Source organism: Pongo abelii, chromosome 3 (assembly GCF_028885655.2).
Source record: "Pongo abelii isolate AG06213 chromosome 3, NHGRI_mPonAbe1-v2.0_pri, whole genome shotgun sequence".
Classification (NCBI taxonomy): domain Eukaryota; kingdom Metazoa; phylum Chordata; class Mammalia; order Primates; family Hominidae; genus Pongo; species Pongo abelii.
The window spans coordinates 157718256-157790344 of NC_071988.2; the positions used below are offsets into that span (position 1 = coordinate 157718256).

The 72089-nt window shown below is 33.7% G+C and overlaps 1 long non-coding RNA gene and 1 other non-coding gene across 2 annotated transcripts; one reads left to right on the forward strand and one right to left on the reverse strand.

Moving 5' to 3' along the window:
• The first annotated feature begins 14606 nt into the window (after positions 1 to 14606).
• On the forward strand, positions 14607 to 21739 carry LOC129058867 (uncharacterized). The gene is made up of 3 exons (XR_008524280.1): positions 14607 to 14683; positions 18809 to 18897; positions 21413 to 21739. It is a non-coding gene; the product is annotated as an uncharacterized LOC129058867 (long non-coding RNA).
• Positions 21740 to 66795: 45056 nt separating this feature from the next.
• Positions 66796 to 66959, reverse strand: LOC112133268 (U1 spliceosomal RNA). The gene has a single exon (XR_002914938.2). It is a non-coding gene; the product is annotated as a U1 spliceosomal RNA (small nuclear RNA).
• Between the last annotated feature and the right edge of the window lie 5130 nt (positions 66960 to 72089).

Genomic DNA, 72089 nt, shown 5'->3' on the forward strand with positions numbered 1-72089 from the left:
GATCATGGTGGATAAGCTTTTGATGTGCTGCTGGATTTGGTTTGCCAGTATTTTATTGAGGATTTTTGCATCAGTGTTCATCAAGGATATTGATCTAAAATTCTCTTTTTTGGTTTTGTCTCTGCCAGGCTTTGGTATCAGGATGATGCTGGCCTCATAAAATGAGTTAGGGAGGATTCCCTCTTTTTCTATTGATTGGAATAGTTTCAGAAGGAATGGTACCAGTTCCTCCTTGTACCTCTGGTAGAATTCGGCTGTGAATCCATCTGGTCCTGGACTCTTTTTGGTTGGTAAGCTATTGATTATTGCCACAATTTCAGAGCCTGTTATTGGTCTATTCAGAGATTCAACTTCTTCCTGGTTTAGTCTTGGGAGGGTGTATGTGTTGAGGATTTTATCCATTTCTTCTAGATTTTCTAGCTTATTTGCATAGAGGTTTTTATAGTATTCTCTGATGGTAGTTTGTATTTCTATGGGATCAGTGGTGATATCCCCTTTATCATTTTTTATTGCATCTATTTGATTCTTCTCTCTTTTCTTCTTTATTAGTCTTGCTAGCAGTATATCAATTTTGTTGATCCTTTCAAAAAACCAGCTCCTGGATTCATTAATTTTTTGAAGGGTTTTTGTGTCTCTATTTCCTTCATTTCTGCTCTGATTTTAGTTATTTCTTGCCTTCTGCTAGCTTTTGAATGTGTTTGCTCTTGTACTTTTCTTGAGAAAACTATTCCACCTTTTAAAGACAGAAACATCTTATGACTGGGTCCTTATGGAGACAGAATACTTTATTGTGGGATACAAAACTTATGAACCTGAGCTACTTAACCGCTATGTATATAATCCCTAGATTACACCAAGTATATGGCATGTAGCAGAATCCTGTCTTTAGAAGACAATTGGATTCCTAACGATCCTGAAGGAACCAGTATTTGCTTAAGTAAGTGGTTATCGTTCCTATAAACCTACTGCTTCTTTTCTTTTTCTTTTTAGCTGTCTCTTATGATATCATAGAGTTCCCCCTCAGCAGCTTAATAAAGAAACAAAAACAAAACAAATATATGTTTGTATATGTTAAGCGATTCCTCTCCTTTCTTTATGCTATCATTTTACATGATTTTATCTGGGATAGTTAACTTTGCATTTGAGTCTTTATACAAGTTATCAAAGGACATTGTTACTAAGTTTAGTAAGTTTAAATGACATCTAGATAAGCATAAGGAGACTAATGGGACTACTTGCCTATAATATGATAGAGATGATAAGCAAGTTTTAATTTGTACTATAGTGGTTGATAGTATTAAGTAGAAGACTGATAGAGTAGTTGATGTTTAACAGCTCTAATATAGATAGAAGTTTGTATAGGTTAAAAATGGAACAAACATAAAACATTGGAGACTCAGTATCATTTCTATAACCTTTTTCCTTCTCTCCTATGTCATATGGAAAGAAGTTTGAAAATGAATTTCCCTAAATCTCTTCACAATATGTTTATAGAATAGAAGGTGACACTTAAAAATCTAAAAGATGAGAGAGAAAGAAATCTCATTTTCTGGCAATAGCTGCATATAGGTAGTTGAATTTCTAAGCTGTGGCTTCCAGATGTTGTGGGATTAATCCATTTTGGTGCTTTAGGTATATGGGATTATTTGTAGCAGTTCCCTTGCAATTATTATGGAATATCTTTTGCCAAAGAAGAATTAAGATGAGTGCTAGTTTATACAGGATATGTTAAATAGTTACTATGTAAAAAATAATAAATGAAGATACATGTTTAGTTAAATGAGTAGAAAAAACAATTTGCACCCTAGTATTAAAACTAAGAGAAAACAATAATGTTTTACTCATTTAAACATACCTTTGCAATAGGTTAAAACTAGCGTTTATTCTAATGTTTGTAAACATAAAAATACAATTGACAAATCTGTTAATTAGGCTAAAGACCATAGTACTATTATTCAAGATAATTGTAAGGTAACTAAAATCCCATAGATTCAACAAAACTGACAAAGTAAAATAAAATGAAAGAGTGGTTTGACTCTTGAACACAGCTAAGGTAGGGAACTTATGAAGTGTGTAGTTCAAACATTTTAGTTAATTTCATGAACATTCTTTGTTTCGAAAAAAATTATAAAATTATAAAGAAATGGCTTATAGTAAAAAATATCACATAAACTTATGCAATTGAAGAGCTTCTCCTTACTTGTTCACTCTATATATTAACTGGAATATATTTAAGTATAAATTTATACATCAATACATATGCATGTATATGTCTGTGTCTTTATATATCTTCACTGTGTACTCATTAAAAAATTAAATCTCAATTTATTAGTAATTTAGGATCTTTCATTGTTTTTGTCTTATTTAAAAAAAGATATTTTAATTTTATTTTTCTTTTTAAATATATCTGTATAAAACAAGTAAATGCATAGCATGCTGTATTAACAACATATTTACTTGAAAAAATAACTTTGAAATTGTAAAAACTATATAAAAATAATGCTGTGCAATCTTTAAGTATGCCTTTTTAAAAAGCACTTAGTAAAATGATAATAATTGACTATGTAATTTAAAGATGAGACGTTATAAACATCATTTGAATATATAATTAAGAATATAAAAAAGGTAATAAAAATAGCACAAAAATAGATTCCACTATGCCTAAGCCTCATCCTCCTTTCTGCAGATGGTCTGTTGAGGAAAACATCTCTGGGAAACTAGCCATTAATGGAATCAGTGGAAGTGGACAGTTAAACATTAGCTGGAGGATTTAAAAATTACTTGTGTCTGCTTGGCAAGTACACTATAACTGATGTTATAAACCCAATGATATAAAAAGTCTTGCTTGAGTGGAAGGGAGGCATTCAAGGACAAATGGGATTCTCAACTTATTTAGGTGGTATCACTGGTGATGATTATCTTCATAAGAATTGAACAGAAAAAGATGCTCTTTTAACCAACAAGATAAATGTATTTGTTTGTTAAGCTTTTTTTCGCAACCATTTTTATGCAATTAAGTTATTTATACTTTAAAATTGTAAATTATTTAATCTCTCCATGCATTAGTTCCATCTTCTGTGAAATAGGGCAATAATTTTGTCAAACTCATAGAGTGCTTTTTGGATTAAATGATATAATACAGGTGGAGCATTTAGAAAACGTACCTAGAAAATCAGCATTAGTAAATACTACTGTAATCAATATTTTATATATATTTATGTAATATATTGTATAATATGTAATTATTTTATAAATAATAAAATTAAATTATATTGGGAACTTGTGTCTCATAAGACTGTCTATTGTTAATCTTCCACCTTCTACAATCTCCCAAATGAGAATAATCAAATAAAACTCAAATAAATCAATAAAACCATAAATAAACTTTAAAAAAAATGCAACTGATTTTTAACAAAGGTGCATAGTCATTTCAGTAGACAAAGGAAAGTCTTTAACAAACAGTGCTACAATATTTAGTTACACATATGCAAATAGTTAAGCTTCAATCTATAACTTTTAAAATGTACAAAAATCAGAGCAAGTTGTTCATAAATCTAAATGTAAAATCTAACTCTATGAAACTTTTAGAAGAAAGTATAATGAGAAAATCTCCATGAATTTAACATAGACAAAATCTCAAGATACAACACCAAAGCATGATTTATCAGAAAAATATGATAAATGTCACTTCATCAAAAGTAGGCAAATTTGCTCTTTGTAAGAAACTCTGAAAGAATGAAAAGGCAAGTCATAGAGTGGGAAAAAAAATGCAGTACAAATATGTGATTTAAAAAACCACAAAACCAAAAGCCTGGTATCTAGCACATATAGAGAACTCGATAACAGTGATACCACAACCCAGTTTTTCAAAGTTTACAAAACATGTGAGCATACAATTCACAAAAGAAGATAATGCATTTAGTAAATAAGCACATCTATAGATATTCAACATTAGTAATCATTATGGAAATGCAAATTGAATTCACACTAAAAAGCATTAGAACTCTATTAAAATATCCAAATTTAAAAGATTCATAATAGAAAGTGCTGCTGCTGATGAAGTACAACTGAAACTGTTATTACTTGTAGGTTGAACCTGAAAGGGAACTACCACTTTAAAAAATAATTTAGCAGATCCTTAAATAGATAAATATCTCCCTACCACATAACCCAGCCATTCCTCTATTCGTTTGTCAATTCTAGAGAAATAAAAGCATATGTCTATACTAAGATTTTTACACAAATGTTTATAACAGCTTCATCTATAAGAGCTTCAAACTGGAAATAACCCAATTGTTGAGCAATATACACTGCAATATTAAAATGAATGATGCTTGGCAACAGTGGAAAAAATATTAACAGTTGATACATGGACAATCATGGATGGATATTAAAATAATTATGCTGAATAAAATAAACAAGAAAAAAGGGTACAGGTCCGATGGTGGAATCCTCACCAGAAACCCCGCCCTTCTCCTCCTTGCACTTCCGTGCCCCACTCCTGCATCAATGGCATGAGTTTACCTATATAACAAATTTGTACATGTAGCCTTGAACCTAAAACAAATATTAAAATAAAAAAGCAGAATTACCATTAAATCCAAAGATCCCACTATGGTGTATGTATCCAAAGAAAAATAAATTGTTTCTCCAAAAAGACACATGCACTCATATGTTCATTGCAGCACTATTCACAATGCCAAAAACATGGAATCAATCCAGGTGCCCATTAATGGTGGATCGGATTTTAAAAATTTGGTACATATACAGCATAGCATACTATGCAGCTTTAAAATCAGATTTTTTTTTCAGTAATATGGATGCTGCTGGAGCCCATTAATCTTAAGCAAATTAATACAGGAACAGAAAAACAAATACCATGTTCTTACTTATAAGTAGGAGCCAAACATAGGGTACACACAGACACAAAGGTGAGAACACTGGGGACTACTAGAAGAGGGAGAGAGAAAGTGGAGAGAGGACTGAAAAACTACCTCTTGGGTGCAATTTTTCAGTACCCGAGTGACAGAATTAATCATACCCCAAACCTCAGCATCATGCAAAATACTGATGTAACAATCCAGGACATGTACCCTCTGAATCTAAAATAAAAGTTGAAATTATTTTTAAAAATTGGAACCACAAAGAAGGTAAGTTACTTTGATAAGGTCTCACAGCTCACATGTGGCAAGGCAAAGATTTGTCTGTCTCTTTGCAAAACACACCTGAAAACTGCAAAGTACTAATAACTGTTTTATTATAGTGTTGAAGGATGTTTTGTTATTTGTAATGTTTTCACTTGGAAATTATAATAATAATTTACTTTAGAAATGTATATATGTAGAATTTCTTATGTACTGTCATTTTGATTCTAGTAGAAATCATGCCTGCTATGACCCCTCTGTTTTGGAACTGAGACAATGAAACAGAGAGATGGGAAAATTAATTTTCTCTCTAAAAGCCATCTCACATTCCAATGTGATTGATCAGATGACACTTCAACATCCAGCTTTAGTGCAACCAATACAATAAATTCCAACAATGTGTTTTATTGATGTGAAAATCGGAGAATTACATGTTTCAACTCACAAAAAAGTTTCTAGGGAAAGATAATGGAAGAGACAAAAATAAGGACCCAAGAGGAACATATAGCCTCTGACAGGTACAGCTACAGCAAACAGTGAGCACAGCATAATCTCTAGCCAGATAAACATAAAACCTCATTAAAGGCCTTTTGACCTCTCTTCCTTTCACCCACTAAATCATACCCAGTTTTCAACAAAAACTTACAAGGCATACTAAAAGACAAAAAAAAAAAAAAAAAAAGAACACATTTTGAAGAGACACAGAAAGTGTCAGAACCAAGACTGTGACATGAAAGATGTTATTATTATCAATCCTGATTGTGAACATAACTATAATTAATATGCTAAGGACTCTAATAGAAAAAGTAGACATCATGCAAGAACAGATGGATAATGAATGCAGAGATGGAAACTCTAAAAAAATGAAGAAAATGCTATAAATGAAAAACACTGTAACAGAAACAAAAAATTATAATTACTACTTCAGTTACAAAAATAGCAGGCTTTGTTTGAAGCCTTTTGTGTGAAAGTTTGTGAATGTCTGAGAACTTAATACTTCTAAATATCACTTGGATTTTGGAAGAAAATTAAAATTAAGAGTTCTAGAGATTTTAATATTTTTTATTTGCTTATAAGTCGTAAAGTGACTAGTTAACATTATTTCTCTTCACACATGTATGTACTTATTTTCTATGGGAAGTGGTAATAGTTTGATTTAGTTCTAACTTTGATTCAAAGCCTTTTTCTGGCCCTGTGAGCACATGAAAAAGGTCTCCATGCCAAAGTTGTGATTAACTTTATAGATTCAGGGGAATTATGGAAATGCATCATGCAAAATGCCTACTTGCCAAAATTATTCCATGACCTTGTGCTTAGGCTGAGTTTTAAATAATTCAGTGATGTATTGAATGAATAAATTTGTATTGCTTGTTACTCTAAACAGTCATGCATTCACTTTTCCTTGCCATTTTTAATAAAGCCTAGTTTTCTAATATTCATGAAATATTGCATTTCAATTAAATTACATAGGTTTTGAAAAAATAGTTTGCCCTAAGCTGTTTAGTGTTGACACCAACTGTCATTTACTTTTTCTTTGGTATAATGCTCAAGGAGTCTTTGAGTACAACTAATGCAAAATACTGTCACTTTTCAATGAGATACTTTTTGATCATGTATAACAGAACACTGTTGGAGGAACTGGATAATAAATACAAATGGTATTTTGTGTATGGGGCATATGATGTATTAAAATATCCAGAAAATTTCAACTTAAACTTTTGCTAATTTATTGGAAATTATAAGTGTATACTGTCCCAAATCGTCTTAATTTCAAGTGTATGCACATAAATACATTATCCTCAAAGTTTTCCTTTTTCTCCCATTCACATTACACATCTTCATAACACAAAAATAACTGGACAAGACCAAGTGGCTTTTTGGATTATTAGACTTATTTGCTTTTTAAAACCATGCACTGTCATGTAGCTGTTACATTTTACTAACCTGTTGAATTTGTCCTATATTTAATGATATTTATGCCTCAAATAATTTTGATGTTCTCAGGTTATTTCTTAGTAAATCAGAACAGTAGTTCTTTAATTAAAAAAAACTTTCTATGATTAGAAACAGCAGCAATAATAATTCTAGTTATTATATGTTGTACTTTACAGATATTATCCTATATTTAATTATAATACACATAGTTAATGAACTGGACCTTGCATAGCAGCATATTTTTATCCAACTTTAGGCATAGTAAAACTATAACAGCCATCCCATTAAACAAAAGAAATATAAAATTGAAATGTGTGACGTTTTACACATGAAAAACCATGAATTATTAGCATCTACATACTAATAAGCACTTTGCACATGTCTTTTTAAAAAATGTATACGATACCATTGATTTTGGTAGCTTTGAATCATTTCACATTAAAATTATTGGCATTTTCATAACAAAACATCCCTTTTAGGTACCCTCCCATTCACCTTAGCTCTCTTATTTTATAAAGGCAGGTGATTTCAGGCAGCTGGGATTTGATGCCACAAAAGAATTTTAAATGTATTCCTTTGCAGAGGGCTTAGAAAAAGACACAGTCAGAGTCTGTCATGAGGATTTTGTAAAGCATTTTCATTTTTATAAAAATCAAGGAAATACAATCCTATTCATTTATTCTCTTTAATCCACTCGATCTACACTGTAGCAGCCATTAGTGTAGCAGCATCAGAAAAGGGTAACCTCAGATACCCCAACTACCACACACTCACTCATTTCTTTTGTGTAGATAATTATTAAAATAATATATATTATATTAATATAGCCAAATATAGTGTAAAATAAAATCACATCTGTATAACGATTTTAGATTTATTAAAGTTGATCTCATTAACATACTCTGACATTTCCCTCAGCCCCTATGCAAAAAGACTCATTTTATCTCTAGCCACATAAATGAGCAGACTTCTAAGGTAATCCCTGAGACTCCTGCCCTGTTATACATGCCCTGTATGTATAAATTTGTGTACATACCTTGTATGTGTTAAATTTCCTCTTTTTGAATATGGGGGAAGCTGTTATATAATATGATAGCACCTCCCTTGATTGTCCCTTCATATGGCAAAAGTGATGATATAGTCACCCCCATGATAATGCCACAAAGACTCCTGTTTATTACACTAGATAGCAGAGACACTTTTCTGCTGTCTTTGAAAATGTAAACTGTCATGTTGTGAGAGAGCCAAGTAGCTACGCTCTGAGGGTGGCCTCTGGGGCCTGAGAGTAACCCCCAGAAGACAATCAGAAAACAATAAAGACCTCAAGTTGCAACCACAATTAATGAGTTCTGCCGACCACTCGAGTGAGCTCGAGGAACCCAAGCCTTAGAAAAGATTGCAGCTTCAGGGAACACTTCTATATCCGTCTTTTGAGCAAAGAACGCGGGTAACCCAGGTTAGGTTTTCTTACCTACTGGAACAGTGAGACAAATGTATGTTGTTTTTAAGTGCTGAGTTTGTACTGATTTGTTATGCTACAATAGAGAATGAGCCCAACATACAAGGGTTTCAAATTTGAACAGGTATCAAAAAATCATAACAAATATTTCAAAGTGTCTTTCAAGATATAACAATATTTATCTTTGCTTTAATGTATTGGAAGTTATAGATGTAAATTCTAAATAATATACATTAGAAAATATTACAGCCCAGGATATTTATATACATATATGAGTGTGTGTGTATGTCTGTGTAAAACGACACATATGCGTCCCTACATATATTCATGTTTACACACACACACACATCACAAATATTCATCACTAAATGATATAAGGAGATATATTGCCCTAAATAAAGTGAAAGTTTAAAGTTAACCAATGTTTTATATCTTTATCAGAATTAAGGGAGAATGCCTGCAGCAGAAAAGATGAAAGAATTGTGTAAGTTAGAGGTTTATTACCATTTTTTACTGCAGAAAATCAATGTTGCTGATAATGTACCTTTACATTTTCAGCGTAAATACGAATATAAAATATTTAATTGAAAAAATAGAATTATGTTTCAAGTGATGGAATTTTTAATTTAAACCGTAAAAATAATTTTAAATTTTAAATAATTTTATTGCATTACATTCTAAAAAGCAGATACAAACTTAAATCATTTTGAATCATTTGTAAATTGAATAAGAATAAAAAGTTTAATGCATCAAAGTCAGTGTATAAAATAATAGATTAGCACCATCCTCTTCGTGCTGATCTGGGATAGAGACTGATTTCTCATGAAATCTGGCTACTTAAAGTGTATGACACCTCTCTCTCTTTGCTACTGTTTTTGCCATGTAAAGGGCCTGCTCTACTTTGCCTTCTGCCATGATTGTAAGATTCCTGAGGCTTCCCCAGAAGCAGATGCTGGCACTGTCCTCCCTCTATAGCCTGAAGAACTGGAGCCAATTAAACTTCTTATAAATTATTCAGTTTCAGGTATTTCTTTATAGCAATGCAAGCGTGGCATAATACAGAGCCGTCACGTATGCTGCATTCGAATTTGTATTTCTAATACAATGTGGTTTTTATGTATTACCAATATCATTGATTCATATATTCTAATTTAAAAATAATAGCAAAGTCTTCTGTTAGTGTTAAGATAACTATAATATCATTCTATTTATGAGCTAATAGAAATTCATCTAAGATATTGCTTACATTGCATTTAGAGATACTGAGAAGAAAATAAAACTTAACTTTGGTTTATAAATACTGAAATTTGTGCCATAGTCTAGCATTAGGTGAATACTGGAGTATTAGATTTACTCTATAAATGGACTAAAATTTAAAAATCTGAAAATATATTTGGAGATATTAATTGTAAACTTACATTGGTTATTCTTAATGGAATCACTGCCTATTAGGAGAGATTCTGACATAAATTATTCCTTTAATAAATTATATTTTTGACAGCAGAGCATAAAGAAATTTAAAATAAATAAAGGGTCTAAAACTGATTAAATATAAGATTATGTAGAAAAAGTGAAGCTTTAAGATGAGCCCTATGTAAAAGTTACTAATCCTACCTTTCGGCCTAACTTTTGATTTTTGGTTACTAAATATAAGCCAATATTCAACTCCAAAGCAATCTGGAATAATTATAAAGTTAAGCACTTTATCACTTAACACTTGAATTTTCAAAGGAAATAACATAATTTCTGAAGGTGGTTGTAGTTATGTTGTTCTTATTGAAATACATGATGATTTCTGATTATTAATTTTACCTGTATTGCATCATTTGACATTGTAGTTTTGGGAGGTTTTGCATAATATTTTAATGTTTAATGTTACTAAATATCTCTTTACCAGCATGCCTTGACATCAAGCGATGGTGAGCCTACGGCTCAGATCTAGACAGTTCTTATTTTTGATGTTCGTATATTCTTTAGAAGAACCTTATAGTTTTTTTAACTAACTTGTTTAAGAAAATTCAAAATTCATACACTTTCTAAAATATATATTTTGTTGTTATTACTATTTAATGGTACACATTTGTAAAAATATATTTAATTTAATTTTATATTTATGAGTACATTTAATTTTGATTGGTATGTTTGCATGGATAGTAAATCGTTCTAATCAGTCTCTGATAAATTTGAAATGCATTTCTTAATTACTACTCTGAGAAATTTGTTGATATCCTCATCATTCCAGTTTTATATGCAATGAATTAGACACTAGGGAGAACCCAATATTTTTCTATTGCATGTGAATATTGTTCCAATAGCTTTTTCAACACCTGTTTTGTATTTTGTTATTCTCACTGTATTTTAATTAGTAAAATTAATGCTAACATTTCATAATATTAATTTATGTAGCATTTAAAGGTACTTTCATCTTTCACCTGGAATTTCCAAACGCTACATATTCATATCATAATTGATATTCATGGTTAACTTCTAAAGCAATTAAAAAACATTTTGTGACAGGGTGTATTCTTCAGTTGCCTGAATCTATACAAGTATTATTTCTTAAAATTTTAAACTTTATAGAGCATAGTAAACTACATTGAATCACAATTATATACGCATTGTACAAATTAGTATTTTTCTTTACAGTTAATAGTATTAATTTTCCCTACCAGATCTGTGGTTATAGTAAAGCCTTCCTAACAGCATATATAAGAGATGTCTAAATGGAACTATAAAATTTATTTGGGAGTAGTAAATGTCATTTTTTTCAAAATTATTTTTATAATAACATGGTAAGAATATTGGAGCTACATTTTGTGTTTTTTGGAGGTTAAATATGATCTTTACTGAATGCATATATAAATAATGATAATATAAGCTGTGCATCTCAGTAGTTAAGTATATTATAGCAATATGTATTTTACTAATAAAGACATTGCTTATTAGCATAAATAAGGAATAAAATCATTTATTAGGACTTCATAAAGTGTAATGATAAAAAATGCTCTCATTTTTCAAAAAACCTTTTTTTCATTAATGGAAAACAAATATTGTGACAAAAGTACATAATGCTACATATTTATAGTACATGTTAGTAGTATTTTAGTATCAATTATTTATTTAAAAAAGAATTATCAGATAATAGTTTTAGAAAGTAATTACAGAAAAATGACAAACCCCACGTTAGAAGCTGAGATGTGTGAGAATAACTTTCTTTCAACTTAGCACCTTCAGCCTATGCTCATATTTCTTATTCTTCTTTGTGTTTACATTAGCATATTTAAACACAGACCATCTACTGTGTCAAACATACATTGATGACAGTGGCAGCTTGAAACTATAGAATATTAGTATAAAATTACAGCAAGTTACCAAGTAAGAACACAACAGAGAAATTAAATAGTGGTAACTACCAGTCTTCAGTTTATCACTTTCCCCCAAATCCTGAGAATCTCTCCTTCTTTGATTCATTCCACTTTAATTTTATTTATCTGGAATTGAATAAAGTAACACCTAATTTATCTATAAGCTATGTTTTAAAAAAACTGGGAGTTATCTATTCAAATGTGTCCAGCTGTCTTGCTTGTTTGTATTTTAATTGATTTATAAATGTTATTTTCATGTATTTTAGGACTCTTTGCTTATATGTGATATATTGAGGATTGTCTATGTGTTCACTGGTTACACATGATTCATGGTATATATGTTAAAGCTTCTAAGAAATGTACTGTTGTTAACGGTGCTATGCTTGGCTTAAGTTAAATCTGGCTAAAAGTAAGTTTTTTTGTGTATTAGTTTTAGTTCTCTTTATATTTTCTCCTCAAAGGAATGTGCAAATTCAGAGAATTCTAGATGGCAAATGCTTTTTTCTTAACTTCTTAGAGTTAGCAAATAATTGTATGCTTTAGAATAGAAAAGAATTTGGTAGCCACCATACTTAACTTTATTCTTTAAATTGATCATTTTTTTAGATAGAGTAAAATTATTTGAACATGAGGATATCATTAGCTGATGGAGTAGATTACATTTTATGTACCATTGAAACAGTTATTGATGCTTATTTGATTTGGGCAGCTTGTAAAGAAGTCTTGTGTGCATCAAGAGACACACAAGGAAGCACTCGCACAAACACACACATACACACACACCTGACATATAAACATTTAATTACCCTTGCTATGTAAATTCACTAAACACACTAAGAAACAGCAGATGGTTATTAATAGCTTATAGCTGATCTCTGTTTATGACCTAAACACCAAGGGAAAAATCTGGCAAATGAATTAATTTGTGTTGCTTATATATCTTTTATTAAATATACTTATTTGGTTGAAAATTTGGTTGGCTTTCTTCACTTATTATAAAACTAGAGTGCCCAAAAGAAACTAGGAATATGAAATATAACTAAAGCTCTAATTTGGTGTTCACTTGATTTCACAGAAATTACTAGTTTTGGTCAAAATTGTTGCAGTCTGAGAGAAGGCACTTCATGAAGATATAGATTATAAAGGCAATAATTTTGAGTATTTGGTGCTCTATTTTTAATATAGTAATCAGTTTTATGTCCAGGATAATTATGAATGATACTTTTATTATTCCATAAGGTATGTAGAAGATCAGAAGTACTATTTTGTCTCATCCATCACATTAAAAACTCATTTTACATACAATACCAAAAAAATTAAGTGGCATTGTTTGATGAAATTATTTTTCAAGGACATAACATTTTGCAGGATCCTATTCATGCATATTTTACCATCAATGGTGACTGATCCTTTGCAGCTCCTGCAATCTACCCTGCATTTGACTTTTAAATTCTAAGGTCTAAAAGTAAAATCTATTTATTTTTATTATCTAGGACATAATCATGCTGAAAACTAATTTACATTATGTAGTGATTTCCTTTCCTTAAATATTATTTGGTGATAGGGGGAAGAACTAGAAAAGCAAAATGTACATCAACTTATAATCATTTAATTTACAAGTGAGAAATTTAACCTAAAGTAGCAAATAAAAGGTAGTGTAATAAAATTGGCCTTAATGAGCTTTGCATATTTAATCTGTCCAAAGAACATTTCTTACAAAGCAAAGACAGAATAATATTGACTATACTACAAAGGCTAGATGACCTTCTGACTATATTAAAGTTCTACCCTCCCTGCCTTTATTTGAGGTAGCTTAATGCATTTTTCTTCAGGTAAAAAAATACTAATCATTATTCCCTTTTCTAGAATTTTAAACATGCCTAGCTAAGCTCGTATTCTTTCTCAAAAGCACTAAACCTATGAAGTTAATTTTTTTTTTAAAAAAGTCTATCCAGTTTGGGAATACTAACATTAAATCCATTGAATCATAGTTTCAGATAAAAAACACTGAAATTTAAGTGTATAGACAGAACTCAGAAAATAAAAACACTCAGTACTCTGTATCTTAAAAATACATCTTTTCACGATATTAATGTAAAATTTGCGTTGATGGGTTTTAAAGCTACTTCTATTAGAAGACATCATTTTCACAGCTTAAAGATCAATATAAATGACAATTAAGCAGGAAAAGTTATTAAAATGTTACTTTTTATGTAAGATTATATTAAATCTGTAAAATATATTATTTCCCCATTTTCAAAGTAAAATTTGAATATTTAATGAAGAACAAGAGGATAAATCAATTTCAATATTTACTTTAAGAGCAAAAATATTCATGTACAGTTTGGATTTAGATACAAAATTTATGACATTTTTATCGTAAAAGCTAATAAGAAATAAATCAGTCATTCAAAATAATATAAAACATAGTTGTTTATGTAAAAATGGTTTTCTTTGAGAAGCTAAATTTAATAGATCATTGTTTTAAGTTCATATCTGATCATAATAGTTGAGCTGTAGTATGGGAATTTTAGGTAATGTTGGTAAGAATAAATAATATTGAGTAATTTAGAATTACAAAGTATTCTTTACCCTCTTAAGAAAATATTACTTCTGACTGAGTTTTTAAATTCCGTATAGTCTTCATAAGAACAGACCTAATTGGATCTTCAAACAACCTCAATCTTCTTTCTACCTGAAGGCCTTCACATAACTATTGTGTCATCATCGTATTCTATTTTGCCACTTCTCTTCATGACTCTGATCCATCAGGGGCTAAAGTAAGTATCACTTCCTTGCTGAAGATTTCCCTGAGCATCTATTTCCACTTTCTCGGAATCAGTTTAGTCCGTCTATTACACACTCTCTAAACATCATGACTTTGATTATTATTGGTGACACTTATAAAATAAAATATATTTTATTAATTTGTATTATATTAAATTTCTTTCACTTTTCTACTATAAGTGTAAAGGCTCATAATATCAGAGATTTCTTTCACCTTTTCTAGCTCTGAATCTATGACTAAACATTCACTAAGTAACACAAATTTTGAATAGAATTATTTTATTTCAATAGTTTAAATATAATTCTGGTGTTGATAGATTATGTATATATCTATTTATAAATTATATAACAGATTGACGGCCATGTGTATATTTAAAAACCACCATTTCAACTATTTTCAGCTTACTTGAATCACGTTTTATTGCTAACCATAATTCAAAAACTGCCATAAATATTCTCCGGACTTTTGGGTTTAAAATTTGACTTCTTTTAGAAGATGTGGCTCTTATGCCATCAGGATTCATAGTGTGAGTGAAAATATGTAGTACCTATGAATCACTAATCAACACTGATGAAAATGAAATATTAGGGAGTCCCAAATTCAGATTCTTTGTTCCCAGCTACCCTCACCACGTTGCTTGGAAACTTATCCTGCAAAACTCCATTTTAAAATCTCCCCTAGGTAACGCTATTCCACTGAACGTCAGACCTCAGACCTGCCCTGTAGCTGAGCATTCCATCCTGTTCATCTCACTTTATCTAGTTTATAGATTCGTTATATACTGTTGTGAAGGTTATTACAGTGTTTCTACTTTTTGAACACTTTGCCTCCAATATTATACACTGTTGAACTAAGAGCAGGGACACTGTTTGATTCAATTTTATATATCTCACAAATCTTTCATTTTAAGTAACTAAAAACCGTACCACTATTTTGACAGAATGAAAAAGAATTATCTAGATCAATTTTATAAAAAAAATTATTAAAATTGTATTTATTAGCATGCTTTTGAAATTCATGATTTACTGATTCATTGTGAATGCTGGTAACTTATTCTTACAGGTCAGTAATAGCGAAATGTAGTAGGCTTCCAATGTTTGAATCCATGCCCCCTGTTTGACAATAATAAGAACCTCATCCAAGAATATTAATTTAATTTCGTCTGCCACATCTCAATAGTTTTAATGGAAAACAATTAATTGGATGACCCTTTATTTAGTAGAATAACATAATGCAGGACCCAATCTAGATTCACAGACAGCTTTTATAGAAGGGGTTGAAGTGATGAGATCCCACTTCCTCCTCTGTTTCCTAAGATAGCAATCTCTCTTCCTTTTTACAAAATTCTTGCTAATCAGAGGCTATCATACAATGAAAAAAAGGAAAGAACATGAAAACAATAGAATAACATATAGCAAATAAATTAAATTTCTTCTAGTAACGCTCCACGATGGAACACTAAAACTGATGTCATCATTTTGGAACCACATTATATATTACGACTGATGACTCCCTGCTTCTTTATACCTGACACCTTACTAATCAGCTTTTATTTCCCCCATATGTAGCTTTTAATCCAGTCTCCGTTGTTCTTCTCTGTGCTCTTTTAAATGGCATTGCTCTCACAAAGTCTCTATTCTAGGTTAAAATTAAAAGAATGAACAATTTTTGCTAATTTTTTCTAATAGCATTTATTAGTCTTTTATATAATAACATTTTTGAAAGGTTTCTTAATCTTCTTTTCAATTAATGACATATTTAGTTCAATTGTGTAAATGAATTATTTTTATAAAACATCAATTTCTTAATATCAGTACTTATTTAAAACTGAATTTCACTATTTTACATTACTACCAAATTTAGTAACATACTACATATTATTGTGTATTTTTTGTCAAATTTCTATTAGTGATGTGTATTTAGTAATATAAGAATATGTTTGTATTCATTTGTAATCTTTATAGGTTTTACTTTATAGGTTACTATAAAGTAAATCCCTTTACTTTTATAGGTGTGAGAAAATTAAATAGTTTGCCTTTTCCTCAGGAAAACTGGTTTTTAAACAATGCAATGAGATACTTTTCTAAAGTGATTGCATATAGCTTGTTTGAGTGACTTAGAAATAAATGGCAGAAAGTCTCCATCAACTTTTTATTCATGACATTATCCAATATGTTCACTGCCATTCACTGATAATGTCACAAATCACTCTGTTACCTACCACTGGCTTCCATTCAGGATGTTATTACTTACTCTCACATTTCTGCAGCCACTTATTATATAATTCAGTGGAGGGTAACCAACACATTTGAAAGCTTTCCCTTTCACCCCGCCCCTTGATTGACAGAATTCCTGATTTCTATTAGGAGTAGACTCATTTGTATGTAAAATATTCTGTAACATCCAATTGCTTGCATAAAAATGTAAAACAAACAAGAATCAATGAAATTTTGTCCTAGTTTCAAGTGACAAGTACTGGATGTTGCACACATTGAAGAACCCATCAGAGGAAATTTTGTGTATATGACTATTTTAAAAGAGTTTAAGAATATGTATTTTTAACTAAAATCCAAAACAAAATTTTAAGAGAGGAAATATCAATAACAGGGGCATCCTGGATTATTTGATTTTCAGGCTTGAAGGTAAACATAATTCAAGTGACAGATGAATGTACGCCTCCAGCTATACCTCTGAACATTGAACTGCATAATTTTTAATGTGACAGCAAAATGTTGGATGCCTACAGATTGTATAGTTAAATAACACAATCTATATTCACAGCTTGCCGATAGAACAGTTAGATCACAGAAACCATTCACTTACTAGTATTTTAATGTTTTATTTTTGCAGCCTTCTTACATTGTATTACAATTTAGGAAATATGCTTTATTTTTCATTCTAGAAAACAAGTGTCTCATTGGTAATAACCACAACCCAGACTATATTACTAAAACAACAGAAGGCAAAGCTTGCATGTTAAAATAATGTATATATTCACAGGTTTTATGTTGTTGAAAGTAACTAAAGATTTTTACCCAAAGTTCCCCTTGTTAAAAATTATATTATCTAAAAAGACTAAAATTGGACCCTCAACAGCAGTAATGTTATATTCTCTTTAAAGCTTAGGAATATAGTGTCCAACTATGAGAATAAACTGGAAAATTCTATCATTTAGGAAAGAACACACTCTATAAAGCAGTCTAATTAACCACAAGAAATGTGTTTGACTATAGATTTTATTATACATTTAGCCATTTGGATGGTCTTCAAAAATCTGGTGATTCATTGGGGAAAACGGCAATGACTGAGTTTAATAACTAATTAATTGAACTGCAGAAACTGACTAAGGATTAACTTCCAACATAACTCTCAAATGGAGTGTGAAGTAACACAAAGAACAAGTGGATACATTCTAGAAATATTTAAAAAATAAATTGAAAAGGGCTTAAGCATTTCAACTGGTTCCCCTTCTAAATCATAACTTCTCTGATTTCATATTATTGAATAGGTTATTTTGATGTCAATTAAATAACAAACCCTCTCTATCTGCTTAATGTGCGTGCATATGTAAAACACTGATGGATAATTGTAATGACATCACCAAAGCTATTAACTAGCAATTAGGTAAAATATTACACTATGGAAGAAGAAAGGCATAACCAATTGTCACTTATCACCCAACATCATCTAAGTATCTATGATATATCCAATTACTATGTTGCCTAGAAACATTTTATAAACTGTTTTCTACTTATTACTTGCTTTACTGGCCCTGTAAATACTATAATCATTTTGGGGAAAAAATGCAGGATATATAATTCTGTCAAATTCTAAACATTAGGTAGAGCTAGGTTGTCAGATTTCAGTTATTCATGCTTAAGTATCAAATAATGATTTTTAAGCCATTTATTTTATTTTCAAACTTTGAAATTTTAATTAGTTAAATGATTTAAATGTGAACGTGTGAAAAATAGAATTGTGAGTTTATACTTTTGTTTGTTTATTTGTTTGCTGTTTTGGTAGCATATCCTTTTTATCAATGAGTTTTTTGCTGCCAGAAACAGATTAAATGGGAATTCGCTTTTGCCATTTTTTCATTCACCTCTCATGTTTTAAGGTATGAAATAACTGTAAGGTATGAAATATGCTGATCTTGTGCTCAAGTAATGTGTCAATTGTGAAGGAAGGTGACCAAATATGCAAAAGGTAAAGCTTAGAAAAAATTAATTGTAATTGTGATACATAGCTTCTCAATACATGAGCTGAGGAAATCTCAGCATAGAGAGACATCACGTTGGTAGAAATAATCAGAAAATATTTTGTGAGAACTGTGACCTAATGGAAATTGTACATAGGTAGAGATAGTCAATCCATAGATTAGATACTCTAGAAAATAGGGCAAGTAGAATTTTACCATAGTGGTAAGTTAGGAAATACATTTGCCTGCTATTGACAAATTCCAAAAGTAATAATGGTTAAAATTAGGTAGAAGTTATTTTCTTCTCAAGTTAAAAAAATAAAGTAAATAAATAAAGAGCACTGAAAGCTCTGTTCATTTCAGACAAAATGCCAGACACCGAAGTCAGAGGTTTCCATATACTGCTTAGTTAGCTTTCAGGATTGTGTAAAGTGCAATATTTATAATCAATTACATATTAAATAGTATTCTGCTTTCCTTTTGTTTAATCTTATTCTATTTCCCACACTGGAGTGCAGTGTCAAGATCATAGCTCACTGAAGCCTCCAAATCGGGGCTCAAGTGGTACTCTCACCTCAGCCTCCAGAGTAGCTGGGACTACAGGTACATGCCACCACATTCAGTGAATTTTATTTTTATTTTTGTAGAGACAGGGCCTTGCTATGCTGCCCAGGCTTGTCACAAACTCCTGGCCTGACGTGATTCTCCTGCTTCAGACTCCAGAAACACTGAGATAACAGGAGTGAGCCACTTCACCCAGCCTTCTGCTTTCTGATCGAAGTCTGATATAGAATTTGAAACAAAAAATTATTTTAGGCTGGGGATGGTGGTTCATGCCTGTAAACCTAGTACTTTGAGAAGATGAAGCAGAAGGACAACTTGAGCCCAAGAATTGGAGACCAGCCTGGGCAACATAGGGAGACCCCATCTCTACAAAAACATTAAAAAAATATAGTTGGGTGTAGCAGCACACGCCTGTTGTTGCAGCTGCTTGGGAGGCTGAGGCAGGAGGACTGCTTGGGCATAGGAGGTCAATGTTGCAGTGAGCTGTGATCTCACGACTGTACTTTAGCCTGGACAACAGAGTGAAATTCTGTCTTAAAAGTAAATAAATAAGTAAAAATAAGATAGGTTGTTTCAGGAAAACAGAATCATACAAAATTAGTTCACTGAATAGATTTTGGATTATATAGAATGAGTTCTCTAATTTAATTTGACTACAAATTATATTAAATTTTGATCTTAGTAGATCATTGATGACATTATTTCCAGAGGAAAAGTGGACAATATATTGGAAAATCATTACTTAAAGTATTACCTGCGGATACTTATAATGAAATTATCATTGAAATTGAGGCTTGGGTTAAAAAAAGTCATTCTCAGAATATTTTTGCTAAAATAATGAATATAATGCAATTGGTTGCTTCTATGTTCACTGGAGAATGTGGGGAAATAAAATAATAAGCTCAGTGCTTTAATTCTTAAGATAAAATATTTGAGTAAGGAACAACAAAAGGTCTATGATTGTGCTTAACAGTCATTATTGGCTGTGGCTGCAGGGCTGATATTGCTCAAATCCATAGTAAGAGTGTAATCCTATAGGTGGCTGAGTTACAATACAAATTGAATTTACAACCTTGCTAAGTCTATTATTATAAAATTAGAACATTGGGAAGGAATGGAATCCTGAAAACTGGAATGAGAGCATGTGGGCAGATTCTTTTCAAATTGGAGATATGAAACTCACAAATTCCTTCTGATTTTCCTGGTCAATAAAACCAGACTTTTTTCCTTTCCTTGAGGAATTTAGTCTGCCATTGTCTAAATAATCATTAAATTCCTTCCATAAGGAAGTTGCCTACTGGAATGCTTCTGATCACCTTCTAGACCCATTCATGTAGGCTCTTATTGCCTCTAGTACCTCTCACCAGATTCAACTGCCAGCATGTCCCAAAGGGAAAAGTAAAACATGGAACCCATCAGGCATATTATGACAAGTTACCTCAATAAAAATGGGGAGAAATGTTCAGAAAGAAATCTTAAGGGTATTGTGTTAGAGTAAAATCAGTGCAGTGTTTTATCAGGTTGAAATCATTGATAGGGATACACTGATAAGGCATTCTAGGTTTATCATGTTAGCTAGAGTGAATGGGAGTGGCTCTCACAGTTTGATATGCTAAATAAAATCTAGACTCAAAGGTTACCTATATTAAATAAAAGTAAAATGCTAAATATTTCTTAGCATATGGTAAAGAAAGTCCCCAGAAGACTGGGTACACTAGAATGTTAGAGTAAATTTATCATGCAATAAGCCCAAACCATGTCCTTTGGAAAAGTTCAGAGAATACTGCTTTGTATAGGCTGTTATATATATATATATAGAGAGAGAGAGAGAGAGAGAGATTTATCTCAAAACCTATATATATATGTATATATGTGTGTGTGTATATATATATGTGTGTGTGTGTATATATATATATATAGGTGTTTTTTTTGAGACAGAGTCTTCTTTCTTTTTTTGAGATGGAGTCTCGCTCTGTTGCCCAGGCTGGAGAGCAATGCCATGATCTTGGCCCACTGCAACCTCCACCTCCAAGATTGAAGCAATTCTCCTACCTAAGCCTCCCAAGTAGCTGAGAATACAGATGCCGTCACCACGCCTGGCTAAATTTTGTATTTTCAATAGAGACAGGGTTCTTCCATATTGGCCAGGCTGTTCTAGAACTCCCAACCTGAAGTTATCTGCCCACCTAGTACTCCCAATGTGCTGGGATTTACAGGCATAAGACACTGCTCCTGGCCTTGATAAATATATTTCTAAGAAGAATCCTAGCATTCTCAAACTCCAAATTGTCTCTTCTCTGTAGTTCAAAATTTATTATCTCTTCTCTGTACTCCAAAAATTATTGTGCAAAAATTTGCATTTGAACTACCTAACTCCTTAAATTTAATTTGGATGATGGCCCCCTGTGTGGTAAGGGCCAAGTGGTAGCATGTAATTGTCAAAGATAAAGTAGTTGTAGTTACTTTAATGGAAAGCACATATACACCATAACCACAATGATTTGCCCTGCAGAAATATTTGACATTGTCTAACTTATCATGGTGACCCTAGAATTCAAATAAATGGTCACCTTACATCTTTCTTGAGTTATATAAATAGAAAAGCTCCTGATCTGGTGAACACAAGTATGAGTAAATTACTACAATAAAGAGTCACAAACCCTCAAAATATTTTCAAATTTAAGGAAATTCACAGCACAGAAATTATTATTTTTTAAAGACAGCGTCTTGCTCTTGTTGCCCAGGTTAGAGGGCAATGGTGTGATCTTGGCTCACTGCAACCTCTGCCTCTTAGATTCAAGTGATTCTCCTGTTTCAGCCTCTCAAGTAGCTTGGATTACACGCACCCACCCCATGCCCAGCTATTTTTTTTTCTATTTTTAGTAGAGATATGTTTCATCCTGTTGGCCAGGCTGTTCTCAAACTCCTGACCTAGGTGTTCCACCCACCTCTGCCTCCTAAAGTGCTGAGATTATAGGCATGAGCCATCACACCCAGACAGATGATTGAATGAAGAGGAGGCTTCATCCTCTTGAGGAAGTATCCTACACTGACAGAAATTTATAATGTAAGTCTTCCTTCAGCCTTCCCTTAAAACAACCTCACATTATTCACCAAGATGGCTGTATACTGAAGAAAGAAAATAATCAGAATATTGAGGCCCACCTAATACTGGTTTTAAATTGAGGCCCCAAATATCTCTATAGTGTGCTAGTCAAAACACAAGTTAATAGAAGTCAATCATTCAAAAGAGTTTTGTCGAGACCAGCTCAGTCGTGGAGCCCCTAACCCAGTGGTGCTAGAGAAATTAAAGGTACACATACAGCAATGTAGAGAGTGGAGTGGGAATCGGGGGGCCGACAGCCTTTAGAGCTGAGAGCCATGTACAGAGTTTTACCCACATATTTATTGACAACGAACGAGTGATAAGCATTGTTTCTATAGATTATAGATTAACTAAAACAGGAAACAAAGGGATGGGCTCTGGATAGTTATCTTCAGCAGGAACATGTCCTTAAGGCACAGATCTCTCATGCTATTGTTTGTAGTTCAGGAATGCCTTAAGTGGCTTTCAGCCCTGGGTGGGCCAGGTGTTCCTTGCTCTCATTCTAGTAAACGAACAACTTTCAGTGTGGGTGTCGTAGCTGTCATGAGCATGTTACAGTGCTGCAGAGATTTTGTTTATGGCCAGTTTGGGGGCCTGTCTATGGCCAGATTTGGGGGCCTGTTCTCAACATTTCCCCCTTTTTGTTTTTGCAAGACGATAAACGCAAAGGTGGCTTTATCACAGTGAGCTACTTCTTGCAGGAGTTGGGATCCACATGTACAGACTGTACAAGGACAAAAAACATAGATTAAAAGCACAATCATCATTGCCATCACAGAGCCTCCAATTGTTTTTATCCATTTTAACGGGTTAATAGCTGCTAATCTGTCTGTAGCTCTTCAAGCACTCCAGTTCCTGGCATTAAGTTCAGGTGTGCCTGGGATGCTTTAAATATTTGTTCTTTTAATTTTGCAATATCCAAAGACAAGTTTGTAGAGTGTCCTTCTAGATGCTTTTTTATTCTTTCCAAAATTTTGATCTTATTAACAGCCATTAATAGTTTCCACAAATCCTTATGTTTAGCTCCTAGAGCGGGCCACATCATTTGAGGTTGAGGTGCCACTATACTTCCATGTTTCCTGATAATAGGAACTCTTGCCATACTTCTTACCATTTCTACCATATGACTGTTTTGTTCAGACCAGCTGAACACAGTGTGTCCATGGCACGCAGACTGAGAGGTGCAATTCAAGCTAAACATTCCCTCAGGAGACCAGTTAATGATGATTCCATAGGAATCCGTTGCACAGCACCTCTGCCTGTTCTGCAATGCAATCTTCCCAAACAAGTGCATTCAGTTTTTTCTGACCAGGTCCAATCCTGTTTACAAATAGGGTTTTGAGACCAGTATGCCTCAATTATAGGAGCAGATTTATTATGGTAAATACTGAGACCACAAATTATGTGTAACTGTGTCATACTGTGATTACATCCAGGCATTATTGCCAGTCAAGATTGATAGCGAGGGGGTAGGCAACTAGTGGCCTTTCCCAAACAGATAGGCAGGTGTTCAAATCCTAAAGAAATATTCATAACAGTTCCTTCCTCATGTGGGAGAGATGGGCCTCTATCATCTAAAGGACCGAGCATCCAAGAGCTATCATGATTGTAAACCTCCATTGGGGGTCTAGCCAAGTTACAGGCCATAGAAGTGGTGGAAAGGGTAAATATCCCCACTAAGTATAATTGTTCTCTGTGCCAGCCCTTGCTAAAGGAATACTCATGGCAATGGTGATCACCGCTATCATAGCTGTCATTAAATTACTTACTGTGACTGGTTGTCCCACTTTCCTCAGGTTTTCTTCCACCATCTGTGACAGCTTGTTGATCTGTTCCCAGGTAGGTGGCTATGTTCAATGGGTGTTGCTAATGACAGTCGGGGTCCTCCTCAGCATCAGTCTCAACATGGCTGCAACTGGGGTGTCTTTGGGATCCTACCAAAACCTCTTCCTGTGTATCTGGCTCATGATAAGGTTTCAGGTGTCTTGATGGTATCCAAATCGGCTGCTGGTTCCGGCCTAGAGAAACACAAGCATAACCTCTATCCCAAGTTATTATTTTACCTATTTCCCAACTTTTTGTTATCGGATCTCTCCACCAAACCAGTTGTTCTGCTTCTGTTTTTCAGCTGGTTTCTGTAGATGCTGTTCAGCTGCTGATAGCACCTGGCCTTTAGGCAGGCTCAAAAAATTTAAAGTCAATAATGCCTATGTGGTGTCCCATAGTCCCTATTTCCCCCTTTTTGCTTTTGCAACTGCTGTTTCAGGGAGAGATTCATTCTTTCAACTATGGCTTATCCTTGAGAATTATATGGGATACCAATAATGTGTTTAATATTCCATATAGAGAAAAATATAGCTAGAGCTTGGCTAGTATAGCCTGGGGCATTGTCTGTTTTAATAGAAGCTGGAGTGCCCATCATCGCAAAACACTGCAAAAGGTGACATTTATAACATAGGCAGAAGACTCTCCTGATTGGCATGTAGCCCAGACAAATTAAGAAAACGTGTCCACACATACATGTACATAAGCTAGTCCCCCAAACAAAGGAACATGGGTGACATCCATTTGCCAAAGAGAATTAGGTTCCAATGCACCTTTTGGCAAGTTGGTCATCACTGGATAATAGCTTTAGCTTCTTGTCAGGTCATGCTTTACCTGTGTTTGAGACCAGAGGCATTAACATAGGTAAAATTGTGCAAGTGTCTAGCATTAGATATTGCAGTAGCAACTAGCGATCAGCCATTTGATTCCCTACAGTCAAAGGTCCTGGGAGAGATGTATTAGCCCTAATGCGAGTGATGTAAAAAGGGTGCATTCTACTCCTAACTGCTGTTTGCAATTGGGTAAATAATATCATCAGTTGTTGATCTGTATGGAATCACAGCTGAGCATTTTCAATTAATTGTGTGGAATGAACCACTTATGAAGAATCAGAAATCACGTTAATAGGCATATTAAATACCTCAATTTCAGCTACAAGCTACGCTTTTTGAGCTGAAGTATAGGGCGTCTGAAAATCTTTAACTTTCAAGCCAGAATAGGAAGCTTTACCATTACTAGACCCATCTGTGAAGACATTTTCAGCACCTTCACTTGGTTTAAATTTAGTTATTTTAAGGATAATCCAATTAGTTACTTTCAAAAATTGAAACTTTCATTTTAGGAAAATGGTTATCGAGAATACCCACAAAGTCAGCTAAATGGGTTTGCCAAGTAAGACTATTTATAAAGGCTTGCTGTATTTATGCCTTTGTGAGAGGGACAATAATTTTTCCACAATCATATCCATGTAATTTAACAATCTGAGTTCTCCCATTTCCTATCATAATAGTGATTTGATCAAAATAAGGAGTTAGAGTCTGTGAATTAGTATGTGGAAGGAAAAGCCACTCTACAAGATCTTGCTCTTGAACAATGACACCAGTAGGTGAATGCCGAGTTGAAAAAATTAGCAAATCTAGAGTCTTCTCTGAATCTGTTATATGTATTTGAGTCTTATGCACTTGCTTCTCAATTAGCTGTAACTCTGCTTCAGCCTCCTTTGTTAATTGCCAAGGGCTAGTGAGACTAGGATCTCCTCTAAGGATAGAAAATAGATTACTCATGGCATAGGTAGGAATGCCTAGAGCAGGTTATATCCAATTAATATCCCCTAGTAACTTTTGAAAGTCATTTTATGTTTTCAATTGATCCCTATGTATGGTTACTTTCTGTGGCACTACTGTAGTGTCATGTACTAAGGTCCCCAACTAGGAGTACAAAGTAGTAGTCTGAATTTTTTCAGGAGCTATAATTAAACCAGCACAAGAAATCTAATTTTGCTAGTGATCATAACACTGGAGTAATATTTCTTGAGTGGGGGCAGCACAAAGTATATCATCCATATAATGGATAATGTAACACTGTGAAAATTTTTTATGAGTAGGTTCAATTGCTTGCCCTACATATGTCTGGCAAATTGTTGGACTGTTTAACTTGTCTTTTGGCAACACTTTCCAATGAAAATGTTTAGCAGGTTGCAGGTTGTTTATCACAGGAATTGTAAATGCAAACCGTTCACAGTCCTGCTCAGCTAAGGGGATAGTGAAGAAACAGTCTTTTAAATCTATGACTATTAAAGGCCAATTTTTTGGAATCATAACAGAAGAAGGCAGTCCTGGCAGTAATGACCCCATAAGTTGTATAACTGAATTAATGGCTCTCAGATCTGTCAACATTCTCTATCTACCTGATTTTTTCTTAATAACAAAGACTGGAGAATTCCAGGTGGAAAATGTTGGAGCTATGTGCCCTTTTTCTAATTGTTCAGTAACTAAGTCCTCTAAAGCCTCCAGTTTCTCTTTACTTAGCAGCCATTGTTCTAGCCAAATTGGTTTATCTGTTAACCATTTTAAAGGTATAGGTTCTGGAGGCTTAACAATGGCCGCCATCAAAAATGATACCCTAACCTTGGCAGGAACTTTATCTTTCCACTTGAAGTGGTTCCTTCAAACCTTGCAAATTTTTTGCTAGTCCCATACCAGGGACATACCCCATTTCATGCATCATATGTTGACTTTAAGGGCTGTATAATTTTTCTGGAATTAGAACTCGTGCTCCCCATTGTTGTAATAAATCTCTTCCCCATAAATTTATAGGTACAGAAGTTACAATTGGTTGAATAGTCCAAGGTTGTCCATCGGGCCTATCACAATGCAAAATATAACTGCTTTGATATACTTCAGGGGCTTTACCAACTCCAAATATGTTAAATTGAGCAGGTTGAATTGGCCATGTGGATGGCCAGTGCTGTAGAGAATGATTGAAATGTCTGCTCCTGTATCCGCCAAACTTTTAAGTTTCTTTCCTTGAATAGTTTTTTCACAGGTAGGACATTTATCAGTAATTTGATTCACCCAATAATCTGCTTTGCCTTGTTTATTTGTGCTTCCAAATCCTCCTGTTCATTTAGTTTCACTTTTCCCCATTTCCACATAAGGCAAAATCAGGAGCTGTGCTATATGCTCTCCTGGCTCTGTTTTCCAGGGAACAAAAGTAGATATAATAACTTGAATTTCCCCATTATAATCTGAATCAATGACTCTTGTACGTACTTGCACTCCTTTTAAACTTAAACTAGATCTGCCTAGAAGTAAACCTACCATCCCCATTGGTGTCATCTGACTGGAGACAGCAACATTCTTTAACAGTCCCATTACAAAAGGAGAACCTGGTCCATATTGGTTAATAGCTTATTTAAATTCTTTGATTAATTTAAAAGGAAAAGGCTCAAATGTAGCTATAACATTTCCCCATTGCTCTAGAGGGGTGTATCCTAACAGGGAACTGCCAAGCCTCTCTTTCACCCTCTCATCTAACTTGCTGAATTCCTGCCTTAATAGAACTGAGAACGGTCACTTGTGGCACTGCCCAAACAGTCAATGGGGCAACTACTTTTGCCCAGCATCCTCCAGAAAAGAAAGATCTGGAGGATCAGGCCACTCTTTTTCTTCAAAATAATGTGGGGGTGAAGAAAGGTAGGGACAGCTCTCTCCCTACTTTGCTGCTTTAGCTTTAGCTGGCAAACAAACCTGCTCTGTCACCTCTTCTATTACGTTATACTCTCCTTCCTCCTCATCATCAGTGTGAAAAGGTTCCAAGGTGGAACAAACCAGAGCCCACACTTGTTCCATTGTTACCCTGATGCTTCTGAGCTCCCCTTCTTACTCACCAAGGGGATTGCTTAAGAGTACTCTGGTGTCCTCCAGCATAGTTCCATGTTTTCCAACCATCATTCTGGTGACCCTTTGACCTGGGCTTGAGCCTCATGTATGGGCACCACTTGCCAAGACCAGCTCAGTCGTGGAGACCCTAACACAGTGGCACTAGAGAACTTAAAGATACACACACACACACACACACAGAAATATAGAGTGCGGAGTGGGAATCAGAGTGCTGACAGCCTTCAGAGCTGAGAACCACAAACAGAGTTTTACCCACATGTTTATTGACAGCAAGCCAGTGATAAGCATTGTTTCTATAGATTGTAGACCAACTAAAACGGGAAACAAATGGGATGGGCTGTGGCTAGTTATCTACAGCAGGAACATGTCCTTAAGGCACAGATCGCTCATGTTATTGTTTGTGGTTCAGGAATGCCTTAAGCGGTTTTCCATCCTGGATGGGCCAGGTGTCCGTTGCCCTCATTCTGGTAAACCAACAACCTTCAGCGTGGGCACCATAGCCATCATTAACATGTCACAGTGCTGCAGAGATTTTGTTTATGGCCAGTTTTGGGGCCTGTCTATGGCCAGATTTGGGGGCCTGTTCCCAGCAAGTGTGGTTTGGTTCTACCTTCCTGTGAAACCAGTGAGAACCTGAAGGCAATCTGTGATTATTTCCTCAGTTTTGTAAGTAAAAATATTCATAACTAGTAACTCACATTTCTACATTGATACCCTGATCCATAGAGTTAAGACTATTATGGCAATACAGGTGAATTGGAAGTGATTATAACTGCCTCTATCAGCCAAAACAGTCAATCAAATGTAATACCATGTTACTTAAGGAATTTCAGAGATTGATGTTACCATCACAATGTAGTGGAGGTGAATTCCTTCATATGTTCACTCAACTTGCCTTTTTTACCTGTGCAGAAGACAGGTGAATCTTAGAAAATGAGAGTGCATTACAGAAAATTTAATTGGTTATACTTATTGCAGATTATGTTCTAAATGTAGTTGAAGTACTGGACCAAATTAGCACATCTGGCACCTGATATGTAGGTATTAATCTGATAAATGCTTTTTTCTCCAAAACCTGTTTATAAAGATTATCAGAAGCAGTTTTCCTTCTTCCAGCTTGGCAGAAATAAGTCTTTACTGTACTACTCAGGGGTGCATTAATTATCAAGGCCTGTGTTAAAGGACCCTTGAATGCTTCTCCATTGCACATGATGTGATACTGATTCATGAAATTGATGATATGCTGATTTAATGGATCTACTACCATGCCTGGTGGCCATGATTAGTAGGCAAAACTGCAACCCTATATTGGTAGAACCACTGAAACCCTCAGCCTCTCAAGAATAAAGGATTGTATCACTCCACCAAGAAGATAATTATTTCTAGCTAGAATACAGAATCTGGGGGAACATGAAATGTTTACTGGAAGTTAAAGATTTGTAACTGTAAAAATAAATATTATATAGATTCTCTTTGTATTTATTTCCTTGGATTGCAATGTGTAAATCTGTATCTATTTAACAAATATCCCCACTACTTATCCCCACCACTAGCAACAAATGTATGATGGTTAAATATAGCATAAATTACTCACTTTTTAAAATATTGAAAATCAATTGCAATGAGATTAATGAGGGTTTTTATTCTGAGAAGCTAAACTTAAAGTAGGATACTAAAATAACTAATACAACTTTGGATATTCTGTAATACTTGAAGGAGACATATAGTTTTGTTTGTTCCTGGAATATTTTCATTATGTTAATCTTGAGATTTCAAGAATTACATTAGGCAATAAAGAAGTATGCTAGGCAATGCAATGATTTTATTATAACAGACATGTTATTTTTGTAGTGGCCAACCTCCTCTTCTTGATTGTCTTATGTGGAATTACTTCATTGTTATCCAGTGGAATTTGGTTGTATACATTAAGTTACTCTTTCTCAGCTACAAAAGGCAAACATTTTGCTCAACCTTGGTCAATTAGAAGATTTCTCCCTGTAATATAAATCTTCAACAAAATGATAAAAGAGACTGAAAATTCAGAAAGTGGCTTTACTCTTTATAAGACAGGATCCTACAGTTTTCTGCTTTCTGCCCCTGTGATGCTTTTTTGGTTTTGGCAAACTTTCAAGCTGGGTTTTCATATTTCCATAGATGTAAACTCTCTGTACAATTTTGCTAAAGATAACTAAAGTTGAAATCTGTTGCTTGCAACCAAAACAACCTTAATTTAAAGAGCATTCTAATAGTTACTTTCCTCTCCTCTTTTTTTTAACTATCCTATGTCAGCAAGTGACAGAATCAATTGTAACACCTTTGCCTAATGATGCAAGTTCCTTGTCCATTCTTTGTATTGAATTGTATTGCCTCTGAGATTTAATCTTTACCTTTGGGATATATGTGCATTTTTATACAGACAGACACATACAAATGAAAGCAAGATTTTGTTTGTGAGTTCTCTTGAGAAGACACTAGAATGTGCAAGAAAGGATGAGGGAGCATTTCATTACCTCAAACTGATAGAGAATTCTCTAAGGAGACAACAAGTAATATGTCAAATGTTGGTGTAGACTATTGCAATTCAACTCCTGTAATCCCCAGGGTGACATTCTTATTTGTGTATTTTAGCATGGCTAAAAACATTTGGTTCATAGTTGCTGAGAGTTAAATAAAGGAAAATAGGTTAAAAACCAGTCTCTCCTCAGAGAGAAGGGAAGAAATAAAGAAAGAGCAAGGAACATCTTGGCAAAATGTAAAATGTGGAAGTGGACACTGAGGGGAAAACTCAGCTTCCCCAAATGAGACAGCAAGAAAACCTGCCAGAGACACACAAGGGAAATATGCCAAGATAACATATTTTCTCCGAGGGAAACAGAGTCTGAGAGGAAAAACAAATTGAAATTGGGGAAATAACTGAAAATAAAATCTGAAGCAGTAAGGAGACAAAAGGTAATGAGCATAAGACAAGAAGAGATAAAAGATGAGGTTCCATTTATTTGCAGATGTTTGTTTTTATCTGAATACATATGATAATTATTTTTCTTCCAAAATAACATTGTTAACACGAAAAATTTAGCTATTCATGCATACAGCTTTATTACTATCTTATTATATAATGAATTATTGATGATGAATGTAACAAAGTGTTTATTATTAATCACAAATCTCCATTAGAGTTAAGATTCAGTTAGTAGCAACATAAATTCCCAGTAGTGACTAGAATATTACAATGTACTTCTTGCGTGAAGAATATGGTTGCAATAGTATGAGTATTATGAGATCAGTTTTTCTGTTTTCTTTTTAAGCAAGCCATTCTACTACTTTAAAGGCAAGCTATAGAAATAAAAGTATACTTAGGAAACAATGAAACATCCCAAAATTATAATAGCATGGTAAAATTATAATGAAATCACTTTAATATCTAGCACTTAAAAAACAAATGTAAATTTGTATATAGAATTACACTTCCAAAATAATGACATTAAATTTTGACAAAATATTAAAACTTAAAAAAAATCCTAGAATAATCATCCACGAGTGAAGACTACAATGTCAGCAAAAGAATAATTACTCTTATTGATACTTTATAACTGAATAGATAATTTCACCAAAATGTCTTTTATTAAGACAAGGCAGTAGTAATTTCTCACTGTGTTTTTGTGAGAACTGAAGTCATATAAAATCCATTAAAGTGTTTTGAGAGATAGGTTTTGATAAAGATAATTTTACTATGATTTTTTAAAGAATCTGATAAGTAATCCAATGTTTAAAAATGATAACCCAATAACATTTAGAAAGATATATAAAGGCATTTACTATCCTTTAAGGTACAAGCTAATCAATATTGTAATGAAAGCTAGCAATTATATATTTTATTTAATATTAAATTATTTTTATTTAAAATATTAAATGGCAACCTATTTTCATATTAACTAGAAAATGAGCAACTGTTTTTCAGCTGAAATTCAAAAATGTTTCTATTATTTTACATTTATGAATAATCATAACAGTTCAAGGAACATGAAGCAGTCAAGTATGAACCCATTTTAATAATGTTCAGCCTATTGATTAGATAAACACAGGATTACTGCTGAAATATATCAAAAGGTAGCCAACCTTTAAAAATTATATTTCTTTTCCAATATATTATCTGAAATGACAAATGTGCTTTTGAAATACTAACATCCTTATGCATTATGATCTAGGTTAGGTCAAGCTATGTAACAGGCAACAAATGTTTCTTTGCAACACCACATTGAAAAATGTGTAAAAAGAAATAAGATAAAAGTTATTCAGGAACTTCTTTTTTTCCAGTTTCTGGGTCATTTATTTATTGTTTGAAAATGTCAGGGGCAAGACAAATATTAATCATTTCTTTTATTTGTTTAAAAAAATATAATGTTTAAATGCTTTCTTTTTTTAACAGTTTAATTTATATCACAAGTAGTGGTGGAACATTCCAAAGCTCTTATCATTTTCTACAGCCTTTACATTTCTGGCGCTGAACTGAATGTAATTGATGATATACAAGCATTTTCAGGTTAAAAGTTTTAGAAAACAGGTCAGTGCTACAAGCTTTTTTATTTCCATACTATCCTACTTCTTTCCATACATACATACCTGCTGTGTTTTTTTAATATAAAGAATATAAAATAAGGTTAACTTAGATTTAAAATAACCTGGATAAAATTAGCTAACTTCTTGTAACATTTATTTTTACTGTACACAATATCTTTTTTTTCTCATACGAATTGTGGCTAACAACTTTACCCATGTTTTTCAACTGAATTGCTTTCCCCAAATTTATGTGTTGAAGCCCTAACCCCCAAAACCTTATAATGTTACTGTAAGAAGACAAGATTAGGACATACAGAGAGAGAGACACTAGAAAAGGCTACTTGAGAACATAGTTAGAAATCGTCTATTTGCAAGTCAAAGTGAGAGGTCTCAGGAGAATCCAAACCTGCCCAAAACCTTGATCTAAACATTTAGCCTCCATAACTATGAAAAAATAAATGTCTGTTGTTTAAGCCACCCAGATTATGGTATTTTTATTAGGCAGCTCTAGCAAACTCGTGCACTCATAAAGACTTTTTTTTATTTTTACTTTTTAATTTGCTTTCCTCTACCATGAGAAGAAAGTTATTTCTGTAATGAATCAGGTATTATCAAGTTTTTAAATTAGACAACATATTTGTTCATGTTGGGTATTATTTTTATATAAATCAGAACTGTAGGCTATCATATTGAAATAAACCAGAAAACCAATAATATTACTAGACTTTAACATGGGCAACACAGGTTATTTTAATTCTTTCTGAAGGTTATCCTTTATAGTCAGCAAAGTTTTAAAGAATCACTGTCTAACCCAACCAATTTTAGAGAATGATAGATGTAACAGAGATACTCAGTTTCTTGTGAAATTATCTTCAATTTTATACTTTTAACTTTTTAGGATACAGTGATATAGCAAGATCCTAGAGTGGCATAGATGCAGAAATAATACAATTGAAATACATAAAATAAAATTTTATTTATAGACATCTACTATTATGTTTTATTGTAATTTTATATGAGTAATTTGTTTTACAAATTCAGTTTATTTATGCTGAATTGGCAATGCTCATGGTGCCATTTAATTGTAGAAAATGAAATCGAACAATGCATCACTTAATGTCACAAAGGAGGATTGCTGGTAAAAGATTATTCGTTAAAGAGACACGAGCTCTGAGTCAAAGACCACGTTCTAATAAGCTGTGTGAGCTTGAGGAACTCACTTAATCTTATTGGCTCCACATCTACACAAATGAGGCATTTAGAAAGAATAATTCTAAAATCCATACAGCTTTAATATTCTATGATGGTCAGACATAGAATATTAAGGTTGGATGAAGTATCTTTTATGCATAAATATATAATTCTATACATTTTAATAAAAGTTGAAGTTTTAAAGCTATGTGTTTGTGTTGTTTGTATTAAATATATTCACTGATGTCATTACTGGATTATCTAATTCATAGACCACAATTTACAGATTAAACATTCAAAGATTTGACCATTATTTCCTTCCAGTACTAGAAGATATAACAGAGGGATTGGCAGCAATGATTGATGGCCATGCTCACACAAGGTTAGAAAGTGGCTAGAGGATGAAGGTAATGATAATTAACTTTCTAGGGAAGTGTGCTGAACAAAATCATTCTCTATGACAATGCCGGCATACCTGTCACAAATTAAATGGAATAACATATTTTTCCTAATATGTTAAGGACTATGTGCCATGCTTTGGATTAGATGTTTCACGTGCAGAAATAAGATTCTCTATTTTCAATATGAGGAGAGTTTATTTTAGCAGAGTACATACCTATGTATGTAGGTATGTGGATGTGTAAATACATATATAAAACTTATTTTGTAGAAAAGTTTTAGATTCACAGTCAAATTGAGAGAAAAGTACCAAGAGTTCTCATATATTTTTTTCCCTCCAACATGCACAGTCTCCTCCACTATCAACCTCCCACCCCAGATTGGTGCATTTGTTACAATGGATGACTTTCCATTGTCACATCATTATCACTCAAAGTCCATAGTTTATATTGGGATTCACTGTTGGTGTTGAACATTGCATGGGTTTTGTCAAATGTGTAATGGCATGTATTCAGCATTGTAGTATCAAACTGAATAGTTTCACTTCCCTAAAAATCCTCTATGCTGCCTATTTATCCCTCTCCTCCTTCAGATCTCTGGCAACCACTGATATTTTATTGACTTTATAGTTTTGCCTTTTTCAGAAGTTCATATCAGTGGAACTATACAGTATGTACCCTTTTCATATTGGTCTCTTTCTCTTAATAATGTTCATTTAAGTTTCTCCCATGTTTCTTAAGGCTTTATAACTCATTTCTTTCTGACACTGAATGATATTCCATTGTCTGCTGTATTGCAGTTTATATATTCATTCACCTACTGAGGGATATCTTGGTTGCTTCCAAGTTTTGGTAATTATGAATAAAACTGCTATAAAATCTGAGTGTAAACATCAAAGAGCATGATTGCTGAACCATGTAGTAGGTTTAGTTTTGTAAGAAATTGCCAAATTGCTTTCCCAAGTGGCTTTACCATTCTGCACACTCCCCAGTAATGAATGAAGAGTTTCTATTGTCCCACATCTTTGCCAGCAGTTGGTGGTATCCGTGTTTCAGATTTTCACCATTCTAATAGGTGTGTAGTAACATCTTATACATTGAATATGCAATTCTTTAATGCCATACGATGTTGAGCATTTTTAATACACTTATGTGCCATTTTTATATCTTCTTTAGTTAGGTCTGTTTTCACATCTTTTGACCATTTTTAAATGTATACGTTGTGAATAAAAGTCCTTTACCATATATGCTTTTGTAAATATTTTCTCTCAGTTTATGGTTTGTATTCTCATTCTTCTCACACTGTCTTTTGCACAGCAGTAGTTTTTAATGTTAATGAAGTCCAGCTTATCAATTATTTATTTCAGGTATCATGTTTTTGGTGTTGTGACTAAAAGGTCATTTTCATACCCAAGATTATCTATATTTTCTTCTATATTATGTTCAAGCAATTTTATAGTTGCATATTTTACATTTACATTTAAATCTATGATCCATTTTGAGTGAATTTTTGTAAAAGATACAAGGTATATGCTTTTTTTTTATTTTTTACATGCAGATATTCAGTCTTTTCAGCATCATTTATTGAAACAACTATATTTTCTCCATTGGATTGCCTTTGCTCCAATGTCAAACAACAATCAACTATATACTTAGGTGAATCTTCTTCTGAGCTCTTGATTTTGTTCCACTGATTTATTTGTCTGTTCTTTCACTAAAACCACATTGATGTGAGTCTTTATGTTATATAATATCAGTCTCCCAATTTTGTTACTTGCCTTCATTATTATGTTAGCTCTTTTTATTCTTTTGCCCTTCCATATAAGCTTTAAAAATCAGCTCATTTATATTCACAAAATAACTTGCTAGGATTTTTATTTACAATAAAAATCAATATCAGTTTGGGAAGAACTAACATCTTGACAATGTTGAGCCCTTCTACCCATGAACATAATATATACATCATATTATATTTATTTAGTTATTTTAAATTTCTTTTATCAGAGTTTTTTAGTTTTCTTTCATATATATTTCCTTACACATATTCTATTAGATTTATACCTGTTTCATTTTGAGAGGTGCTAATGTAAACAGTATTGTGTTTTTAATTTCAAATTTCACTTGTTCTTTGGTGATATATAGGAAATGATTTACTTTTCATATTAACCTTGAATCATGCAAATTTACTATAACTGCTTATTAGTTCTAGGAGATTTTGGTTAAGTTTTAAAGTTTTTTTATACAAATAATCATATAATCTGCAAACAAAGACAATATATATTTCTTCCTTTCCAATCTGTATAAGTTTTATTTCCTTTTCTTGTCTTATTGCATTAGCTAGAACTTCTAATACAATGTTGGAAAGGAGTGTTGAGAGGACATATTCTTGTCTCATTCCTTATTTTCTAGATTTTTATTTTTTTAATCTTAAGAATGCTATAAACATTCTCCTGAAAACTTTCTGTACCCACATAGAGTCAAAATTTTACATAGAAGCTCAGGGTGCATATGAACATAATAGAACACATCTATATATCTGCAAACCACATATGCTCTACATTAAGAATCTCTGCTCTGGTAGACTACCACTAAATGATATTAAGATGTGTTATTGAGACTGGATGCAGTGACTCATGCCTATAATCCCAGGACTTGTGAGAGGCCAAGGTGGGCAAATTGCTTGAGCTCAGGAGTTTAAGACCAGTATGGGCTACATGCTAAAGGCTCATCTCTACAAACAGCACAAAAATTAGCCAGGTGCTGTGGCACACACCTGTAATCCTAGCTACACTGGAGGGAGGGAGGACCCCTTGAACCTGGGAGGCTGAAGTTGCAGTGAGCAATGATGGTGCCATTGCACTCCAGCCTGGGTGACAGAGTGAGATGCTGTCTCAAAAAAATAAAATAAAATAATAAAGTATTTTTAATTAAATATACTTTAATAAAAATTAGAATTAGATTAATATAAGATGTATGTATTTAGTGATTTCAATGACCTAATGCAATACTTAAAGGCAAATACAATACAGTACATAAGAAAAGTACTTGGCAGATCATTTGACCCCCAAAATTCCTAATTTTCTGATACTAGGATTGAAAAATAATTGAACAAATTGTAGTATAAAAAGAAAAGGTTTTTAAAAAATGATAGTGAAATGCCAAAAACTAAATAGGAAACTGTGCTAAAAACAATTTTTTTAATAGAGAAGGAAATCAATACAAAACAAGACAAATTTAAATAATGCTTTTCACCTATTAAATTAGTAAAATATTTGTTAAATTTCAGTCTTAGAGAAATTGGAAAGCAGTTACTTTCATAACTTTTTGGTAGAAGTATAAGTAGTTTTAATTAATTTGAAGGGAAATTTGATTTCATTCATGAAAACAAAGACTTCTGCTGAGAGGGTTTTAAAAAAGGGCACTCAGTTACTGCTTTTAGGATATCTAGCATTCACATTGTGATGACCTATACCAATCTACAGTGAAATAAACCAAGTTTCTTTGGAGAAGTAGCCATTCTAATGCTGGGTAAAAAATACAAGATAAGCCTGTAGGATTTTGTAATATCAGAAGATAGATGCTAAAAAATAAATAAATAAAAATGTTCAAGAAATTGTAAGAGTACATCAAAGGATATAGGAGAAAAGCTGAAAGAGTTCTTATGGGCTAAAACTGGAACAATTTGAGGAATTAAATAAATAATGTAATATCAAATAATAACCAGAAGAAAAAAATACTATTTATTGTTTATTCAATTATTTATATTAGTAGGAACTCCATACTCCATGTCCACACACATGTAAATCATTGAATAGATAAATGAATAAGGCCCATACTAATATAAATAATTGAATAAATAAATAAATAATAAGGTCCATACTAATATAAATAATTGAATAAATAAATAAATGGTTGGGGAGATACAATTCTTTCTTACAGAAAAACTCCAAATAATTTATGCAGATACTTCTCTCATCAAGAGGTGGAATTTATTCTCAAAAATGGAAAAAAAGAAAAATAAATTTAAGATGGAGGAACTTGGCAAAAAGTTGACCATGTGATAAACTTAACATCACCAGTGGTGAACCATGTTGATAGCTTGGCTCCTGATAAAGATGTGATGAGAAGATTCTTTCTCTCTGTGATTTTTCTCTCAGTAACCCATCATATCCAGTGTGTAAGTGATAAAACCCAGGTAGAACCCTCAGGGAGTCATGCTCCAGAGCCAGGGGTCTTAAACATGGAACCCTTTCCTTATAGCTAGACAGTACAAGTTTAATTTAGCTGCATCCCTATGCAACAAAATATATTCATATCGAGTTATTTAAACTATGTTTTTCACTTATAAAATATTTGTCCTCAGTAGGATGCCCTGAGGCAAGTATTCCCAACAAGTGTGTTCTGTGGGGCATTGTTGGGTGATAAAACTCTATAGAGATAAAAACTCATATCTATAATTTACAGCCATAAATAAATTTAAAATGCCTAGAATTTAATTTTAACTCCATTGTTTTTACTTTCTGAATGCAAAATTTACATTGTAATATAAGCCTTAGGAATACCATTCTCACTAGTGGGCATGCTTAAATTATCATGATCTTTCACTCCCAGATCATGGAATTAAATTATTCCAGTTAATTTTATTAATATATAATATTCATTTCTTTACCCCTAGAAAATTGTTTGTAAAGCCGTCATAGAGTATAAAACATAGAAGGGACTCGTGATGCTTTTGTTATTAGCATTACTGTTGTTATTACTAGCAGTAGTAGCGTCTGATATTAAGTTTCTATGAAGAGAAATAGTTGATATTTTTCTCAGTTACTAGATATATTTACTAATTTATTTATTGACATTTTATTTTAACAAGTAGCCAAAATCTACTTATGTTTATTATTTACTTTCATTTAACAAAGAAAAAATGTTTTAAAACAAGTAAATCATTCTATAAATTTTAAACCAATTATTTTACTAAATATTTTATGTAGCCTTAGAGATCTAGAAAATTAACTTAGTATTGTATTGCATGCATATGTAATATTAATATTTTGTGCAGGTTTTAGAATTTTAATTGTGACTTTCACAAATATGAATACTTTTAAAGTTTTTATGCTGCCTGTAAATACCTGATGTTTTTGGAATATTTAACTACGATAATTTTTTTTTTTTTTTGAGATGGAGTCTCACTCTGTCACTCAGGCTGGAATGCAGTGGCATGATCTCAGCTCAGTGCAACCTCCGTCCCTGGGTTCAAGCGATTCTCCTGCCTTAGCCTTCCTAGTAGCTGGGAGCGCCTGCCACTGCACTTGGCTAATTTTTGTATTTTTAGTAGAGATGGGGTTTCACCATCTTGGCCAGGCTGGTCTTGAACTCCTGACCTCGTGATCCAATCGCCTCACCCTCCCAAAGCGCTGGGATTACAGGCCTGAGCCACCATGCCCGGCCTACAATACACATTTCTAAGGACCCAACCACAAAGTGTTTAAAACACTGAAAAACTTATTTTCTGAAGATTTAAATATTTTATATGCAAATATTTTAATTTTTACAGATAATAATAAATATTTCTACTGATATGAACCATTCTCTAGTAATTTCAGAAAGTTTTCCGTTTCACCAAACAAAACTGAAAAAGTGAATCATAATTAGGCAGTAAAATGTCAATTATCCAAATTTAGATTTGTGAGTCTTTGTAGTTATTGTACTCATACTAAATACTTTATGTAAGGAGTGAAAATACCCGGTTGGCCTTGGAGGCTCATTTTTCTTCCCCTTTTACATAGCTTAGTCAAAAACTGATTCAGATAGACTGTCAGTCTGTGGAGATACACGGACTTTGGCTTATGTCAGCATTACTGGCAGGTAATGTCCTCATAGGGCCCTCAGTGTGTAGATATTGATCCTTGACATGTACACTTTCAGGTCCTGGGCACTGTTCCTGAGTTAGGAGAGTCTTTGATACACTTCTGTTATTGTTATTACTACGTAGGGAGCTAGGTGATACTTAATCCCACTTAGGCCAGCCTATAAATATATAGCATTTTTGGGGAAATGATTATTTATGTGCTAACGTGGTAGTCACGCACATCTCTAGCTTTCTTGTCTAGGCGAACACTTCTGTTTTGGAACTTTGGCCCTAGAACATACTTAGAGTATCTATTCCTGGCCGATGCTGTGGAATCATGTTTGTGAATATTATGGGGAGCAGTATGCTGCTTCTTTTTGTGAAAGTTTATCCCTAATGTGCTTATGCTGCATCTGCCCCATCTAGCACTACTGATGTGTTCCGGGATCTTTTTTGCAAGTCAGTTGGTGATCAATCTGCAGCAAACATTACAAATCCTGGTGGTACATGTTCTGGGAAACTACAGGGTTTAACTGGAGCACCTGTGTGTTAGAAATTTTTGATAACAGCTGATGCTGGATGTACAGTAACCCATGAATGGGTAGGCCTACCAAGGAATCCTCTCAGAACCTTCCAAGGGTACAAAGATGCCTGCCCCACCACGGTCCCCCGAAGGTGTAAATAACAGCAAAATGTGTTGGTTATTTGAAAGGAAGGTGTATTTTCTTCAACAGAAAAAAATGCTGTAAAGTGCCTGCATTTTTACTGGGTGGAGAGAGGAGATCAAGAATTTCAGAGTTACAGGGGGAAGCGGTTGTGGTAGAAGAACTGCAAAAATGTATATGTTTTATAAATCCTAGGAGAATTACACAATTCAAAGAGACAGGCAGAGCTACCTGAGATGGAGTTGTATTGGCTGCTCAAATGCAAACATGCAAATAGCAAATTCTGGATAATACTGAAATCTGGAGTGAAATTCAAAAAACTATGGCAATGTAATGTACAGTAGCAAGGACTAGATTTGGAACATGGTTCCCCTCTTTATTCCTAAGGACAGACCCAGAATATTGTGAAATTCATGAGTTTAGATCACTCTTAGATTACTTATTCTGGCTTCTGTGTCTGCACTATTAGTCTTTTGTCATCTTTTATGTATAATGTGGATGTTTTGGACACTCCAATAATTGGTTAAAGTCATTACATCCCCAGTTTTTGACTTTTTCAAAACCAGGAAATTGCATTGCCAAGAATGGTTATATCCAAGTACAATTGAAATACTGCCTCTGGCTAGAGGAAGACAAGTATTTGGTTTACTCACAGACAAATTAGCAGAGTCAGAGTTACTATGCAATGCATCCTTCAAGGTTCATGGCTCTGACTAGACACTGGAAGTGACTATGCCTAGAGCCTTACTGTGAACTATATAGTCTTAAAGAACAGGGAGCTACTGTTGTTCCCACACTATCTGACATCACAAGAGAAACTCTGATGTATTTCTACTGCCATTATTTGCTCTTGGCATGCAGCCTTAGGAATTGCTGATTTTTTTTTTGTATCATTTTGGAAAGAAAACCAAAATCAATTTGCCCTCCCTGCCTGGCAAAGCATGCCAATGGTAGATGATTATTGCTGGATTGGATGAACTCTAATATAATATAGATTTCTGGTGAATGTACAAATATTCTGTTACAACGAATTTTTGATAAGGACTTCATCATCATTTGTTTAATATCACAATAAAAGAATACCTGATGCTGGTAATTTATATAAAATAAAAGGTTTATTTGGCTTACACTTCTGTAGGCTGTACAGTAAGCATGGCATCGGCATCTGCTTTTGGTGAGTGTCTCAAGTTGCTTCCACTCATTGTGAATGACAAAGTGAGGCTGGCATGTGCAGAGACAACATGGTGAGAAAGGAAGCAAGAGAGGGGACACAAGAGAAGTGGTGGAGATACCAGGCTCTTTTAAACAACTGCTTTTTGTAGGAACTAGTAGAGTGAGAACTCATTCACCACCTTCCTGGAACCCTGGGAGGGAACTAATCTATTCCTGAGAGATCCTTGCCCATAACACAAACACCTCCCATATGGCCCCACTTCCAACAATGGGACCATATTTCAACATGAGGTTTGGGGAACAAACATTCAAACCATAGCAGTCCTCTATGAAAAAATTGCTGTGCCTCAAATGAGAACAAAGTCCAAGGCTACACTATCTATTGATTACATTGGGAATTAAATGGACTATAATCCCAAGAAATTAAAAATGATCTACTGTTTCTGCATCCATCAAATACAAGAAAAGGAGGCCTACCTACTTATTGGGCTATTTGGATATTGAAGGCAGCACATCTTTCACTTGAGGTATTTTACTTCAACTTTCAAAGTCAGTCACACTTGAATGGGAGTGCCTGTCCAAGATGCCTTAAAAGACAGTTCAAACAAAAGTAACACACATTGTCATGTATCCCCATCTCTCCTTCAGATCCCATTGCATCTATGTTTTGTACATCTTCTACCATTCTCACAAATGACTGGAGTCTTTGGCAAAAATATTCCACCAACATTCCTTGGTATTAAGAAGTTATGGTTAGGCTGGCTCCTAACAGAGAAAAAATGTCTCACTAAAAAAGTCTTAAATCTTATACCTAATATTCTCATACTAAAATGGACCCTCCAATTAATGGATAATACCAGCCTCTGAGCTCTTAGTCCCCTCACCCACAAGCAGCTGCTCATTCATTAGATATACATTCTTACTTAAGACATGACACAAACTTCTCACAAGACTTGGTCCTTATAGTGTGGCTTGCTGGGAGAAACAGCCAGCATTCAAGGTGGCCATGTCCTATAAAATACAGGAAATATCCACCACAGTGATGATGAATTCCTAATGCCTGTGTTTTTGGATGTTCTACATAGCAAGCTAAAACTCAAATGTTATTCCTAGACATAGAACATATCAGTAGAGTACTTACAGAAATCTACCTGTACAGATTGATGAGCCAACAATAATAGTCTAATTCTATGGTCACAGCTTTAGGACTATATTACTAAAGACACATACATATAGAGTGACATATTTTAATAAGTATCTCATGTTCCCTAACTGAATCTTTATCAGTTCCACATGCCAAAATAAAGCAACCATATCTTAGGAGAAATAACTGGACTTTCAAAGCCAATTAAATATGTGCAGATATCACCTCTCCTATGGCACAAATAGATGGTGCTCAAAAACTGCCATAATACTGAAAACTCTGCAAAAAAAATAGGGTGCACACAAATAATGTTTTTTGATATGATAGGGACCACTGTTACCTCCAAAGTGTTCACTCTATGCCAACCATACCATCCTCTCCAGCTAAACCCCTATAAGATTAGCTGATCCTGTCATTAACCACTTACAAGTTACATGTGCCACATCCTCTCTCCCTCAGCTGTGTGTCTAGGAATCAGAGTCAGATAGTAGGGAACAGGAATGTGAGAAGGTGCTGTATACTTCCCTGAATTTTCAAAACAATATAATTTTCTTCAAGACTAGAGCCTTCTCGAGACGGACTGACAGTTCATGAAGTGCCTGCTTTTGACATCAGAAGCTGGGAGGAGAGATCAACACTGCTCAGACCAAAGACATCTGGGCAGACATTTACTTGAACACTGAGTTTGCCATGGGATGATACTTCTGTCCTCAAAGTAAATTATAAATTATAATGTAACCATGGTGCCTCCTGGGTCTTTATCAAATCCTAGAAAAAAAGGACAAACATTCAAGTTCTTCCAAAAGTGGATGACATAATTTAACTGGTTGGTTATGAACATGCTGTATGCTGGGAAGTGAGTGATTATTTCATTTTCTATTAAACATACAGGTAAATAACCCCAAATAGTGTTTCACAGCTACTCTTAGCAGTGTGTCATAGTGTGAATTCCTAGGAAGTGTTAATATTTAACTTCCATCTGACCCAGTGGTGTGAGATCTCATTAATACCACACTACAAGTTGATATTGGTCATAGCCTATGAAGTCACTTATATGTTATAAGCCATCAAAGTCAATGGAATGTCTGATAAAAACCAAATAAGGACACCCCTTGGGTCATTTGTTTTCCTCTTTGAGTAACCTACTCTAGTAGACAGTGAGCTCACGTGAACTGAAGCCACCCTGGAAGGTTGTTCCCTGTGTCCCTGGGATGCAGAACCTGTTTCCCTATGTGCACTCTCCCTAGTAGTTCTCAGAAAGCCTAAAAAGCCCTGATACTGTGATTATTATTTAGAGAAACTAGGTTTTATTTAACATCTATTACTGTAACCCCATGCATACATGGCATGGTGTGTGAGCAGAAGTCATTCTCTCTGAAGATACTCATCTTGAAAAAAAGTTATGTTCAAACAATATGCACTTTTATTCACAGAGAAGCTCTCTCACATAATTAAATTGTTACCTCCAAGGTGAATTAAATTATATTATGAGTGTTAAATATAATAACATTTAAATTTACACAACTTGTACAGTTTTCAGGTTTACGAGAAGAAATGGCATATTACTCTCTGCTATTTTATGCTAAAGTTCATTGGTATCTGGAAGAAGGGCTCTATCAAGAGTGTGTAGGCAAAATATTTGAAAATATGTTGGCAATGACACTAATTTGCAGGTTTCTGGAACGATACTTTTGCCTCCGAAAACAATTTGTAAATTAGAGATTTTTGAGCACTTTAACAAGTGCAATTGAAAATTACAGCTACTGTGTTAAATATGTTCTGACAAATTTTATAGATTTAGAGAAAAATTCAACTTTGAGTTTCAAAATGCTTCAGTTTTATCGATTGAATGGTGTTATAATTTCATTTCTACAGCAGAATTATTTAAACTAGCAATTAAAGAAAAGAGTGATAGAACTATGGAAAAACTTTTTCCTTTAAACACAATTTTCAATAATTGACATGGAAAAATTCTAGTTAGTGGAAATAAAATGTTTCTGTCAATTAGAGAAAAATAAATTAATATTGTTCTGTCATTTGCTACCACCCGTGTGTACAAAGATTCTTATCAACTGAGACTCTCAGAATGTGAAGAGACAATCTTTTAAAGCCTTAGTCAGCAGTTGGGTGAGAGTATTGTTAAGCATTATATATTGATATAAAATTATGTTTGTAGTAGTAGATCAACTATCTCATCAACAGATTTAAAAATATTTTATCTTGATGTATATATACAAAACTTAATATTTAATGTATTCCCTTAAATACATATTCATATAATCAGAATAGAACTGTATTACAAAAATGAAGAAGACATTTTCACCTTGCATGATATTGTTGCCTGTATTTCTTTACAGTTTAACTAAAGCTACTACAAAATTACTATTCTTTTCTCTCCATGTGGATTTTATAAAAATTATTGGGAATCACCAGAAAAATGAAGTTCACTAATGCTGTGTATTATCATTAGTATAATAATAATAATTATCATAATCATTGTAACTTTTTTAACTATTCCATTTTCATAAACACACATATAATTGATAATGAGTTACTTCTGAAAATATATTTTTCATGTAATCCTTGAGTTATTAATAAACACATATTGAGAAATCCAGACATAAATATCCTTTACATGTTATTTTGTGACTCTTTAAACATATGTCGATATTTTATGCCCACAATTGTCCTTATAAAAGTAATGTAATGTTAAACCAACAAAAGATACATTATATCATATAAATGTATTTAAATGCATATGCAATAATTTGTTGTTGAATATTCTGTTTCTAAATATTTCATGTCCAGGATCAGAGGGTATGCTGGTTTTTATGACTCTTGATACAGATTTTAGAGTGCCCTCTGGGCTTTGTATATTTAAATTTACTAGAATAGTCAGGTTCAACATATGGCTTCATGTTCACAGATGTACAATAAATGGCATTTGTAAATTCTATTCTATCTGAAAAATCTTAAAGGATATGTTACTCACCATTCTGAATTTAGTATTTCTATGCATTTTCATGTAGAATTGGTTTTTGATAAAAAAAAACTTCCTCTTCCCACAAAAAACTTTTTGTAAGAGAAATTACAAATTGATGCAGTATCTACATATAATACTTGTGCTCCAGATTGTGAATGCAAACTGTATTTTAAAACATTCATCTCAGGTTTAAGGTTGTAATCAGAAGTTTCGAAAGCCAGATGCTATTTCTGTTCAGTAAGAATATAATTGACAGCTTGGAATCTTGCACTTATGCTAGAATGTTTTTCAAAATCGACATTGATAATGAGGACAAGTGCAACAATACCAATTACCTGGTATTTGCAATATCACTAACAGAAAAATGTAGCAAGACTTTGAAAACATAAGAAAATATGGATTTACTGGCGAAAATCTTCACTAAGTGGCTTTCACTTAAAAGGATCAATGAGAATCATAAGTGAGAGTGCATGAAGAAAAGATCCTTGAACCATATCTTTAGGTCAGAATTAACATTATCTTTCTCTGTGCTGACAAAGATAATTGGAAAGAATATTTTAACCAATAGATCCCTGAACTTATGTCATTTTCATTTTCTTTAGAAAACACTTAAAAGACAGGTGCATCCACTGAAAACATTTACATGTACTAGAAGGGACAAAATGATAGCTGTCTGTCATAATGACAGAACCTTATTATTGGGAAGACTTCAGTTAAACTTCTAAGAGCTTTTAAAAATTTTTATTCCAATGGAGAAGTAAAGGAATTAATTCCCCAAGGACATTTTCAAAGGATGTTTATAGCAATTATCTTGACCCAAATTTTCTTTTCAATTATTCTGATGAGTTATAATTCATTTACATATCTATATGGTAATTATTTTTTAAATATCATTTTACACTTTCCCAAATGAAAAATAGAACAATGCAAATTAGTTTTATCAAGAAAACTGTTCAAACCATTAGGAGGCTGTTATTCTTAATATCAAAGATTAGTTAAAAATAATCAGTAAATTCAAATCTCTAAATAATACAGAATTGTAAATTCCACCAAATTAATATTAGATTAAATAAATGTAATTTTCAGATAAATCTTTAAGAAATAGAAAATGCCACAGTATTTTATTACTGGTCACATCACCTTACTTAATAGATAAATCTTGTACATAAGGCATGTCAATTATTTTTCCCTGCAACATATTCTAAGTTATCTGTTTAATCTTAAAAATATTTCCATACACTAGCTTAATCACACGACGTGAATTATTGTTAACTTAACATTGGCTTCTAGGATTCTAACCACTTCATAGCTAGTGTTCTTTTAACAAGGTTATCCAAGTTTATCAATTACACATGAAACTTGCTCTAATTACATATGTCTTGCCCAAGCCCAACTAAGCCAAAAGCTCTAAAAGAATAACGTTAGACTCTTCATGGATAGCTTTGACTCTTCATAGATTTGTGTGATTTGCATCTGTCTTCAGGATAAAAGAGGGTGTTGAGGATCTAGATGATATTCAGACTCAAACTTCAGATTGATAATGTTAATTATTATTAACATGATTCAAATTAAAATTATTACTGACATCATCAATAAAAAATAATATTTTAAATATAAAGCCTAGTTTATTTTCCTATGGGCACCTTTTTACATACATAAATGCACACATAAACTCTATAAAACAAAGCAAAGAAAAGCAATGCAAAATATCCAGCATTAGTGTAACAAAGATATTCATCTAAACATGATAACTATAAGCCATAATAGCTTCCATAAATAAAAAAATGGCATGCTTATGTCTGATAATATTTTAGATCTTAATAGCATCTGGGCATAAGTGTTTTAATTTTTTGAAATCATGTTTGATGAGACTATTAAAACTATGCTTCATTTCAAAGTCCTAGGGACAATTTAGAGTGCAAGAACAAAATATTAATTTACAAAAAAGGATTTTTGTATAATAATAAAGATAATTGTGTTGTATTAAAATAAAAGCTTTCTATCATAGCCTTTGCCTTTACAAAAAATGTGAAAATAAGTTTTATAATTTTTATTTGCATTAAAGTTATAATATATCAGTATTTTATTCTATCATTTCTAGAGTTTAATAGAAACAAAATCACTAAAAATAACTAATTCACTTCACCAGCAATATAAAGCATATTTTGAACATAAAGAGTGGCAACTCCATTAGAACAGTTCACTCATGGATGCATACATCGGGGAAAGTCCCAGTTAGATCGTCCATCCTAAGGCTTCTGGTTACCCAGGAACTTTATCTACTTCCAAGTAAACTAGAAAATACTTATTAGTGGCAGAATTTTTTTTTAATTTTATTATTATTATACTTTAAGTTTTAGGGTACATGTGCATAACGTGCAGGTTTGTTACATATGTATACATGTGCCATGTTGGTGTGCTGCACCCATTAACTCATCATTTAGCATTAGGTATATCTCCTAATGCTATCCCTCCCCCCGCCCCCCACTCCCCACCCCCCACCCCACAACAGTCCCTGGTGTGTGATGTTCCCCATTCCTGTGTCCATGTGTTCTCATTGTTCAATTCCCACCTATGAGTGAGAAGATGCAGTGTTTGGTTTTTTGTCCTTGCGATAGTTTGCTGAGAATGATGGTTTCTGGTTTCATCCATGTCCCTACAAAGGACATGAACTCATCATTTTTTATGGCTGCATAGTATTCCATGGTGTATATGTGCCACATTTTCTTAATCCAGTCTATCGTTGTTGGACATTTGGGTTGGTTCCAAGTCTTTGCTATTGTGAATAGCGAACAGACACTTCTCAAAAGAAGACATTTATGCAGCCAAAAAACACATGAAAAAATGCTCATCATCACTGGCCATCAGAGAAATGCAAATCAAAACCACAATGAGATACCATCTCACACCAGTTAGAATGGCGATCATTCAAAAGTCAGGAAACAACAGGTGCTGGAGAGGATGTGGAGAAATAGGAACACTTTTACACTGTTGGTGGGACTGTAAAGTAGTTCAACCGTTGCGGAAGTCAGTGTGGTGATTCCTCAGGGATCTAGAACTAGAAATACCATTTGACCCAGCCATCCCATTACTGGGTATATACCCAAAGGACTATAAATCATGCTGTTATAAAGACACATGCACACCTATGTTTATAGCAGCACTATTCACAATAGTGGCAGAATTTTTTAAAAAGTAGAGTTTCCTGAGAAATAACTGGAGAAAACAGAACAGGAGTTTGTATCTGCAATTGGCAAGCTTAATTTCATCAAACACATGTTTATCACAAAGGTTTGGTAGCACTAACACACTGGTGAAGCTCCATTCTCATTATTTTATATCACTGCCACAATGAATAGAAAAACCTACACAACCCATTTATTCAGTAGTAACCATTTTGTTTTATAATATAAAAAGATGTTTAAAGATTGCATTTCTAAGATGTAAAGATATAGTTATATGAGTCCTGCTGATTTATTCAAACTTAAATAAATAGTAACTTGATATTTTAGAAATCTTTAGGTGACCAAAATAAATGTCAATTTAAAATATGAATTAATCATTATAAAAATTATGACGGCAAAAAATATCAAAGGAAGTTTTACAGACTTGTTAAGCTTAGTGCTGCACCATGTCTTGCACCTGAATATCAAACATTTGAAAAAATATATCACTTTATGAGATAGTGAAAACATTAAGACAACTGTCAGCTGATAAATAATTGATGTAATCACTTTTCTATGCCCATACTTTGTGGCATTTTTCATTTGTGCACCAGGGCTTGTGGTTGTTTCACTTTTATATTTTCCTGTCTTTCCACAAGCAACTTTCCCTGCCTAAAATGTATTTTCCATCCTCTAATCTCATACAGAATGTTCCTATTTTTTGAAACAACAGCTTGTCTCATCAACTCCATGAAACCCTACCCAACCACTTCAATTCACTTTTTTTCCAAAGGTTTTTGTTTGTTTGTTGTTGTTTTTGAGACTGAGTCTTACTCTGTACCCAGGCTGGAGTGCAGTGGAGCCATCTCAGCTCACTACAGCCTCAACCTCATGGGCTCAAGCAATCCTCCCACCGCAACCCCTCGAGTAGCTGGAACTACAGGCATGCTCCACCATGCCAGCTATTTTTTGCATTTTTTTGTAGATGGGGTTTTGCCGTATTGCCCAGGTTGGTCTCCAACTCTTGGGCTCAATCATTCCACCCGCCTCGGCCTCCCAAAGTGCTGGGATTAAAGGCAACAGCCACCGTGCCCCACCTAGTTCCAAACTTTATAATGTGTAATCCATAGCAATATTTATATCTATTAACAGTGCTATGTTTTCATTCTGCATCATGTATCGTGTGTGTGTGCATCCTAATATTGATATATTTTTTAATGAATGTTAATTTAAGAAACTTTAAAGCATGTGTATAAATTGTACTAGGTTGGCTTCTACGGAAGCAATCATCAGCCAGTGTTTTGGGTACACAATATTTCTTAGGGATCAACACTATGCCAGAGTTGAGCAGCAGGTCGTTCCTTGAATGGAGGTTGCCTCTACAAGTATAGCACAGAAAAGTATACAAATGATTACTGTACTAGGCTGAATAGCCTCAATAAAAGACATAATTTCCTGAATTTTTTTGGCTTTTTTAGTTGGTTTTGGAATAAGTATCAGTAAGCTGCAAGAAATGTCAATATGATGACCCCAGTTATACATATATGTTGGGTATGAGATAACTGAACATATTATAGCTCCCACATTTCCTAGTGAAAATCTCCATTTTTTAGTAGGCTGCCAGCCTTAGGGTTATGCAATCAGCGTGCTGAAGAATGAAAGGTGTTCTCAGCTACCTAGAAAGTTAATCAAACGAACCAAGCAATACAAATTGGGTCATATATGTCCCGTCTTATGCTTTCATCTCATATCTACCAATTACATCCAAGCGTCAGGACCAATTAAAACAAAATCAACTCAGAGACGCTAAGGGCAATTACCTGGTTGATACATCCTTAAAATGCTGAAACAGCTAACAAGAGTGCTAAATAATTCTCAAAGCAGCTAACTAATAATGTTTTGTTACACATGTTAGGCAACATTAATAGTGAACATGTAAGATTGAGAATAATATAGAGCAGCCTAAGATTAAATCATTAAAAGGATTAATGAAAAAAAGATCCCTAGTCTTAAATCATATTTTACTATGTAAAAAAATTAGTAATTATATATGTACACATATATATACATACGTATATATAAACACATGTGTGTATATATGTACATATATAGCAAGAGTTATTTTTCCTTTTGCTACTCTATTACATTTATAGAGAATAGTACTAATCATAAACATACAACTTGATGAATTTTTACAAATTAAATATAATTCTTTAACCAAGATGGAGATCAAGAAATGAAACAAAACCAGCACCCCCAAAGTATTGCTCGTAGCGTTTTGAGTCACAATCTCTCTAAGGATAACTATTTTGAGATTTACCACCATATATGAATTTTATTTTATTATAAAATAATTTCTTTTGAAGTAATTTCAAAGTTTTAGAATAGCCTCAATTACAGTGAAAAGGACTGTCATATATTCTTCACTAAGATTTCCCATTTTGCCATCTTTGCTATTGCTCCTCGTCTTTCCGCTCCCCACACCTCTCTCATTCTCTCTCTTTCTCTTTGTCTCAAACCTTTGCGACAAGCCACACATATGCATTTATGATTTTCAGTCCCATGTTTCCTGGTACCAGTATGTACTTCCCCAAAACAAGGATATTCTCCAATGTAACAACTCTATACTTCCCCAGGATCATAAGTCAACACTGATATCACCCTGCCTTTCTTTCCTATAGTTCATTCAAGTATCCAATACAGTTTCTTTTGACATTTCTGGTCCAAGATCCCCTTTAGACGCTATATAATTGTCATTATGGGGTTTGTAATTTCATATTTTAGAACTTAAAAAATGAACAAAAGTCTTTTAAAATAAATATTTGCCACATATTTCATTAAACAAGTTGCTCAGAAAGGTATTGAAGAAATAATATATGGATATAAAATCTTCTCTCTGTTCACTAGAAAGTTGCCTGCAGGATATTCTCAATTAATTTCCATTTTTAATGTCCTATAAATGTAAGATGAATTGCTATAAATTTTAAATTAGTCTCATGTGTCTACTTGTTTTCTTCTGGAACTCTGATGAATCTTAGTTGAGGGAATTTTCTTTTTCTTTTTTTTTTCTTGTTTTTTCTTTCCTTTTTTTTTTTTTTTTTTTTTTTGTTGAGATGGAGTCTTGCTCTGTCACCTAGGCTGAAGTGCAGTGGCTGATCTCAGCTCCCTGCAACCTCCGCCTCCTGGATTCAAGTTATTCTCTTGCCTCAGCCTCCCGAGTATCTTGACTTACAGGCATGTATCACCACACTAGGCAATTTTTTTTTTTTTAATTTTTAGTAGAGATGGGGTTTCGCCAAGTTTGCCAGGCTGATCTTGAACTCCTGACCTCAGGTGATCCGCCTGCTTCAGCCTCCCAAAGTGCTGGGATTACAGATGTGAGCCACCCAGCCCACCCGGGAATTTTCTTTAGAGGATGTATACTTGCTTTTGGTGTTTACTCTGGAACATTACCATTTCAGACTTCCTTTATATTAATTAATCTGCTTGTGAATTCCTGGATGATGAAATGATGAAATCATGAAATTTGTGCCACAATCCTCTGTGAATACAGACAACGAATTTAAATTTTCATGGATGTTTTCCCCACCCAAAGCTGGAATTCAGGCAGAAGAGTTTCATTCTGATTTCCCTTGCTAGGTAACTGGATCTTTTCTCTAACTGAGGCTTCTCCCTAGGATGTATTATTTTTTACAGCCCTGACTTCATGCAAGCATCTCATTTCTAATTCTCTATCTTGAACAGGCCAAGGTCTTATTTGTCTTCCTCCAGCTGTAAACAAAGCAAAAATTAAATCCTATGCAACATTCTGATTGCCGTTTTCTCTTTAGAGCTGTTTCCTGTGGTTTTCCTCAGGAGTATTTTTAGCTGAAACATATAATAATTATGATGTGTATTGCATCTTAAAAAAAAGAAAAGTAGAGATGGGGTCTTACTATGTTGGCCAGGCTGGTCTCCCACCCCTGTCCTCAAGTGATCCTCCCAAGTAGCTTGGATTACCTGGCTGATATGTGTTTCATCTTACCTAGCATTTTACCTAGTTCATAGAAGGACATTTTTCATACTATACACACCCTGTTTTGCACTGATGTATTGCTTGTTAAATGCAGACTTCCTCTCTTCAAAAAAATAGAAGAAGAAGGAGGAAACTGCTTATTAGATTAATGTTTACTCTAAAGCATTTGTTCCCAAAGTCACTAGCTGCTGTGCACTTAACATATTCATATCCCTTTTTTTTAAAGTTTAAAGTAACAACACAAGACTTAAGTTGTGTTTTAACAAGTCCTCTTATTACAAGCACTTCACAAGCAGGTCAAACCTTTTTAATATATTTGAAACTTCACATTTTAGAACTTAAAAAATGAACAAAAGTCTTTTAAGAGAAATATTTGCCACAGAGAATAAAGTCATTTAGAGCACAAAAGTAAAAAGAACTTTCATAGATAATTTATATTTCATTAAACAACTTGCTCAGAAAGGTATTGAAGAAATAATATATGGATATAAATTCTTCTCTCTGTTCACTAGAAAGTTGCCAGCAGGATATTCTCAATTAATTTCCATTTTTGATGTCTTATAAATGTAAGATGAATTGCTATAAAAATGCAAGACATGTGGGTGAGCCTTTATATACATATATCAGTGATGGATTAAACAAATACAATATGAAAATAAGACAACCCCTCCAGGCTTAGAATATGCTGAATTGGATTATCCAACCAATGCTAGAAATACACATGAAAAATAAGTCTATCTCGAAGGAAAGAGATTGGAAAGTGTTTTGAAATTTTCTGAATATTGTAAATAAATTCATTTTATACAATTTGTGATGAAGAATTATACAAAAATGAAACATTTTTATCAATATACTTAAATTTCAAGAATGACCTTCAAAGAGAAATTATCACTGTTCGGAAACAGATAAACACTACCTCTACTTCCTTCATTTTTCTATCATAATTCAAAAGGCCAAAGGTATATTCCCCCACTAGTTATATGTATATGTATAATTTACAAATATATATACACCACTTGTATTTCCATTAGGCTAAAAAATTCACAAATAGCTCAGAAGTATAATACTCTTCTTTAAGGGCATACATGAATGTGCACCACTATTAAAATATTTCTATATCAATTCTAAAAAATAAACATACTCGATTAAAAAGGTAATGTAATATCTCCTTGAGTAGCTAGACTGATGGCTGTAAAATCTGCTTTAAATTGAGAATTTTGGTTTTAAAAGACCAAAGCAGATAAAAAGTAGAACTGAGATACAAAAAAAAAAATGCAGAAATAATTATCTCAGTTAAAAAATTTATCTTCTGAAATTTATATGTTCTTTCTTGTCTATCTTCTCTCTCAGATCATTTAAACACTTTCATTGCTCTCTATAATATTTTTCTTCCAATTCTGTATGCAAATTATTATTTTAAAATGTTTTCTGAAACTAGGCTTGTATTCATCCCTCTTTATTCTTCTTGTACTCTTTTCTAAGGACTAGGCGGCTTAAACATAAGGTGGCATCAGCAGATGGCTGTCACATCTTCCCAGCCTCTGGATGTGTGTTGAACCAGTTGTCTTAGTCCATCTTGTGCTAAAATAATAGAATAACTCAGACTGGGTAATTTTTACAGAACCATGATTTATTTCTTACAGTTCTGGAGGCTGGGGAGTCCAATATCTAGCAGCCCGCTTTTAATGAGGGCTTTTTGCAACATCATTCCATGGAGGCAGGCAGGAAAGCAATAGCACAAGTGCTTGAGAAAGAGAAGGTAGCTGGACTAATCCTTCTACAAAACACCCACTTCTGCCACCTTATAGCCACTCTGGTGATAACAGCATTAGTCTATTTATGAGGGTGGAGCCCTCATGACCTAATCGCCTTTTAAAGGCCCCACCTCATTTTGTAGGTTGCCTGTTCACTCTGATGGTAGTTTCTTTTGCTGTGCAGAAGCTCTTTAGTTTAATTAGATCCCATTTGTCAATTTTGGCTTTTGTTGCCATTGCTTTTGGTGTTTTAGACATGAAGTCCTTGCCCATGCCTATGTACTGAATGGTAATGCCTAGGTTTTCCTCTAGGGTTTTTATGATTTTAGGTCTAACGTTTAAGTCTTTAATCCATCTTGAATTAATTTTTGTATAAGGTGTAAGGAAGGGATCCAGTTTCAGCTTTCTACATATGGCTAGCCAGTTTTCCCAGCACCATTTATTAAATAGAGAATCCTTTCCCCATTGCTTGTTTTTCTCAGGTTTGTCAAAGATCAGATAGTTGTAGATATGTGGCATTATTTCTGAGGGCTCTGTCCTGTTCCACTGATCTATATCTCTGTTTTGGTACCAGTACCATGCTGTTTTGGTTACTGTAGCCTTGTAGTATAGTTTGAAGTCAGGTAGCGTGATGCCTCCAGCTTTGTTCTTTTGGCTTAGGATTGACTTGGTGATGCGGGCTCTTTTTTGGTTCCATATGAACTTTAAAGTAGTTTTTTCCAATTCTGTGAAGAAAGTCATTGGTAGCTTGATGGGGATGGCATTGAATCTGTAAATTACCTTGGGAAGGATGGCCATTTTCACGATATTGATTCTTCCTACCCATGAGCATGGAATGTTCTTCCTTTTGTTTGTATCCTCTTTTATTTCATTGAGCAGTGGTTTGAGGTTCTCCTTGAAGAGGTCCTTCACATCCCTTGTAAGTTGGATTCCTAGGTATTTTATTCTCTTTGAAGCAATTGTGAATGGGAGTTCACTCATGATTTGGCTCTCTGTTTGTCTGTTATTGGTGTATAAGAAATTTTCGCAACCTACTCATCTGACAAAGGGCTAATATCCAGAATCTACAATGAACTCAAACTAATTTACAAGAAAAAAACAAACAACCCCATCAAAAAGTGGGCAAAGGATATGAACAGACACTTCTCAAAAGAAGACATTTATGCAGCCAAAAAACACATGAAAAAGTGCTCACCATCACTGGCCATCAGAGAAATGCAAATCAAAACCACAATGAGATACCATCTCACACCAGTTAGAATGGCAATCATTAAAAAGTCAGGAAACAACAGGTGCTGGAGAGGATGTGGAGAAATAGGAACACTTTTACACTGTTGGTGGGACTGTAAAGTAGTTCAACCGTTGCGGAAGTCAGTGTGGCGATTCCTCAGGGATCTAGAACTAGAAATACCATTTGACCCAGCCATCCCATTACTGGGTATATACCCAAAGGACTATAAATCATGCTGCTATAAAGACACATACACATGTATGTTTATTGCGGCACTATTCACAATAGCAAAGACTTGGAACCAACCCAAATGTCCAACAACGATAGACTGGATTAAGAAAATGTGGCACATATACACCATGGAATACTATGCAGCCATAAAAAATGATGAGTTCACGTCCTTTGTAGGGACACGGATGAAATTGGAAATCATCATTCTCAGTAAACTATCGCAAGAACAAAAAAGCAAACACCGTGTGTTCTCACTCAGAGGTGGGAATTGAACAATGAGAACACATGGACACAGGAAGGGGAACATCACACTCTGGGGACTGTTGTGGGGTGAGGGGAGGTGGGAGGGATAGCTTTAGGAGATATACCTAATGCTAAATGACGAGTTAATGGGTGCAGCACACCAGCATGGCACATGTATACATATGTAACTAACCTGCACATTGTGCACATGTACCCTAAAACTTAAAGTATAATAATAACAAAATAAAAATAAAATAAAATGAAATAAAGGCCCCACCTCTCAACACTATTGTATTGGGGATTAAGTTTCCGTCCCATAAACTTTAGGGAACACATCCAAATCATGGTACTCATCCTGCCTGGTTTTAAGGAGCCATAAAAACCCATCCCTGACAGAGGCCCATAAGCCCTGCTTTAACCTCTAGTTGTGACATACACATGCTGCCACCTTTTAATTCCAATGGCAGACCTTTCCCTATTCCACAACACTCAGTATTTCTTAAAAATGGAGCATGTTGGGAATCATGGATTCTAGGCTGTTTATCTCATGCCAAGCTGAATGTTATAAGACTGCCCTTTGATTCATCAAATCGGGTTCTCTCTTATCCTTTGTTATTGTACTACCTGCATATTATGTTAGTTATTCTTCTACTCTGCTATTACAGAGCTTTTTAAATGTATTGAAAATTTCCCCTGCTAAGCCCTGGTTACAGAGGCTTAACTCTGTTGAGTCTTCTACCAAATTGATGTTGTTCTTTTCATAAAACTTTTCACCTTCTAAAACACTATATAATTCAATTATTTATTGTGATTATTAGGTATTATGTGACTTTCAACAGTTTCATGTGAATTTCAGAAGAGTAGAGATTTTTTGTGTTCTTCCTAGGCTTCCAAAAAAGTACCTATCACTTAGTAAGCTGTCAATAAATAGGTATTGAATTAAAAGATGAGTAAGGGTTAACATACCAAAGTAGAGCCTTTTCCCTTTTCCCACAGAATTCTCTACCCTTCCCTTAAAGAATTCTAAGTAGTAAGTATATGTCTTTATCTCATATTCTGCTTCCACTTTAATTTATTTTTATACTGTAATCTCTATGTTCTTCCACCAGACTCATTATTATGTAAATAAAACTTAAAGAATACAGAAATGTTCTGTTAAAAAATAGATAGCTTTAGCAAATAACAATTATGCGGATTTGAGTATCTGGAGCCAAATATATGCTAAGAAATCCACCTGCTCAGCCTATTATTTGGCAGCCAGGACACACCTGTCCTCCTTTAAAGAGCAGCAGGAGTCTGGATCCAGCGAGAGGAAATATCTGCACACTTACAATGCTAATATTGTGAAAGGAAATATAGTGGGCTTAAAGTGGCTAAAGTGGCTAAAGTGGCTAAGTGTTATGCAATGCCATTTCTTACTCTAGTAAATTTTAGTTTTGTCATCTCAAATTCTAATTTTCCAGCATCTTTTTTCAAGAAGATAGGATCTTGTATATAATTGTAATACAATATTGAAATTTAATGTAATGTAAGAATCTTTTTTCAGAATATCCTTCCAGATATACCAAAGTAGCCTAGGAATCAAACTGATTTTCTCTCTCTTTTTTTCTTTCTTTCTTTCTTTTTTTTTTTTTTTTTTTTTTGAGACTGAGTCTCGCTCTGTCGCCCAGGCTAGAGTGCAGTGGCGCGATCTCGGTTCACTGCAAGCTCCGCCTCCCGGGTTCACGCCATTCTCCTGCCTCAGCCTCCCGAGTAGCCGGGACTGCAGGTGCCCGCCACCACGCCTGGCTAATTTTTTGTATTTTTAGTAGAGACGGGGTTTCACAGTGTTAGCCAGGATGGTCTCGACTCCTGACCTCGTGATCCACCCGCCTCGGCCTCCCAAAGTGCTGGGATTACAGGCCTGAGCCACCGTGCCCGGCCAGGAATCAGACTCATTTTCATCTTCCTCAAATAGGGTTCAAAAATATTTTCCCTCATTTCTACTGTCCACAATACTGGGTAAATTAGCACCATCTGGGGGTGGGATAGATACACACCTGTGTTTGTCAGAAGCTCCCTTTCTCCTACTACTACTTCATGCTGTGGCATGAGAAAAATTTCCTAGAGAAAGTAGGAATAAAATTCACTTAGGTCCTTCTTCTTTAATCCAGACCAGTGAGTCTCAAATTTTAGTCTACATTAGAATCACCAGGAGGATTTGGTTAAAACAGTGCCAAAAGAATATAAATTATTCTAACATAAAGAAATATGCATGTGTATCTTCATCACAGCAGTATTGATGGAATCAAGCCCTGTGCCCATGAAGGGCAGACTGGATAAATAAAACGTGGTACATATATACCATGGAATACTACGTAGCCATAAAAAAGAATGAGATCATGTCCTCTGCAGCAACAAAGGTAGAGTTAGAGGCCGTAATCCCACACAAACTAACACAGGAACAGAAAACCAAATGCCACATATGCTTACTTACAAGTAGGAGTTAAACATTGAGAACACATGGACACAAAGGGGAGAACGACAGACACTGGGGCGTACTTGAGTGTGGAGAGTGGGAGAAGGGAGAGGACTGAAACAAAACAAATTGGGTACTGTGCTTATTACCCAGGTGACAAAATAATCTGTACACCAAATCACCATGACACACGTAATTTACCTATGAAACAAACCTGCCCATGTAGCCCAAGCTAGTTAAAAAATAAATTGTATTATGCTGTAAAAAATAAATAACTAAATAAATAAAAATTATATAAGAATGTTTTCACAGAGCTAACAAACAAAAACAGATTGCTGGAACCCATCTTGAGCTTCTGATTCAGCAGTCTGTGAAAGACCCTGAGAATTTCAATTGTTAACACGTTCCTAGATCACGTGGTACATATGCTGCTGGTCCAGATGACACACTTTGGAAACCATGGTAGATAATTCAACAGCATATCTTTTTAAATTCTTCTATCAGTTATATGATAAAGCCAAAGGAACCACTGCAGTATGTAGTGCTATATAGCACTTATATGAGGCGAAATCTGATTTGTCTTAGACAGACATTTCAGGTTGTCTTACTGCTTAAACTTTTATTATGTTAAAAACTTTCATTATGGTACCTTCCTTACTCAAAGACAATCACCTAGTATAATATCACTTAGTATAATTCCCAACAGTGAACTACTTAACTGTATATTCTTAATGCAATCTTTTTATTATAAGAAAGTAGACAATTTTTAATAATGCTGGTTAAATTCATGGTAACTATATTTTGGGTATAATCTGAGTAAAATGTGAGCAATATTATAATTAATAGCATCTATATTGTTTCTATTTTAGATATTAAGAGGTCTTTCTACTCTGTTTCAAAAATAACATTGCTGTAAAAGCAATCTTTTGAGTTAGATAATATTATTTGAGCACTTATTACATACCCACTGCTATTTCTTTACATTTATAAGTGCTTTTGTAAATGATGTACTATAATATATTAAAATTACACTATTTTACATAAATACAGTAATTGGGAATATAAAAATAATAATTGCATATAGTTATTTTTCATATTTATATTAAATATATAATTATGGATAAATAAAAAAGCTAAAGACATATATGCTAACTTGTAATATAATACTAAACATCAGTAAATGTTTTTGTTTAACAATTCTGTATTAAAAAAATCATTGTAGTCTAATTGTAATAAAATATTGGACTTTAATGTTTTTACAGAAGGTATCAATCATGGAGCTATAATATTTTGGCATAACATCTTGTTATGGAGCTTGATCTGAGATACATTCACTCTTTTTTCCATAAAACAAATTTTGCCCTAAGGAATTTTGCACTTTCAAATTGCTTGGGAGCTATTAAAAAAGTTGGCCCACAAATTGATCGAAGGTAAATGAATTTAGATTTCAAATTTTACTTCTTAATTGGTTAAAATGTTTCTATTTATTTACCCTAAATGTTTATGGAAAAGGAAGAATAACATAAAGGTATATGAAAATTTATATCAATCCATTTTTATTTTTAATTTTAAGTGTTGTGGGTGCATAGTAGGTGTATATATTTATGGGATATATTGAATATGTTGATATAGGCATACAATCTGTAATAATCACATCAGGGTAAATGGGGTATCCATACCCTCAAGCATTTATACTTTGTGTTTCAAACAATTCTATCACACTCTTTTGGTTATTTAAAAATATGCAATTAAATTATAGTTGATTGACTACAGTCATTCTGCTGTGCTATCACTTACTCGATATTAATCATTCTTTCTATTTTTTTTTTTTACAAATTAACCATCCCCACTTCCTTCTAACCCCCTACTACCCTTCCCAGACTCCAGAAACCATATTCTACTCTCTATCTTTATGAGTTCAATTCTTTTAATTATTAGTTCTCACAAATATGTGAGAACATGTGACATTTGTCTTTCCGTGCCTGGCTTATTTCACTTAACGTAATGACCTCCAGTTCCATTCATGTTGTTGCAAGTAACAGGATCTCATTATTTTTTATGGCTGAATAGTAATTCATTGTGTATAAATACCATATTTTCTTTATCCCTTAATATGTTGATGGACACTTAGGTTGCTTCCAAATCTTTAAGATTTTGAATAGTGCCACAACTAACATGAGAATGCAGATATTTCTTCAATATCCTAATTATTTTTCTTTTTAGTATATAATTTAACCATCTCCAAGAGCAATGTCATGTATATCAGACCAAACATCAGGTATTCTAAACATCAAAAAGTAGTTAGCATTGGAATTAAACTTAATTGAATATTCTCTCAATCTTTCTAAAGTAATAGTGAATTTGTAAATTTAAGTAAACCATTTATATTGATTAGTAGAATTATGTTTCACATATACCTTCCTATATGTATGTGTATATTTCTGTATTTTTTAATGCTTGTAGCAACGATTGGAAGGTACACATTGTATATAGGTGGATGTGCAAATATTCCCAATTACCTATGAATATAAGGTTATAAAAAAGAGAGCCTGCAGAGCACAAAACTCTTCTTCTTTTCTTTTGGATACTCAGTCCCCCAAATAACTTTATTTTATCCAAATTATTTGGAGTATTATTTTTCAATACTCCATATATTGCTTCCCCTTATTGTTCAGCAATATGATTCTCATATCATGCATGTTCATGACTTTTTTCCTCAACTTTCTAAATCCCTAAGTGTATGTCTCCTTCCAAAGCTTGGAAATCCATCAACCACTTCTACTAGTATTGCTCAGTAATTCAGTTGTTCAAAATTCCATGCTTGGTATATATTTGATGCATATTCTTTCCCCTAGACAAAAGTATACATATATTATATAAGGTATGTATAGATATGTGTGTGTATATATACATTAGGTATAGTACAAAAACATTTTTACTTTTCATTACATTATGTACCTATGCTTTTTAATCATTTTTCAGTGGACTCCATTTTTGCTTTTGAATAATTAAATGATACATATTTAATTTACACCTTTATTTCAAAATTCAATTTTATTGTGAAAAATCATCCACTACAACAAACATTTTTCCATCATTAATGTTCTCTCCAGAAATTAAAAAAAAGTATTGCTTGCCTAAAAAAGAGCCGTGTTTCTTTGCTGACAGCGTATTTCAAATTATATATGTTTTGTTTTTAATTTTCCATTTAAAATAAATTGATAACATGTTCAAACTACAGGCATTACTATGAAAAATTTAAACACATTTTTATGGTGATGTTTTCAAAATTCAATTACATAGTCAATGAAAGACTTTTCATAATTAATTAAGCTTAAATCACTTGAAGCAAAAAAAAAAACAATATCGTCAAATGCATGTATTTTCCTGTTTCATGAAAACACATTTTAATAGTTCCAGTACTTCATATATAAATGTATTGATACAGGAACTGGAAACATTTCTTTGCTAATATGAAGAAAATATTTACACAAGAGAATACTTTTTGTTTGTCATTAAATTCAGCAACTGAATTCATTTATTAAAAAGTTTTTATTTCAGGAAGCCCACAATATTTCACAAGACATCCAATATTCTTCACCTCTGCTTTTGAAACTGTGAAGTGTATTTATCCAATCCAATAAGTTCAATGAGAATGGCAGGACTTGTAATACAATTTCTATACCAGTTAGAGTTTGGCCAGAACAACAGAAACACTTCAGGAATCACAAGAAGGAAGGAATTTTATTTTAAGTATTGGAGGTTTACAAATCCATTGGGGGAACTGGGGAAGCAGGAGACAGAGAGGTGGTTATGAGTGTTCAATAAATCAGTAAGTAGGAAACACAAAAACTAGTGATGATAACAACGACTTTCTGCAGCACCTCAATGGTTGTTTCTTAGAAAGAAAGTAAAAAGATCCTAGGACAATGTGACATTAACCACCTGTCAAAACCAGGTCTGCTTCCCACCAGGACTGAAATAAATAAAAATGGCCCCATTGTTGTCTTCCTCCGTTCCCATCTCACAAAATGTGTCCCATTAGTGGAAGTGAATCTGAGAACCTGAAACATGTCATTCCCAGGCTTAGCCTCTGTTACACAGGGAAGACACACAGGGTGAAATGAGGCCAAGTTGCTAAGACAGAGGCTAGCGCTGTCCAAACTTTTGGCTGCGCTGCATCTGTATAGCCCTTCTACATTTATAAGCTTTTCAGAAATAGTAGTCAAATAGATGCTTCTACCTAACATAACAGGAGTATCTCCTGTAAAAATACCGCAGTACTCACCCTTTTCATCTGCAAATAAAAATCCAAAATGTCTTTAATTTTTTTTTATTTCTAAAAGATAGTCTTGTTTTTCAGTTTGGTACTGATACACCTGTGATATCCTATGCAATAAAGAATAAATTATGGGATTAACCACCCAAACCTTACCTCATAAAATATAATAGTACAGAAAAATGAAGAAGAAAAGTAGAATTCGGTTAATTATAACAAATTGAGAAAAATATGCACAGCTGCTATGGTCTTCATTTCTCCCACTTTTCATAAGACCATTTATAAATTCTTATACTACATTTCTCATCCCATTGTGCCTGCAATCAGCACTTTAAGAAGTTATAATTTTTCCTTACTTCTTCTATGTTTTACTTATTTCTTTTCCTGTTTTATATTTCAAATGTGGTTAATGGAACATTTTTCTTTCAGGCAATCTTAATATCTATCATAAACCTTTCTTTTCTTTTTTCTTTTCCTTTCTTTTCTTTCTTTCTTTCCTTCTTTTTCTTTTTCTCTCTCTCTCTCTTTCTTTCTTTCTTTTCTTTCTCTCATTCTTTCTTTCCTTCTCTCTTTCTTTCTTATTTTAGGTATTTCAAAACTTTCTTTCTTATTTTAGGTTTTCCAAAGATAATGTGCACACAAACTTTTAACGTCTTTCTTTTCTTTCTTTCTCCTTCCTTCCTTCCTTCCTACTTTCCATCCATTTATTTTTTCTTTTTTTCTTTCTTCCTTTTTCCATCTTGTAGCTCTCTCATTCAGGAACATATGAACACTTTTATATAGAACTTCTTTTCAAAAACTTGTATTCAGTTTTTCTTATTTTAATGTTTTGTTATATTAACTTCATTTTAGAGTTTTCTTTTTAAATTAAAATTTAAAATAATTATGGATTCACTAACAGTTCTAGAAGATGGTGCTGTGATTACTGGCTAGCCATATACAGAAGAATAAAAGTGGACCCCTAATGTATTAGTTCGTTCTCACACTGCTATGAAGAAATACCCAAGACTGGGTAATTTATAAAGGAAAAATGTGATTTGAATTGAATCACATTTCAGCAGGGCTGGGGAGGCCACAGGAAAATTACAATCATAGCAGATGGGGAAGCAAGCATATCCTTCTTCACATGACGGCAGCATGAAGAAGTGCATGACAACCAGAGGGAAAAGCCCCTTATAAAACCATCAGATCTCATGAGAACTCACTCACTATTACAAGAACCACATGAAGGGAACTGCCCCCATTATTCAATGACCTCCCACCGAGTACCTCCCACAACATGTGGGGATTATGGGAGCTACAATTCAAGATGAGATTTGGGTGGAAACACAGCCAAATCATATCATTCCACCCCTGGCTCCTCCCAGATCTCATATCCTCACTTTTAGAAACAAAATTATGCCTTCCCAACAGTCCCCCAAAGCCTTATCTCATTCCAGCCTTAACACAAAAGTCCAAGTCCAAAGTCTCACCTGAGACAAGGCAAGTTTCTTCTGCCTATGACCCTGTAAAATCAAAGGTAAATTAGTTTCTTCTAGATGCAATGGGGATATAGGTATTGGGTAAATACACCTGTTCCAAATGGGAGAAATTGGCCAAAACAAATGATTACAGGCCTCATACACGTCTGAAATTTAAAAGGGCCGTAATTAAACCTTAAGGTTCCAAAATGATCCCCCTTGACTCCGTGTCTCACATCTGGGTCACACTGATGCAAGAGGTGGGCTCCCACTGCCTTGGGCAGCTCTGCCCCTGTGGCTTTGCGGGTACAGCCCTCCTCCTGACTGCACTCATGGGCTGGTGTTAAGTGTTGGCAGCTTTTCCAGGTGCATGGTGCAAGCTGTCATTGGATCTACCATTCTGGGGTCTGGAGGACAATCGCTTTCTTCTTTCTCACAGCTCCACTATGCAGTGCCTCGGTGGGGACTCTTCATAGGGGCTCCAACCCCACATGTCCCTTTTTTGCTGCCTAGCAGAGGTTCTACAGGAGGGTTCTGCCCCTGAAGCAAACTTCTGTCTGCATATCCAGGCATTTCCATACATTCTCCGAAATCTAGATGGAGGTTCCCAAACCCCAATTCTTGACTTTTGCCCACCTGCAGGCTCAATACCACATGGAAGCTGCCAAGGCTAGTTCTTGCACCCTTTGAAACAATGACCTGAGCTATACCTTGGCCCTTGTAGACATGGCTAGAGCGACTGGAATGCAGAGCATCAAGTCCCTAGGCTGCATACAGCACAGGGCCCCTGGGTCTGTCCCAGGAAACCATTTATTCCTCAGAGGCCTCTGGGCCTGTGATGGTAGTGGCTGCTGCAAAGGTCTCTGGAGACATTTTTCCCATTGTCTTGGTGATTAACATTCAGCTATTTGTACTTATGCAAATTAAATTCATACAGTAGATTTTTCATGTCATTGTGCCTGTAATTAGCACTTTAAGAAGTTATAATTTTTCTTTCCTAAGTTTTACTCATTTTTTGTTTCATATTTCAAATGGGGTTAATAGAATATTTTTCTTTTAAGCAATCTTAATATCTATCATAACCCTATCTCTCCTTCTGTTTCTTTTTTTTTTATTTTAGGTATTGCAAACCTGCCTTTCATATTTTAGGCTTTGCAAAGAAAATGTACAAACACATTTTTAATGTGTTTTTCTTTCTTTATCTCTCCTTTTCTTCTTTATTTCCTTCCTTTCTCCTTCCTTTATCCCTCCTTTCTTCCTTTTCTTCCTCCCATTTTTCTGTCTTTTTTTTCCCTCCTCCATCTCTCTCTCATTCAGGAATGTATAAACACTTTTTTTTTCGAGACGGAGTCTCGCTCTGTCTCAATCTGCACTCAACGCAACCTCCGCCTCCCTGCTTCAAGCGATTCTCCTGCCTCAGCCTCACAAGAGGCTGGGACTACAGGTGCACGCCACCACGCCCAGGTAATTTTTATATTTTAGCAGAGACGGGATTTCACCATGTTGGCCAAGATGGTCTTAATCTCTTGACCTCGTGATCTGCCCTCCTTGGCCTCCCAAAGTGCTGGGATTACAGGCATGGGCCACCACTCCCGGCCCATATAGACCCTTTTGTATGGTATTTTTTCAAAAACTTGTATTCAGTTTTTCTTAGATATTTTAATCTTTGTTATATTAACTTTATTTGAGAGTTTTCTTTTTTCTTTCTTTATTTTTTCTCAGGGGAAAGCGCGAACACAGTCCCCCACTACCACAAATTATGCAGTTGTGTTTCCCACATTTGGGGAAATCACAGGAGTCAGCACATCCGGAGTGCAATGGATAAGCCTCGTCCTGGGAAAACCAACTTCATGATCATGGTATCTCCCCTGCCAGGTAAGTACGAGTTTTCTTTTTTAATCAAGAGTTAAGATAATTGTAGATTCATACACAGATCTAAAATATGGTGCTGAGATAACCAGCTAGCCATATGCAGAAAAATAAAACTGGACCTCTAAATTTTTCCATATAGAAAAGTTAACTGAATATAGACTAAAGGTTTTAATGTAAGTCCTAAAACTATGAAAATATTTGAGAAATACCTAGGAAATATGATTCTGGACATGGGTTTGGCAAAATTTTGTGAGTAAGTCCCCTAAAACAATTGCAACAAAAACAAAAACTGGTGTGATCTAATTAAAGAGCTTCTGTACAGCAAACAAAACTGCCAACTGAGTAGACAGAAAACCTAGAGAATGGGAGAAAATATTCACAAACTCTGCATGCAACAAAGATCTAATATCCAGAATCTATAAGGAACTCAATTCAATAAACAAAATTAAAATAAAATAAAATCATCCCATTACAAAATGGTAAAATGACATGAACAGACACTTCTCAAAAGAAGACATACATGCAGCCAACAAATATATGAAAAATGCTCAATATCAATAATCTTTAGAGAAATACAAATCAAAGCCACTATGAGACACCTCCTCATACCAGTCAGATTATTATTTAAAAAATCCAAAAAAAAACCCAGATATTTGGGAGATTGCAGAGAAAAGGGAGCACTTTTCATGAGATGGCAAATTAGTTCAGCCACTATGAAAAGCAGTTCGGAGATTTCTCAAAGAACTTCTTAGAACTACCATTTGACCCAACACCCCCACTACTGGGTATCTACCTGAAGGAAAATAAATTGTTCTTCCAAAAAGACACATGCACTGGTATGTTTATTGCAGCACTATTCACAAAAGCAAAGACATGGAATCAATCTAGTTGCCCATCAACAATGAGCTGGATATAGAAAATGTGGTACATATGCATCACTAAATGCTAGGCAGCCATAAAAAAGAACAAAACCATGTTGTTTTCAGCAAGATGAATGAACTTGGAGGCTATTATCCTAACTAATGACAGGAACAAAAAATCGAATGCACATGTTCTCACTTATAGGTGGGAGCTAAACATTGAGTACACATGAACATAAGGATGGGAACAGTTGACAGTAGGGACTACTGGAGGGGAGAGGGTAAGAGGGGGGTGAGAAGTGAAAATCTACCTATCATGTACTGGGCTCGCTACCTGGGTGACTGGATCATTTGTATTCCAGACACAATATACTCTTGTAACAAACCTGCACATATACTTCATGAATCTAAAATAAAAGTTAGAAAAAAACATACAGAGAGATTCTATGTACACTTTACCCAGTTTCTCCATGGAACAAATTTGTAAACTACAGTACACTACCAAACCAGACAATTGATACTGATAACATTCAACAATGTATTCAGATTTTCTAGTTTACTATTTGTGTTTGTGTATTTATGTGCATATTTCGCTCAATGTAATTTTATCTCATGTATAGATGCATGTACTTAAGACCAAAATCAAAATGCTGAACAGTCCCTCCACCATAAAAATCCCTTGTGTTGCTCATTTATTAGCACATCTGCCCATCTCTCACCATACCCATTCTGTCCCCATCTACTAATAGCAGCCATTAATCTGTTCTCCATTTCTAAAATTTACCATTTCAAAAACATTGCATAAAAAGAATGATAAAGTTTGTAACCTTTGATGCTTAGCTTCTGCCCCTTAGCAATGTATTTATTGAAGTTGTTTCATCTATCAATAGTTTATTTCTATTTATTGCTAAGTAAGAATCCATGGTGTGGATGTACCACCCTTTCACCATCTACATGTTGAAGGATAGATACCTGGACTGGAAAACCAATTTGGGATTATTATATAGGAGCCTGCTATGAGCATTCATGTGCGGTTTTCAGCATAAACATATGTTTTATTTCTCTGGAATAAATGACCAAGGGTGTAATTACCGGTTTGTATCATAGTTGAATGTTTAGTTTTATGAATAGTTGTACCATTTTAGTTTGTATTTTCTTAAATAAAATTTTTTGAGAAATTGTAGACTCAAATTCTACCTACAAATATTAAATATTTTCTTTAATAATTATATTATATAATTTATATTTTCTCTGTATATTAAAGTCACATAAATATGTTTTCATCTAATATTTTTATTATTTTTAAAGTTTTTTGTATTGTTGCTTTTTTGTCTATTATCTACATTATATTTGTGTACCTGTCTAAGTGTGTCTTATTCTGTTTTGCTTTGTTTATTCATATTCCTCAGTAGCAATTTTGAAATAATATATTTTTGGTTCTACTTATGCCAAATTGTTAATCTTTCAATGGTATGTATAAATCCTCAACAATATCACAACATACATATCTGAAATTTGTTCTTCTTCCCTACTCGCAGTAATATTCTAGGATTTATGTTTATTATGTAGTTGTATTAATATAGGGGTGCCAGTTATATTTTAGTCAAAATTATCAGTTATGTAAACTAACTTTTACACTGAGTTTATTCCAGTGCCTGTTAAAAAATGGTTTTTTTTCCCTAATATAATCACTCTTCTTGAATTATTCAGGTAAATTTTGCTTACTCGTGTTAAATTGCTGAATATTTGTTTTAAGATTTTCATAAATTTTATAGTTACTGAGCCCATAGATATATGAGAATATATTTTGGCTTCTATATTTGAAATATAACTTATTGGATCTACTTTCTTCAAAGTTTTGTCGTGTTAATCCTATTGTATTATTGTGGACTAATATGTAGTTATGAAATAGCCTAAATACAGTCTAGACCATTTTAGCTTAAGAATAACTCAATATTTTCACCTGATCCTGAATACATAAACAATTATCTATTTATCCCTGAGTATAAATGGCATTCAGAATATTTCTAAGTTTTCTGATTCCACAATAATATTATCTGTAAATGTTGATATTTTGATATTTCATAATTTGCCTTTGTATAAGAATTAACTTTTATTGGCTCTTCACTTTTTTGTTATAGTTGTTGTTTTTTATTTTTTATGATCCACTTATTTTACTTATAAATATAAGAATTCAGTTATCTATAAATGGAAACTCTGTTATCCATACTTGATTTCTGTCTTTTTCACTTTGTTTTCAACTTTCTATAATTTTCTGTGAATTCTGACTGAAATTCTAAAACCTATTTTCTGAATATTAACCCTGAAATTTATGTGATATTGGTTCTACTCTGTATTCCTTTTCAATTGTGTAATGCATTGATATTACTTATATGATAATCTCTGTTTGTGTTTCACTATAATATTTTCTGGTCCCCACATAAATAGTTTGAGTTCTGACTTCTTAATAGAATACATCCTGACATGCTAATCCAGCTGGAATCAGTGAGGTTATTCTAACATCAACTGTTTCTTTGAAGGTAGGGGACTTAAAGTGAACGCTTCTCAGTTTTGTATGAGCTTTCCTGGGTAGAGAGTTCTGGATTTCTAGCACAAGGTTGGGTTTTTAACAAAAGGTTAGCCATACTATGTTCCCTCCTTCATTATTATTGTTGTTGTTGCTCTTGTTGATTTTATTAAGATTTTAAGGTGTGAGATTTTCAAGACTGCATTTATTCGGTTATGTAGACATATTATCTGTTAAGGCATATAGTTATGGGATTTATTATATATTATTCGTATATGTAATACAGATTATAATTTGTATGCAAACATGTTTCCAATATGCAGAAAATGCATAATAAAGGTTAAAATGCTCATATGTGTTTAAGTACATGTATTCATTACCTCTGCATACAATTTATAACTTCATAAATTTGTATGCAGAGATAAACTGACTGACTGAAATACTGACAGACTACAATAAGACCCTTTCGACAGGGTCAACTTATCTGTTTCTAAATATGTAAGGAAATGGTATAGGGTTCTGTTCTTCAAATCTTGAATCTAGAAAACTAAAGGGTATGAAGATGATGGGAGGTAATGCAGAAGAGGAAATAAACAGACCCTGTCGATTTTTAGTAACTCTTTGTAAACATTGAAACAAGTGGGATTTTGACTTTTTACAAAGAATAGGTAGAAAGAAAAACATAAGTCCACAGTTGTGTATTTTTCTAAAGCCTGGAGAGATTTTTCTATTTCTATTTTATTATCTACTTGTATTATTGAGGAGAATGTTCCTTTAGTCTTTAAATGGAATGTTAAATGCAGTTTTCCTCAAGAGAGCTACATCTCATATTCTTTAGGAGTATCCTGAATAACTTATTTGAAAAGGAAAAAGAATTTTTCAATGTTGCTTTTATTTCTTCACAAATATGTACTTCAAATTCCAGTTTAGAATCCTCTCCAAACAATTCAAGCTAGCCATAGTCAATATATGTAAATATATTTGACAATGTCATCAGAAGAAAAGCAACAAAATAGCTTTTACAATTCAGTGTTCCAAAGGCTTTCTTTTTTTGGCAGTGAAGTGTTTTAAGTATTCCAATAATTTTATTTTTATAGAAGTATTTTTAGACTTACAAAATCTTTATTCTTTATTTAAGCTTTTTTATTTTTCCCCATCAGGGCAGAGCAAGATGATAGAGTAGAACAATCCAGTGACCATTTCTCCGGAGAAATATCAATTTGAATAACTAGTCACTCACCAAAATACCTTCAGAAAACCTATGGAAACCCGGCGAGAGATCACAGCACCTGGGTGTAGCACAACAATAAGAAAAGACACATCGCATAGGGTAGGAAGGATAGTTTTAAATTTTCTATGTCACCACTCCCCTAATGTCAGGGAGCATAGCAGAGAGAGAGATACCATCTACTGGGGGGAAGGAGAGGGAAGTGAGTGCAAACAAGACTTTGTTGTGAACCCCAACACTGGCCCGCCACAGTCAAATCCAGCACTAGGACAACACCCGATGGCCCCACTACTGAGTACGTATCCAAAGAAAATAAAATGAGTATATGAAAGAGATATCTGCACCCCCGTGTTTATTGCAGTGCTATTCACAATAACAAAGATTTGGAAGCAGCCTAAGTGTCCATCAATAGAGGAATGGAGAAAGAAACTATGGCACCTATATGAACTTCATAACATCACGATATACACAGTAAATACATATAATTTTATCAGTCAATAAAAACATTAATTAATAATGAATTTTA